Source organism: Cryptomeria japonica, chromosome 5 (genome assembly GCF_030272615.1).
Source record: "Cryptomeria japonica chromosome 5, Sugi_1.0, whole genome shotgun sequence".
NCBI classification, from domain to species: domain Eukaryota; kingdom Viridiplantae; phylum Streptophyta; class Pinopsida; order Cupressales; family Cupressaceae; genus Cryptomeria; species Cryptomeria japonica.
This window is the reverse complement of record NC_081409.1, coordinates 780523098-780595186: the sequence shown is the minus strand read 5'-3', so window position 1 is coordinate 780595186 and position 72089 is coordinate 780523098. Positions and strand designations below refer to the sequence as shown.

At 37.5% G+C, this 72089-nt stretch overlaps 1 protein-coding gene across 8 annotated transcripts; it reads left to right on the top strand.

Moving 5' to 3' along the window:
* The first annotated feature begins 28386 nt into the window (after positions 1–28386).
* Positions 28387–55613, top strand: LOC131050749 (ARF guanine-nucleotide exchange factor GNOM). 8 transcript variants are annotated; one of them, XR_009372728.1, is made up of 5 exons: positions 28387–28752; positions 28867–29138; positions 32457–33299; positions 33475–37229; positions 55595–55613. XR_009372728.1 is itself a non-coding variant. In XM_057985006.2 (4 exons), exons 3-4 carry the CDS (start codon positions 32553–32555, stop codon positions 37150–37152), a joined length of 4425 nt encoding a protein of 1474 aa, XP_057840989.1. In that variant the 5' UTR covers positions 28387–28752; positions 28898–29138; positions 32457–32552; the 3' UTR covers positions 37153–37619. The 8 variants fall into 8 exon arrangements, 6 of the variants coding, with proteins under 6 accessions (XP_057840989.1, XP_057840987.1, XP_057840988.1 ...); XR_009372727.1 differs by lacking the exon at positions 55595–55613 and adding an exon at positions 38456–38852; XM_057985006.2 differs by lacking the exon at positions 55595–55613 and having other exon boundaries at positions 28898–29138; positions 33475–37619.
* Positions 55614–72089: the final 16476 nt, after the last annotated feature.

Genomic DNA, 72089 nt, shown 5'->3' with positions numbered 1-72089 from the left:
TTTTTTTATTTGAAATATAACGATAAATGCAAAGCATTTTTGAAGCTTTCATTCATGGATCTCCTTCTCATCTCCACTAAAAGTAAAGTAGCAATGAGATCGTCCATTTTTGGCTTTTCATCACTACCATTAACGGAAACAATTAGATTTATCAAGTATTGGATAAAGAGAAAAGTAGTGAGATGCTTTCACATCTCATAACTAATACTCCATTAATTTTTTTAGTATTTGTATGAGAATTAGAAGCCATTGTTTTTATATTTAACTTTCACATCTCATAACTAATACTCGATTAATTTTATATTTGTTTCTATATTTATATTTGTTTCTATATTTAACTTTCACATCTCATAACTAATACTCGATTAATTTTTTTAGTATTTGTATGAGAATTAGAAGCCGTTGTTTTTAGTCCTTTCCATACATTTATAAAATCACACAATACAAAATCTCCCAATAAAGCCAAAAAACCTTTAACACTTAAAATAAAGGAATCCCTCTCAATGCTAAATTATTAGGCCAAATATGAAAAATTTAGAAACAAGGTGAAATTAAATTGCAATAAAATCTCTTACAAGTATATGACAATTAAATATAATTATTTATCTAAGGATTATCATATGATGATTATATGATTGCATAAAATTAATATAACGAGAATAAAGCTAACAAACTATATAGACACATGATTTACATTGAGAAACCCTTTTAGGAAAAATATTCACATGAGAAAGACAGTAAATATGCATTAATATTTAATAAAGAGATACATCTAACACAACAACACTCTCTTCACTATAATAATACTGCAACAAATTTTATGTACTTACAAATTAAACTTATGAAACTATTATCTTATGCCTTCTCTATGCACCTAAAAATGGTCTGAAGATAATCAATTAAATAAGCAATTATTTAATTAATCCCCCTTCCCAGTTTAATTGAATTCACTAGCAATTTGATTAAATTGCCCCATTCACCTACTTATTAATAAATCTAAAGATTTATTTAATAAGTTCATTTCAATAGTCCTCTTTGATTAATTAATATAAATTGATTAATCCCCCCCCCCATTAAATTCATTTCTTCTAATCCCCTAATTAATTAAAACAAATCAATTTATGAGTTTGTTGAAAGTTAATTAGCCTTTTCCTATTATTTGAATTTTTAAATTCAAATTCCCCACATGCCTCCTAACTTCTAACCACCTAACCTAACCACCCCCTAACCTAACCCATTCCACCTAATCCTGGGTTTAGCTAACCCCATCCTAACCTCCTCATCCTAACCTCCTTATCCTAACCTCCTATGGGTTGGATATTCCCCCCTTGAGACACATGGCACTTATGCCACATGTCTCCTCCCTTGGACACTTGCCCTCTTACGAGAAATATTCCTTGACACTTGTCACCATAGAGATGAAAAGTGTACCTCCCTCCAACCTCTTCTCCAACCTCCAATTTGACCCTTGATATCTTCATACTTAATCTTGACCGTTGATTCCTGCCATGTCACCCCTAGCCTTGGAAATCCTATAAATATCCCCCATTTTGGAGCACAATGGAGCCCATCTCAAGCATTGTTATTATAGGAAGATCCCATCTGATCCCATCTCAAGCATTGTTATTATAGGCATATAATTTCTAGCATTCTAGTTTAGAATTGTTATCATTTATTGCATCTTAGATCTAGCTTAATTTGATCATCTTCTAGTATAATTTCTTAATCATATAGCATAGTCAATCTCTCATCTAGCTTAGTTGCATCTATCATTTATCATAATCATGCATACCATTAGCATAATTAGCTTCTTGGATCAATCTAGTTTAATCATGCATTTATCTAGTTTGCATATCATATCATTTTAAATCCTTCGTCTTGGTGTAGTCAAGTCATTGGGATTACTCATCTAGATCCGAGAGAAAATCTACACTCGCATCTCTTAGGAGTTGATAGGTCGCTTTACCATGGTTTATCTTTCATTTGATTTTAATTTGCTAACCATGCTTGTAATAATCTATTGAGTGTTTGTGTTGCAGCTGCAGATACCCTACTTCACACTCACGACACCTTCAATTTATAGAGAGGTAGAAGAGGAATACAACAAATGGTTGCCTAAAAATAATGTATCGTCAAACCATGAAAAATTATAAAAAGTATTATGTCCAAAACAAAAAAACTCTTTCGATAATAGTAACTAAAACTCTCAATAAGCCATGGATATAAGAAAAGCTCCATGATAATAAGTAATGGAATGTTTAACTCCTCCATAATCGTCCATATCCCAAGGTAGGCATCCATAATTATCATCCAAATTATATGGTATACACCAAAAATATGCAAGATGCTCCACTACTCAATTCTCATACCCAAGTTAATTTTTCTGTAAAAATTGCTTTGTAACTATCACTACCAGCTCCACCTCCTTCATGGATGTTTATAAAAAGTAATACCAAGACACCTAGGAAATATTAACTGTAAGATATCTTTTAGTTACACCCTAGACATCCAAAGACTATTTCCAAGAAAGTTGGAGATACGTAACATATACATATGTTTGCTAGGTAAATGGAGTGTTGGTCTAATTTGATAGATATTAAGTCCATTTTTAGATGGTTTCTTATTATAAAAGAGTTGGTTGTAGGTGAATGTCTTAAATTTTAGCATAGTTCAAGTCTTGTGTGTAGGTTAAGGGAATTTGTTGATTGTTTTTTAATGTCGTTATGCTAAATTAATGTGGAACGATTTCATACTTTCATGATCTATTGGGTTGGGGTTTCTATTATTTCATGGTTTGACATCTTATTTGGTAGAATTGAAAAATTCTCTAATTAGGAATGGTAAAATATTTGATAAATTTTGGTTGGTCTGGATCACAGAGTGTGATTCAAAATGTTGATGAAAATAAAAACACAATCATAATCCAGAAACAACACACAACTTCTTGATGGATTGTGGAAAATTGATATCACTAATCTATACCCTTCATGGGAGAAAATTATGTTGGAAACTCTCTTACATCTTGATGATGGATCATGGAGTGTGATTCAAAATGTTGATGCAAATAAAAGCACACAATTGTAACCTAGAAACAACACACAACAATTTGGTTGGTCTTGTTAAGATAATTGTGAGAATTTGTCAAGATCTAGAGTCTAATTGATAGCACAAATAAGAGAGAACAAAATATGACAAGAATAAACTACATTCCTATCAATGATGCAAAATATTGATCAAGTGGATCATAAAAAATTATTACATACAATGTAGATGAGCTTTCTTATAAATTCAAGGCCGTATGGATATGTGTGTAGTACCCCTCCTAGATCGGACTCTTTTTGTATCTATGTTTGACTTCAGTTGACTGTTCAGTGGAACATTATTGTATATTGATTCAGACTCTATGCGATGTGGATTTGTGGTGTATGCTTCTATGCAGTATCTCAGTGCTTATGATTAATGTTATTTTTATGGATCATTATCATGGATTGACAGTTTTACTTTATATATGTGATGTGTTATTTATATGTTGCATGTTTGCAAGTGTATGGGATGCAAGGGGATGATTTTCCTTCACTCACTCCGGTGAGACAGGGAACATCATGATTCTCCTTCATCGATGTGTGTGTCATGTCTGTTTATATATGTTTGTCGATATGCACGTATGGTTCTTTGGTGCAGGACATTGCAGGTACAAGTACCGATAGGTACGAGGTATCGACTCCACCTGGTTTCACAAGTCTGAGCGTGTCTTATATGTCCGATGGGAGTGGAGGAGATAGTTGTTGGACCCTAGCTTGACCCGCAGTTACACTCATGTGAGTGTTGTCAGTCGGTCATCTTTTCCGTTTGATCGGTATGCGAGTCAGAGTGCTTTAATGCTTTCATCTTGTGAGTCATCATTTGATCATTCCTTGTTTTGCGTGTTTTTGATTATTTGAATAGTCATTTAATTGAGTGAATGATGTTATTTTTGTGTTGGCATAATTAGTGGTTTAATATGCCTTGAGTGATTGATTTAATTAAATTAATGAGTTGCTAGAATTAAATGGTTAAATTCGCTTATTTTATTGGGTAAAGTTGTATTAAAATATTGTGAAAAGAAATAAGTATTTGCCTTGGCATTTAAATGTGGAATGATTATGTTGGAAGAAATTATCATGTGAAAATAGCAATGAAATAAATAAAAGCTTTTCCTTTTAACTTTCCATTTGACTTTTGTATTTTATTTTATTGGAATAGAATTGTTTATGGAAAAAGGGTAAATCTGATTGCTTTTACTTTTTAAATAGTTTCATATGATTGGTGGAGAAAACTTTTAACCTAGAAAGTTTAGGTTGAAATATATTTTTCCCATATATTCCTAGAAGTTCATGGGAAGAAGAGAGGCTGAATTTTGAAGGAGAAATTTGGATAAACATTTTGGAAGAGGAGCTGGAGTTGGATTTGGTTTGCAAGATTGGGATTCTTCCATCAATTTGCTTCCAGGTTTGCTTGAAGGTTGGATAACCTCTTCTTGTTTTGCAATTTAATTTTGAATGTTCTAGTTGCTTCCTATGTGTTGGAAAAATGTAAATCTCCTTGTAAATTCTTATTGAATGATTGGAATGGAAAGGAATAGTAGTTGTTAGTGATGATTTTGTTGAAGTCATAGCAAATGAGTGCATGTTGGAAGGAAATGGTTCATCTTTCTATTTGTTGTTTGTAATTTGCTCTTACAAAATCAAGTTCTTGAATTATCTCTTCTATTTGTTATAGAAAGGAATAGATTTAGTTTGTTGTGTGTTTTCTAGTATCTATTTGCCCAAGATTTGGGGGTTTATGTTGGCAAAAATTGGTTATTTGCCTCTTGCAAGATGCAAGGAATGTGTTTTAGCTTTGAAACTTGCTTTTATTCCACCGGGTACTAACAACTTTGCAGAGGCATATGCTTTACTTGAAGGTATTCTACTAGTAAAAATACCGAAAATCTCATATATACACATTGAAGGCGATTCAGCTATTATTATCAACGCTTGCATAAAGAGAAATATTGATAATTGGTAGATAAGATATTTACTTGAATAAGCATGGACACTAATTGATACATTTACAAACTTCACCATTTCACATGTGTATAGAGAAGGGAACTGGGTTGCAGATCATTTGGCAAATATGGGAAGTTCCAAGGAGGAACTTAATATGATGGGTCCGAATTGTGATTTTGATCCTTATCCAATTCTTAAGGCAAAATTTTTGGAGGATATGGGTATAGGATAATATTACATATAGCTATACAGTGGTCTTTTTCATAATGATATAAATTGGTATGTGTGATATTATAAGTGCAGGGTCCTGTGGTTTTGCTGCATCTGTATATTGTGAAGGGATATCGATTTGAGAAGTGTGCTGGATTGTAAGTTCGATAAATTCATAAGTGAGATAGATTGTGGACTCCTATGTAAATGTGCACAACTCTCGTGATGTTTTGGTTTAGACTGCATCTTGTTCAATACATTCCAGAAAATATTCGATACTGGGGGATGTTTTATGGCACTCGGTATTCTGGACACTATAAGATATTGTATTTCTTGGCATATTTGAGATTTAAATCTCACAACCTTTCTATGTATTGTAGAACAAGGATCAGAGTTTTTCTTACTGGTTCTTTTCTCCGGGAGCTCTTTGAATCAGCTTTATATAATAAAATATATTAAGTGGCATCGCCACCTTGTTTTGAAAAAAAAAAAAAGATGCAAGGAATTCTTCCTGTGTAATGGAAGTGAAGAAATTTATCATAATCCTTCTCCTATCTTTTAAATTCTTCTATTTTTGCCCAAAATCTTTATGATAGGGGCTCTTGTGTGTTTTTAATTTGCAAATTTATCCTTGTTGAAAATAATCCTTTCATATTTTGGATTTTGGCACTATGTATGTGCTCCCGTGAAATGAACAGGGGATGTATTGATTTTATATTATATTGTTTTTAGAATTTATAATAAAATTATTTTAATATAGTTTTACCCCCTGCCCACGTGGCGGGCTAGCCCCACCATGTGGGACAATAGTGTGTTGCTATGCGGTAGCAACACTACCGGCAACAGCACTACCCATGGGTAGGGCATTGGTCCCACCACGTGCCCTTTTTCCCCTTACTGTGCATTTTAATGTGTCGTTAATTATCTTTATTAAATGCGATGAATTTTTAAGATAGTTTAAATGTTATGTTAAATGGTAAATTATAATTTGATTTTTATATGTTGGTTTTTTAATATTTATTTAATAGATTTATTTATTGAAAATTAAGGCTTGGGATTTTAATTCAAATTGATAAATTTGGATGTATTTTGGAAATGGATTATATGCTTATTATAATTCATATTTTTATTCGGTTGAATATTTAATATGGATTTTATTCTTGTTGGAATATTGAATTGGAAATTATATAGAAATGAATGACGTTTTTGAATGGTGCATTAAATGAACGGTGTTTTTTATTGAAGTTTCAATCAATGGTATTTGCAAGTGTTTATGATGTTGTTTTCTCAAGGATTGTCTAAGTGCGGACTTAGTGAAATTAGCTTTTCTTGCAAAGAGTATTATTTATGGTTATTTCTCATCTATGATTCAGTCGTCCTATTGTGGCGTATTTTATATTTTTGATCAAGTGATGTATGATGACCTTGTTGCCTTAACCATGCAGTGTCTTTTCCTTATGGTTAACCAAGAGTTAGTATGTCTTTGTTTTGACCACTTGTATTTGGATAGTGGTGTTATGGTTGTTTGCTTCGCCATAAGGTCCTTATGGAGTGACCATGTTTGCTTAGTGTCCTTTGAGAGAGTGACTTTTGAGTGAGGGGCGCGCCCAAAGTGGATGGCAGGATGACCCCTCAAAAGTCAGTTAATAAGTGATAATCTAATAATTTGATTAGGAGATGGGTAGTTTATAACATCATAAAAGATATTGTACCTTGTGCATGGTTGAGTGCTCGTATAGGCTCAAGATGTAGTTGGAAGGCCTGGAATGGAAAACCGACCACCTTGTCATCACGAAGGGTTGGTAGGGTCTGCATGAGACTTAGTTGGAGCCGGAGGTTTGGGAAAGGTTATCAGAATAACCCAGGATGGGGGTCAAGACCTATGGAGGCCTACCATGGTAACCATCATAAGCTATGCAATGACACTCTCTCTTTAGGGTCACTTTGTGTATGGTGATGTCGAGTCACTTTTGTATTGTGATGTCGAGCCACTTGTGTATTGTGATGTCGAGTCACTTGTGTATTGTGATGTCGAGCCACTTGAGTATTGTGATGTTGAGTCACTTGGAATATTGTGGAGTCGTATTGTACTGTCATGTAGTCGTATTGTTTTGTCGACCATGTCATGCTTATGCTTGCTTGAGGGTCCTCTGCTATCTCCTAGCACAGTGGGGTGATTCTAGTTTGGGATCACATGGTCGAGTGGTAGTGCCACTTCCCATCGAATGTTCTTGTTCATACCTTCATGTGAGGATTGGCTTCGCAGGTGTTCCTGTGGTTCATGACTCATGCTCTATTTCATGTTTGGAGATTATTTTATTTGGAGACCTATGTGGTCATTTGTATCAATGAACTTATGTAACCTTGTATTTGGTTAAGTTGTAAACTTTGAATGTATTATTTGAAGCCATGTATTGGAAGATCAATGTAATCCTAAGTTTTGGATGTTATTTATCAACTTTCTACATGTTTAGTGTAAATGCTTTATTGAAGAGTAGATTATATTGTATCCTTTCAATCTTTCAATGATGTATCTATTATAGCATATGACTTATTATGTTCTTTGAGTAATTGATGATTAATTGGATTAATCGTAATTGCAGAATTTAACTTTTAGTTTGATTCTTCATTGGTAACCCTTTAGGAATTCTGGTGTAAGTCTTCCACTTTTGTTATTATAGTGCTATTATAGTAATTAATGCACTTAATATGATTTATACTTTAAAAAAAAAATTATTTCACCCTTAGATGTGGTTATTCCTTTGGGGTTCCTAGCGGGGCATTATAATGTGAGCACACAATCATGACATGTGGCTCAATGAGAAACAAGGGTAGGTAAGGATAGTTAGGAAAAATGATAAAATATTTCACAAGAGGTGGACCACCCACTGAAGGTGCAATGCAACAAAAAGATAAGACCACAAAAGGTGGAATTTCTCCTACAAGCACCATCCATATGTACACACTTCCCTAAGTGTCTCATATCCAAACTACTATGAAATGCATTACCCTAAGTCAACTTAAGTAAGGTGTAATTATATCCTATATGAATAAATAATTACACCAACACCCCCCTTAAGTGCAACTTAGGGGAATGTACTTAAGCTAACAATGCAAGATGGGTCCCGATTCCGAGGCCATGTTAGGTACCCATGTACAAATGCAAATGCAATCTCTCATAAACAAAGAAAGAGAGAAAAACCCAATGGGAAAAAACTCCTCCCAAAAGAGAGATGAAAGCACACAATGCTCTCAATGATGTATGAGAAGAACAAACCTCATTTGAGGAAAAAGTCCCCCCCATAAGAGAGAAGAAGAGAGACCATGAAGCCCCCCCTCAATGTAGAATCTCCTGCAAAGATGGTCCAAGATGTTGAAAAAAATACCTCCCCATAAGGAAGAAAGAGAGCCAATGTTGAACCAATAATGTCAAAGTGTGACAAAACCAGGTACCAATGTCTATGACGATGAATCACTCATTGCAACAAAATGAAGATTAGGCATGGAGACAACCTGCTTTGAGCATCATTTTGATACTCGTAAATGATAGAAATATCGATACAATCAAAGTCTCATGGAATCCATGCACAAATGTGTACAATCTAAGTCTCAACGGGAGCCATGCACCAAGTCTCACAAGGAGACAACCGAATGAGCACCAATGGAAGATGTACTCGATCCAAATACTTTCTCAACAAGAGAATAAAAGTCTCACATGAATATTCCTAATCTATGATGTACAAGATGATTACATCAAATATGTCATCAATGACAAGATATAAAGAGGTGTGGTACTTTATGATAGTGTGAGTACAACATTGCTCATGCAAGAGAATACATCATGATATAGTGCAAATATGGAAACATGAAGATGTCGCCACCAAAGAAGCCTTGTAGAATACTGCAGATGAAGATGCCTTCGATTGGGATGATGCCAAGAGATATAAAGGAGCAAACTAACCCCCCTTGACTGTTGGTTGGAAGTGCTGCAAATAGGTATGAAGGTGGACAAAAAAAGTTTGTTCCTAATTTTGCTTATTACATTAATTAAAAAACCATGCAAAAAAATTTATTAATAAAGAAAAATTTTAAATTTTTTTATTATTTGACAAAAAAAAACTTTATTAAAACATAAAGAAAAGAAAAAACAAATTGTTTTTATAAATAAAAAAAACTTTATTTATTTATTTTTTTTATTTTTTTTAAATTAGGGGCAAAAACTTTATTAAGAATCAGAAAAGAGCGTTAAAACCAAAACCAATGGCCCAACCCCAAAAACCTCAAGAAGCAATACAACAAGCCCAAGTACAAAATCAACTGTCTTTTAGAGTTTTTCTATCCTCCTCAAGGAGACGATCCAAATCCTAACGTAATTCAAGGGACAACTGCATCCAATTCTCGATCTTCCATCCATCATCATGCTTAGAAGCCCATTTGGCCAAGCAATCAACTACCCAATTCCACTCCCTCAGAATATGAACAAATGAAACCTCCTCCATTCTAGAGCTAACCTGAAGAAGCAACTGAACAATCGAGGCTAACTGCCAATTAATGTCAGACTTTTTCCTATCATTCAATAGGTTAAACAAGATCTGCAAATTAGCTTCACAAATAACCCTTCGCCATCCCAAGGTACAAGCCCTCTCTAAAGCATAAAGAATCACCAAACCCTCCATAAGATTCATAGTCTTCTCCCCCTCATGAACAGAGAAAATATATATCACCGAACCCTCTGCATCCCTAGCAATAACACCAATCCCAGTAGGTCCAGGGTTACCTCTAGAAGATCCATCAGTATTGATTATTAAAACACCAGTTGGAGGAGTTAGCCACCGACCCATTCTCTGCACTCTCTTGTTCCCATGCTTGCATCTCCTAAAACCTCCATAGAAAAGACTAAATCCCTTGAAGACTGAGTCTATCCACCAATTCAGCATCCCCTTTCCCCAAGGGGAAAACCACTTCACCCTTAGTTGCTATCGTCTCTTGTATCATACCTAACACTCGCATCCACACTTGCTGACCTAAAAATTTCACACTGCGAAATATCCTACGATTTCACTATCGCCAAATTTGCCATACAAGAAAAATAGGTCCAACATACCAGACATCCTGTAAAAAGAAGGCCATCGAGGGGGTATTCCCATACTACCCTAGAACTCCACCAAAGAGGAAGCATGAACACAAGGTTGCCTCCAAACCTCCCACTGCAAATGCTAAAGTTGCATAACAAAGGGGCATTTGAAAAACAAGTGCAAGAAGTCTTCCTCCTCTTTCCCACATAGAACACAAACAAAAGGCCCCTGGAAACCACGTTTACACGTATGTTATCCCAGGTCAAGCACCTATTCTAGGTCAAATTCCAGACAAAGCAATTACATTTTGACCATGAGAGCTTATTCCACACCCACTTCTACCAATTAACCTCCCCCTATCGAACTTCTAAGCCAACAACACCTAATAACCAGGAGCAACAGGGTATATCCCCTTAGGATTATGGGTCCACGCAAGAATATCCTCTTCATGAAGAGAACTACAGTGCTTATTGCACAGAATCCTGTGAAGCTCGATATATTCCTCTTGCATTCCCATATCAGGCCACTCAACGAGATCCTTCTGACGAGCCCTCTCCAACTAGTCATAAAAGGAGAAAGACTTAAAATCACTCACCCTATCCCAACCAGTTGCAAGAAATCTCTAACACAAAGGAATCAAGTGAGGAAACTAAGAGGTAAGAGGAGGGAAACCATCCCAAGAATCTAACCGGAAAAGATCTTTTGAACCCCGCCTGCAGATCCAAAATAAACCATCCTTGATAAGATTTGAACCCTTCTGCAGATAATTCCAAATCACTAAACCTTTCCCCTCAAGAGGGTATCTAGGAAGATCATATCGAGGAGCTCCTGGAAAATACTTATGAGCAATTATTCTAGCCCACAATTGATCCTGCTCCACATACCATCTCCAGAAAAGCTTAGCAGCCACAACCTCTCCATAAAATATTGACTGTTTGAGCCCCAACCCACCATAATTCTTCGGATTGCATACATCTTCCCACTTAACCAAGCTCCACTTGGAGGAAACCAAGCAACCTACCCATAAAACATGCCTCTCTAGAGAATCCAATATAGGAGTTGAGAAAATACAACACCACAGGAGCCCAATTGATCTCTGCAAGTTGAAAAACCTGTTACAAGGAGAAGCAAGGAAGCAAATCACAGAAGGAACAAAACACAAAAAAAATATGCTCCAAAAGAGGGAGCTCAATAATCTCCAAAATGTATTGTCAATAATAATCCTTCTTCATACAATGAAAAGAAAGAACTCAACCTTTAATAGGTCAAGAAACCCTAAAAGGGAAAACCTAGGTTTGCACATAATAATTAATTATATGCACCTAAAGCTAGCTTAAGTGTAAAAGAGATAAAGGGAACTTAAATAATTAAACAAATATTGTTTAATTAATCAAGTAAATACCCGAATACTCTAACACCCCCCCTTAAGATAGACTTAGGGAGAAGCTAAAACCTAGAACAGCTACTGAAAGCAATAAAGATGGGTCCCGACAACAAGGCCTGATCAGGTACCCAAATACAATGAAATCTCTACGAACTGGGGAAATAGAGAAAACCACGTGGGAACAAAACTCTACTCCAAAAAGAGATGAAAAAGAATATCACTGAAGCATGAAGAACCTGCAAACTTTGTCGAAGAATAACTGTTGATCTAAAGAACCTCCACTGAAATAGAACATGACTAGGTAGAGAAGACTGTAATATGCTTGAGTGCCCTCAAATGACACTACTCGAATCAGGAGGCAAACAAGGCAAAAATAACAGAAATCAAAGATACAGATGGCATGAGAAACCAAAGCCTGAAGAGTTGATCAATCGAACCATGGAAGCAGTAGAACCAACAGGATAAACCTCCCCATAATGTGGAAGTGGGAGAGGGACAGGAACACTGAAAAGAACAGCCAAAAACAACTGCATGATGAAGAACCAAGAACATCAAAGGTGCTGAGACACATCATCATGAGGTGAATGTTGTGGAAGGAACACTCACTGGACAAAGGAAGATGGCAAACAATAGGCAAACATCAACCCCCTCATGGCACTTGATCAATAGTGCATGTACAACAAGACACAAGATATGCAAGATTCCAAGTAAACAATGCATGATGGCACTTTATCTCAGTGCGTTTGCATAAATACAAGCTACAATGATAAGAAGACTGGAAATAGAAACGTGAACCAAAATAGAGACACCCTACTCAGAGAAGAGATCCTAGGACCTGAAACAACCACAATATCCATCAGAGTGCTGAAAAGCAAAAAAACTAAATAAAATATGCATGGACCAGAATCTGGAAATAAAACTCAGATGGCTAGAAAGTACACAACACACGCTTTCCAAAAATATAAAAATTTTGAAAAACGGAGGTCGGATGCTCATTCTATTGCTCCCGGAGTGCAAAAACTAGACCTCACTTTGACTGGAAAAAAACACAGTCAAACAGCAAAATTGGAAAAAAATTACCAATACCATGAGGTTGGCCTTGGAACCAGCTTTCTGACGCCTATTCGTTTTCAAAAAAATGACTCTGTATGCCCAAGATAGGGCCAAAAAACCAAACCCCCCCCTAAAAAAGCCAAAAAAGGGAGTCTGGTGGCTTGTTTGGGCGGAGGTGGCCAGGGAGCGGCGCTCTGGTGGAGCCTGGGTGGAGCTCCGGTGGCTGAACCCGGTGACCGGGTGGTGCAGGGAGGCTGCGAGCGGCGCAGCGTGGGCGGCGACTGAGCGGCGGGGCTGAGCGCGGGGGCCAGCTGAGCGGAGCGAGGCTGGGCTGGCAGGTGGCAGCCATGATGCAGAGAGGCAGCTGGCAGCGCAGGGAGGTGGCAGGGGCCGTGGTGCCGACGGTGGCCGGAAGCCTACAGGGGGCCGGAGACCAGAGGCATGGGGACCAAGGTCTGCAGGTCTGCGGAGCCAGGGGGCCGACGAGATCTGGAGGGTTTGCGGGGCCGGAAGCCGAGGTCGGCAGGGGGCCGGGGACCGAGGCTTTTTTTTTTTTTTTACAAAAATCAAATTTTGGCCTACATGTCGTAAAAAGGCAAAAAAAAATTTGAAATTTTTTTCTCGATTTGCATGTCAAGGCCATACGACCTGGATCTGAGAAAAAAATATTCCCAGAGGCTCAGGAACCAAAATAGGTCAAATTTTATATGACCATAGGGGTTTTCAGGCCTTCTAAGAATGATGGTGAGGTCCGTTTAGGCCCAAAGTGCTTAGAAAAAAGGTCAAACCCTAGGTACAAAAAAAATTCCTGAAACCTCAGATCTGCTTCCAAAGCAAAAAAATTCTCAAAACAAGAACAGGTAGCTGCAGATTTGAAGCTCTGATACCATATAGGAGTTGAGAAAATACAACACACAGGAGCCCAAATGATCTCTGCAAGCTGAAAAACCTGTTACAAGGAGAAGCAAGGAAGCAAATCACAGAAGGAACAAAACACAAGAAAAATATGTTCCAAAAGAGGGAGCTCAATAATCTCTAAAATGTATTGTCAATAATAATCCTTCTTCATACAATGAAAAGAAAAAAATCAACCTTTAAGAGGTCAATAAACCCTAAAAGGGAAAACCTAGGTTTGCACATAATAGTTAATTAAAACAATTAATTATATGCACCTAAAGTTAGCTTAAGTGTAAAAGAGATAAAGGGAACTTAAATAATTCAACAAATATTGTTTAATTAATCAAGTAAATAACTGAATACTCTAACATCCAACTCCTTAAGGAACCCCAATGGAGCCACTTGCAACATACACTTGTAAGTAGGGAGAGCCTGCACAACTGACTTTAGAAGCTGCACACGCTCGGAGAAAGACAACCATCTATGTGTCCAATGATGGACTTTCACTCAGAATCTGACAATAATACTCTGTCAAGAACCCTTGGGAAGAGGACCAACAAATATTGAAATGCCCAAATAAGTAAAAGGGAGGGTCCCAATCAGAAACCTCAAGATATTAGCAATTCTTCTTTGGATGGGTATGGGCGTATTGAAGAAGAAAATGGAGGACTAATCCTCATTAATCAATTGTCCTGAAGTTGCAAGATAAACATCGAGCAACTGCCTCAAAGAAGTAGCCTCCCTAACAATAGCCATCCCCATTAGGGCAATATCATCAACAAACTGCAAATGAGACTGCAAAGGCAAATCTCCACCCCAATGCCAAACCTGAGTGATGCCTAACTCAACATTTGTTTTCAACAAATGTCCAAGACCTTCGGTGAGAAGCAAAAATAAGTATGGGGAGAGAGGGTCCCCTTGGCATAAACCCCTAGAAGCCCCAAAAAGCTCGGAATGGTCTCCATTTATCGGTACTGAAGTAATACAACTCATGACCCATTGGATCCATTCCTCACAAAAACCAAAAGAAACCAATATCTTACACAGGAAGGACCACTTAGCCCTATCATAAGCATTAGCCATATCCAACTTTATGAACATTGTCTTCTCATGGGATTTGGCCATGGAATGAATGGTCTCAGTAGCAATAACAACTCCATCTAGAATCTTCCGACCCTCAACAAATCCACCTTGTTCCTCCAAGATCAACCCTTTGAGCCACTTCTTTAGCCTCTCGGCCATCAATTTTGAAATATTTTATAAGCCGCACTGGAAAGGGAGATAGGTCGAAATTGAGTTAACCTATTCGCCCCTTCACACTTGGGAATGAGAGCAATAAAAGTGAAATTTAAAGCTCGTAACATTTGTTTGCTCCTCTTGGAATCCTGTACAACCACCAAAAGATCTACCTTTATAATCTCCCAAAATTCTTCAAAAAACTTTATTGAGAAACCATCAAGGCCAAGAGCTTTCCCCCTCTTAATCAGAAACAAAATCCCCTCCAGCTCCTCAAGAGAAATATCTCTCATCAAATACTTGTTCGCCTTCCTGGATACCAACTGAGGGATATAAGAGAGAATTTGTGCTTCCTCAACCAAACCCCCTGGCGCATCCTCCCTAAATAGAGTAGTACAATACTATGATGCCTCTGAAACGATTTCATGAAATGAGGCCAAACAATCTCCCCTATCATTAACTATAACAAATATGGAATTACCATGCCTCCTAGCCTTCACAGAATTAAAGAAAAATGCAGTGTTTTTATCCCCTTCCTGGAGCCAATCTGCCCTTGCCTTTTGTTTCCAATAAATTTCTTCATGAAGCTCCCACTCCTCCACCACCTTTAGGGTCCTAGCCTCTTCTCTCAAAAGATCCTCTGAAACCCCATTTTCTCTAATCAACCACATAATCCTATTTAACTCTTCCTGTGCAGCAGCCTTCTCATGAAAAATATTCCCAAAAGATTGTCAATTCCACCTCTTAAGTAGGTATTTGATGAATTGAAGAATCTTAGCGAAAGTATACATAGCTATATCGAATGCAGGCCTACCAATCCTCCACCAAACAACTATATGGTCAAAAAGAGTAGGGTTTCGTAACCACATAAGCTGAAATTTAAAGGATGGAGAACGAGGCTCCCGAGCCAAGATGATATTGAGCTTGATGGGCTAATGGTTTGAACCCCTCTAATCCAATATTTAAGAGGAGGTAGACCACCTATCCAATCCAATAACAGGAGACCAAGAACCGATCCAGCCTTTCAGCAACACAATCCTCGCCAATCCTCCTATTATTCCAAGTAAAACACCCATTACTAGGTTGTACATCAATAAGATTTAACTCTAAAATACTATCTCTAAGAAGCAATGTGGAAGGCTCCGACCTCGCAATTCCACCCCATTTTTCTGTCAACTCCACGACAACGTTGAAATCACTAGATAGTATCCAATGATGGAACAAAACTGAGTTGCGAAGAGATCGAAGATGGGACCATAGAAGCTGCTTACCCTGATACTCCACCAGAGCATACACATAAGAGAGGAGAATACACTCTCCTGTCATGAAGCATGAGGCCACCAGGGAAATAGAAGATCTAGAAACTACCCACCAAAGAGGGCAAAGCCTTCACAGATTCCATAAGCAAGCCACCCCCCCAGACGCACCATGAGCTTAGGTACCATACTTATCATATTTTCCACATATAATTTAGTCTCCTAAAGAAAAGGAACATCCAAATATTGATTCCTAACAAAATCATGATCAAATTTTTGTCGAGGGCCACTATTCAATCCCCTTACATTCCATGATGTAACAATTATTTTTGGGGACACGAGAAGTGTGAATCCAGGGTCTTAACTGCCCTTGACTCCACCAAAGTTTCCCCAGTTGATTTAATCTTTTCCATCTCCTTTTTCCTACCCAATTTGGGATTCTTCTCACCAACCCCTTTCTTTGGTTCTTTCTGCTGAATACCCATGTGAGAAGAGGACAAAGAGCTCTTTCCACCTTCCATGCAATCCCTTATGAGAAAAGGAGATCCACCTCCCCCACTCTTCAAAACTCCCATAACAGGATCCGACTCAACATGAACATTCAACTATTGATCCGTACCCATTTGCCCACCTCCTAAATCTTGCACATTCCGCATAGCCTCCAAAGGAGGCCCATCCTTTCCTGTACCCAAATTTCCTTGATCCAAATGCATCAATCCTAGGTTCACTTCCTGATGGTTAAGATCATCTAGCACCTCGAACCTGTTAAAAGTGTCATCCTCCTACCTCTCCCTAAAGGTCCGCTTCTGCCTCTGATTCATATTACGAGCTTTAACTGGGACAAAACCATCCTCACCAGTACCATCACCTGAAATAGGCTCCTTCCCCTTATCCACCCTAGGTAGGTTTCAAGAGGATTGAGAAGGTTGGGATGTTACAGGTTTAGCCCTAGGGCACCTACACTGCAAGTGTCCATATTCATGGCAAAGTCGACACTGAAAAGGTAAAGTTTCATAGTCTATCTATTGCACCCATGTATATGATCCCGCACTTACTTCCACAGAATCTGGAAATGGTTTGCTTAAATCAATTTCCACACAAATATGGGTAAAGTCATTACCTTTTTAAATTGTGTCTACTGAGAAGACCCAATAGGTTTACCAAGCATTGAATCCACCAGATGCAAAATAGCCTCTCGCCAACATTCGATTGCAAACCACGACAATCGAACCCAAACTAGAACCTTATTCAGAAGTTCTTCAATCAGATTGAATCCCGCATGCCACGACTTCATAAACAAGCCTACCTGATTATAGAAATAGGGCCACCTTCAAAAACCTTTCTCCGATCAGTCATGCTATCAAAGGTAACCATAAAGTAATTATTCGCCAAGAGCCTAATCTCCATCTCTCCTTCTGACATCCAAGTCTTCTGAGCCCAAGATTCCAAAAATTGCAACGAGACTCTCAAACCCATAAACTTGCAATAGAAGGAATGATTCGAATAATATTCAATATCATCAGCCAGCATCTCCATTGAAATAATCAATTTTGGCCTCTCTTTACATCTCTCCAAGCAACCATTGATCTTCATAGCCTTAGATCCTCCTGATGACCCTGGACCATACATCTCTTGATCTAGCTCAAACAAATTATTACCAAAAACTTTCATACCCTATGTTGAAGCCTTTGAGCCAATCGCTGAGCGAAAGTCCATTGTTGGACAATCCTCGGATGGTTACCCACGAGACATGAGCAGAGAATGAAACCCTAGGCGGACATGCAAGCCCTCGGGTCGAAAGAAAATAAGAGAGACCACACACTCCAACCAAGGGGAATGGTTGAAACACACTGTCAATTACCAATAAAACCAACCACACCTGGTTGTTGTAGACAAACATAGTCTCCCAAGAAGCTACACCCAAACCCCCACTCAAACACCTCCTCTCGTACCACAAATCCGAGCTCAAGCCCTACAAAAAGAAGCCACTGTACCAAAGCCGCACTCCAAAGAAACCACCACAACAAAGAATAGCAGAGAAATGGTTGAAAATGACACCCTTAACACAAGAAATTCCCCCCACGACGCACCGACACGCAACAACAGAGAACAAGCTAGGGCATGGACGCCCTAGCTCGACCAGCAGAGCACATGAACGCCATCCTCAAGTTTCCCATCTTATTACCAAATTTCCTCAAAAAAAATTTATTAAAAGAAAAAACACACATGATTTTTTGTTATTTTTCAAGATTAAAAAACTTTATTAAAAAATAACAAAGAAAAACCATTTTTTATTATTTTTTTTTAAAAAATATTTTAAAAAATATTTTTATTAAAAAACTTCTTATTAAAAAAAATTAAAAAAACTAAATTAAAAAAAAAAGTTTTTAAATTTTAAAAAACTTTTAAAAAAAAGTACCTTGTGGTACCTCTACGTAGGCAATGTCTATCCAGCATCCAAAATTTACCATTGACTGTATTTAATAATTAGTTGAAAAAAAACTGATTATATTTTAATTTTTAATTATTTTAAAAACACAATCAAATGGTAAGTTTTGGTGCTACATAGACAATGGCCTCTACGTAGGGGTACCTCTACGCAGTGGTACTGCACAGACAGTAGTACGCAAGGGGTACCATGTGGTAAAACTACGCAGAGTACCGCCTTGCGTAGGAGACCATGTGACCCCAAATTTTTTACTTTTTGATTTAAAAAAAAACAAAACAAATAAATGCCCACCCCCCGAATTAAAAATTATTATTTTTTATTTCTAAAAAATCAATTAAAAACGGAGAAATTTAATTTTTTTAATAAAAATATTAGACTTGTACTTGCATCTGTACGATAAGCTTGAGAGGGGGATTTTTTCAACTCGGGTTGATGAAGGCTGATTTGGACAAATGGACATGAAATCTTGGGGTTTTGGGGCGTTTTTTAGCACAATGGCAATGACGGATTTGCCTAAAAATGCTCCAAAATTGCAAATCGTTGCTCGGACAAGTCACCACCCTGCACCTTCAAATGACTCTAGATTTGACCTTGGATGCCGTATTTGGATGAAACAAAAGGCGATTCTGACTTTTTGAACCTCCTCAATCTAATGGTAACTTCAGATTTGACCCAACAAGCTCCAATAATAATCTAAAATAAAAAATATCCAAAATATAAAACCCCAAATGCATCAAAATTATCTCAATTGGCAAACCAATGGCACTCTAATGGCTCTGATACCATGTGGGAATCTGCCAAGATCTAGAGTCCAATTGATAGCACAAATAAGAGAGAACAAAATATGAAAAGAGTAAATTGTATTCCTATCAATGATGCAAAATACCGATCAACTGGATCATAAAAAGTTGTTACATGCAATGTAGATGAGCCTAGTTATAAAGGCAAGATCATATGGATATGTGAGCACACAATCATGACATGTAGTTCAATGAGAAACAAGGGTAGGTAGGAGAAATAATAAAATATTCCACAAGAGGTGGATCACCCATCAAAGGTGGAATGTAACAACAAGATAAGACCACAAAAGGTGGAATTTATCCTACAAGCATCATCCCTATGTGCACACTTCTCTAAGTGTCTCATATCCAAACTACTATGAAATGCATTACCCTAAGTCAACTTAAGTAAGGTGTAATTATATCCTATCTGAATAAATAATTACACCAACAATAATTTTATGCTTTCTTTGCATAGAGAAATTTACATGTTTTTCAAAATAAAAATATGGTGGTTTCTAACTTCTCAATAAAAATTTGTACTCTTTCTTTTATATATATTTGTGTGTGAGAACCTTAATTTATTTAATCATCGTATTGAAAGTCATTTGTGTAACAAAAGAAAATTCAAGGTAGACAAAGATGTTACAAATAGTTATGGCTCTTTGGTTGATATTGCTAATCTTGGTTACTTTGTTAAAGTGCTTATTTTTACCTTTTCTAGAGTAGTGGATGAGAAAGTGCTTAAAGTACACAGTCATTGACCTGGCTAAGAAGATTAGTTAGATCGTTAAAGATAAAGAGACGGCTAAGAAGGAGAAGAATTTAGATGCTAGTAATTAGCTATTTTTAATTTTGGGATTTATTTATGTGAGCTTTTTGATATTATATTGGCCATTTTTATAAATTCGAGTAGCTTATGTAATTTGACACAAAATTTGGTACTATGTGTTAGACATTGTTGTTGCTAAGATATGTTTTTGTCATTAATGTCAACATATTCCTATGATTTAATGCTCCGGTGATTGCAGACTGGTTTATTGGGTTCATGGTTCGGTGCTTGGAGTATTTCTAGTGTCATTACATCTTTCTGTATTGGTTTCGGTGATCCGGGAAGCTTAATTGATCATATCATATGATCTGGTTTGCCAGTTTGGTTTTTCAGATCAGTGCTTTGCAGAGTTTGATATTTCTTTTGGTATATTCCGGTGTGATCAAATCTTGAGCTGATATTTTGGGAGATTGTTTGGGATGTCTTGTGTATCTTCATTTCAGATGGTTCATGATTTGGTGCTCCATAGGTTATCTTTCTTCGTGACAATTGTTGTTGTTTGAGTATTCTTGAGGTTTAGATGCTGATCGATGAAGATTTGATAAGTGGTGCTTGTTGGTGTTTTCTAATTATGTCATATTTATTTTGATGATCTGCATTGATCGTTGTGTGAGTTTTTTGTGATTCTCATGATCCGGTGATGTTCTTCGTGTTATGTGGTATTCTTGGCGGTGTAGCATGTTGTGGTTGATCTTGGCGTGATTTCCAATGGTGTTGAATATTTGGAGATTCAACTTAGGTCCATGTTATATCATGTATATCATTATATTGGTCTGGTGGTCGATCTTTGTATCGTGTGATGTAATTTTATAATTAGGTGTTGAGGGTTTAGTCGACCTTGTTGTCAAGGTTGATGAATTGTATAAATAGGTGTCATATTCATGTAATTTGTGTATGAGTGTTGTGTTTGCATTATCTGAGAGTGGAAAAGGTGTGAACAAGCAAATACATCTTTCAGCATTGAGGTTGAGCAAAGATTGAAGTGGTGCAGAGCAGACATATGTGCTTAACTAAAATTGTCATCAGGCATTAGCAGATTCTATTATTGCAGTTCATTTGATTCTGAATTGTTGTCTATACATTTTGTAAGTCAGTGAGACTTTCTTGTAAGGTAGTGAACCTTCCCCAAGGGTTGTAGCCTTCTGGGTTATTATATTTTGAGCAGTGAGCTCTTGGTAGTGAGCTTGAATGTAGGTGCATTCCCCATTGTAATATTTCCACATACTACTGTAGAGTATCATCATATTGTGGGTAGGTTCCAACTGTGGTTTTTCCCTTAACCGGGTTTTCCACGTCAAAATCTTGATGTCATGTGTTGTGTTATCAATTTGCTTATCTTTGTTGTTGTTGCAATTTATCAGATTTATGTTTGTGGTTAATTTTGTTAATCACGTGAAAACTGATTCACCCCCCTTTGAGTTTTCCTTCATTGTTGTTTCCAACAATTGGTATTAGAGCTAGATCCTCCAGAAGAAGCTTAACTGCTTGAGGAGATCCGTGATGGCAATTAGAAGTGGAAGTGTTATCTTTAAGGAGAGTTCGAGATTTGATGGAAGTAACTATGCTATATGGAAGAATTGGATGGAGGTGCACTTGAGATGTCTTGGAGAGGATTACTGGAAGATTACTAAGAATGCCTATTATGTTCCTCTGAATGGACCGGTTACTGCTGATGAGATCAAAGAAGCTGAAAATAACATTAGAGCGAAGGAAGCATTGCTGAGTGCCCTGACTGATTCAGAGATGACTAATGTAATGGGACTTCAGACTACACATGAGATCTAGGAGAAGCTTGATACCTTGTATGAAGGAGATAAACAAGTCAAAGTTGCTAAATTGCAAAGTTTGAAAGGGAAGTATGAGATGCTGAGAATGGGAGAAGATGAGAACATAAATTCCTTTATGGCTAAGTTGAATGGACTGGTCCTAGGTATCAGATGTGTTGGTGGAACCCTTGAAGAAGATGAAATTGTTGCTAAGGTGATGAGATCATTGCCTCCTACTTACAAACATAAGGTAGCTTCTATTGATGAGATCCAAAGTGTAACTACTGTGACAAGAGGTATGTTGGTTGGAAAGATTGCTGCATTTGAACTGAGCGAGTTTGGTGAATCACATGGAAAGTCTGAGACAACATTTAGAGCATCTGTATCCGAGAAGCAAAAGCATGATCCTAAAAAATGCATAATATCCAAATATGAATGAGAGAGAAGAGAGATGGAAGGGTAAGAAAGAGAATTGGAGGAGCTTGAAGCATTTATTGCTCAAAGATTGCCTAAGGGAGCCAGTAAGTATGATGGGAAATTGCCTCTGAAATGTTTCTCTTGCAATAAAACAAGACGTTTTGCTTCTAGGTGCCTGGAGAGAATGTTTAAATATGGTAGGCATGATAAATTTGATAAGCATGATAGGAATGATAGATATGAGAAGCACAAGAAGTATGATAAGCCTTACAAGACTAGCTAGAAGTATAAGCATCAGAAGAACTGTTATTATATTGTTGATGAAGGTGTTACAGATGAAGAATCAGAAGGAGATGAAGTCGTATTTATTGCTATTAAAGAAGATGGACTGATACTTGTTGATTCCACAAGCTGCACTATTGAGGAGAAATCTCTAGTTGCTAACATTGAAGAGAAAGATGAATGGGTGATTGACAGCGGTTGTTCACATCATATGATCGGTGATAAAAGCAAATTTATGAATATGGAAAGATATGATAGTGGAATAGTAAGATTTGGAGATGACAAAGATTGTGTAATCTGTGGTAGAGGTTCTATTTCCTTTGATGGTAAGCATAACACTGACGATGTTTTGTATGTTGAAGGTTTGAAGCATAATATTTTAAGTGTTGGACATATGGTGGACAAAGGTTATGATTTGCAATTCAAGAATGGAAAATACAGAATCCTAAATGCCTCTGGTATAGAGATTGCATCAGGAACTAAGATTGATGGTAATATCTTTCACTTGAATGCTGGTGAGAAAAGTTGTTTGATTGCTCAGATTGATGAAAGTTGGTTGTGGCATGGGAGAATGTGTCATGTTAATTTTGATTCAATGATTAAGATCAGTTCTACGCAACCTTTTAGAGATGTGCCTAGACCTAAAGATAAGAATGTGATTGGTACTAAATGGGTATTTAGGAACAAATTGAATGAAGTCGGTGAAGTTGTCAGAAATAAAGAAAGATTGGTATGCAAAGGATATTCACAGAAAGAAGGAATTGATTATGAGGAGACTTTTTATCTAGTAGCTAGACTTGAAGCTGTTAGATTATTGCTTGCATATGTTGCCTATAAGGATTTCAAGGTATATCAGATGGATGCCAAGTCAATCTTTTTGAATGGTGATCTTGAGGAAGAAGTCTACATTGAGCAACCTGATGGATTTTTATTATCAGATTATGGTGATATGGTATGCAAACTAAAAATGGCTCTTTATGGATTGAAGCAAGCCCCTAAAGCCTGGTATGCTAGATTGGATAAGTATTTGCTGAAATTGGGATTTAATAAAGGTACTGTTGATAGTAATATATATTTCAAGATTGAGAATGATAACATTTTTATTCTTAAAGTTTTTGTTGATGATATTATGTTTGGAGGAGATGATAACTTGAGCATGAAGTTTGCCGATTATATGCATAAATAATTTGAGATGTCTATGATAGGAGAGATTAAATTTTTCTTAGGACTGGAAAAGGTAATCTTATATCTCAAACTAAATATGTGAAGGAATTGGTGAAGAAGTTTCAGTTAGAAGATTCTAAACTGGTTGGAACTCCTATGGTGATTGGCTGCAAATTGTCTAAAAATGATGAATCTTCAAAAGCTAATTAGACGTTGTATAGATCTATGGTTGATGGAATGGTATACCTAACTCAAAATAGACCTAACATTGTGCATGGCTGCTAGATATCAAGCTGATCCGAAAGAGAGCCATGTCACAGCTGTAAAGAGGATATTCAGATACTTGAAAGGAACTATGGATTATGGTTTGTGGTATCCGAGGAATGATGATTTCATGTTATGTGCTTACACTGATGCTGACTGGGCTGGTGATGTCGATGACTGGAAGAGTACCTCTGGTGGTGCATTATTTTTGGGTAAGAAATTGGTTTCATGAGCAAGTAAGAAATAAGATTTAGTTTCCTTATCTACTGCTAAAGCTGAGTACATTGCTTCTGCTAGTAACTGCACTCAGGTAGTTTAGATGAAGCAAATGTTGAAGGATATCAAATTTATCTATGATAAGCCTACATTCATATACTGTGATAGTGTTATTAATATGTCAAAGAACCCAGTGCAACATTCAAAGACTAAACATGTATCAATCAAGTATCATTTCTTGAGAGAAAAAGTCAGTGGAAAGGAAGTGAAGCTGGAGTATGTGTCTACAAAGGAACAAATTGCTGATATTTTCACTAAGCTTTTGCCTGCAGACACATTTGTCTACTTGAGAGTCAAGCTAGGGGTATCTACCCCTCCTGATGAGAACTAGATGCATTGAGTTGCATCAATCCGGTGGACTTCACAAGTCTTATCTTTCTATTCGGATTGATGAGTTTATGCTGCTCCTCTAGTGGAGTAGTCTATCCGAGGATGGATTGGTTATATGTTTTAGGGTGAGAGGATGATGTTTTTCTTATCTAAGGGGGAGAGTTTGGTTTTTGTTTTGAAGACCTTTGTCATTGATTTCAAAGGGGGAGAGAAGCATATAAAAAACTGTTTTATCTGTTTAATCTTAGGGGGAGTTTGTTGGAGATGTTTTCTTTCTTTGCATTGATTTTTTTTCATATTCCTATGTTTCCATCAATGCTAAAGGGGGAGATTGTTGGACATTGTTGCTGTTAGGATATGTTGTTGTCATTGATGTCAACATATTCCTATGATTTATTGCTCCGGTGATTGCAGACTGATTTATTGGGATCATAGTTTGGTGCTTGGAGTATTTCTAGTGTCATTACATCTTTTTGTATTGATTTCGGTGATCCGGGAAGCTTAATTGATCATATCATATGATCCAATTTGCAGTTTGATTTTTTTGATCAGTGCTTCGTAGAGTTTGATATTTCCTCCAATATATTCCAGTGTGATAAGATCTTGAGTTGAGATTTTGGGAGATTGTTTGTGATGTTGTTTTATATCTTCCTTTCAGATGGTTCGTGATTTGGTGCTCTGTATGTTATCTTTCTTTGTAATAGTTGCTATTGTTTGAGTGGTCTTGAGGTTCAGATGTTGATCGATGAAGATTTGATAAGTGATTTTTGTTGGTGTTTCCTAATTATGTCCTATTTTTTTTGATGATCCACATTGATCATTGTGTGAGTTTTTGGTGGTTCTCATGATTCAGCGATGTCCTTTGTGTTATGCGGTATTCTTGGTGGTGTAGCATGTTGCGGTTGATCTTGGTGTGATTTCCAATGGTGTTGCATATTTGGAGATTTGACTTAGGTCTATGTTATATCATGTATATCATTATATTGAACTGATGGTTGATCTTTGTATCGCGTGATGTAATTTTGTAATTAGGTGTTGAGGGTTTAGGCGACCTTGTTGTCAAGGTTGATGAATTGTATAAATAGGTGTCATATTCATGTAATTTGTGTATGAGTGTTGTGTCTACATTATCCGAGAGTGGAAAAGGTGTGAAAAAGTGAATACATCTTTCGACATTGAGGTTGAGCAGAGATTGAAGTGGTGTAGAGTAGATATATGTGCTTAACATGAGTTGTTATTAGGAATTAGTAGATGTTATTATTGCAGTTCATTTGATTTTAGATCGTTGTCCGAACATTTTGCAAGTCAGTGAGACTTCCTTGTAAGGTAGTGAACCTTCCTTGAGGGTTGTAGCCTTTCGGGTTATTATATTTTATGCAGTGAGCTCTAGGTAGTGAGTCTGAATGCAGGTGCATTCCCCATTGTAATATTTTCACATACTACTACAAAGTATCATCTTATTGTGGGTAGGCTCCCACCGTGTTTTTTCCCTTAACCGAGTTTTCCACATCAAAATCTTGGTGTTGTGCGTTGTGTTATCAATTTCCTTATCTTTGTTGTTGCTGCAATTTATCAGATTTGTGATTGTGGTTAAGTTTGTTAATCCTGTGAAAACATATTCATCCCCCCCTCTCAGTTTTCCTTCATTGTTGCTACCAACACTATGATGATAATTTATGCTTGGACATGACTATTCTAATCGTGTTATACATCATGTCATCATGCCTTGTATATTTCTAATGATTGGTACTCTTTGAGCCATATTATTAACTATTATCTAATTTAAAAAAAAAGCCTAAGTAGCTTAATGGGATAAATAAAACAATATGGCTAAGAGAGAAATATAAAACAATATAAATCACTCTTAGATTTGTAAAATCCAAAATAAAAAAGTATCAAATTTGAAAATAAAAACCTATAAGCAAATTTGAGGGTGGGTAGGCTAGCCATATGCAAGGTAACATAATGAATCAATTTACCCTAAAGTAAGATAAAGCTATGGGGCAACAATAAGGAGAAATCAAACCCTAATTATATTTATAATTTAGATAAACTAATCATAAAATACAATTATGAAAACCTAATTGAGAAGGAAGAACTCTAGGGGCTATAGAATAAGTCGAGCTCACCAAATAATGTAAGAGAATACATGTCTTTTATATTAATCTAATACAAGTAAATAACTTTAAGTAATAATCACCTCAGATAAAAGAGTTAGCACAAGTAATTGCAAAAGATTTATAAAATAAAATGAAGAGATAAGAGTACTTAGATCTAGAATCTATTTGGGAGAACAACGCTAAATCAATTCATCATTACCACATAATTATTTGTCTTAATATGATGATTGTCATAGTTTGAACTAGCCCTATGGATCAATCTTGAGCCTTATGATTTTGATTTTGGTTATCATGGACTTGCTTTGCCATGTGGAATTGATATGTATAATATGTAAATGATTTGGAGAAATATATACATGATGATTTGCTAGCCTTCATCTTATTGATATCTAAATTTGTCAAGGTGATGTTTATGAATTCCTCTGAGAAGATTGTTCATTTGATAGGTGAGCTAGATCAAACCCCTTGGTAGATGCAACTCTTTTGTTCTTAGTATACTCTAGTTGCTTTTTTTTTCCCTACTCAATCTTCTATTTTTCTAGATCAAGATAATTTGGTTGCAAATAGAATGTCTTTAAATATCATGACTTAATAACATGTTGCACAAACATGTGTGAAGTCAACGCATAATGATTAGTAGAAAGGGGTAACAAAGTTTGACTTTAAATTTGAACATTTATAGGATCATTCCCACATGATGAGATTTAAGGTAATAAAATGATAGTACAACTACTACAACTAACTATTCAAAATGGAAAAAAATAATAGTAGGAATAAATGTTTAGGATAGATGTATCAGGATTATGCTACTTTCTTCAACTAGAAATTTGCAAAAAAAAAGGAGGACAAAAAATGTTTTTGCTTGACAACCTTGCAGGCATAGGACAAAATGCAAAACTGGGTGTTTAGAAAATAGGGAAAAAAAGGAATGTCCTTCAATTCAAACACCACAAGAACAATGCACAAACCTCAGATTTTGATGAAAGCCTCACAAAGAATCAATCACCACAATCTTGAAATACCAAGTAGCGGTCGTTAGAAGCAAAGAAGACAAAGTCTTTTTGTTGAGCAAAGACATTAAATTCTGTATTGAAGTAGCGTTTATTACCTCTATCATGTTTCATTTATTTCATGTCCTCGAATGCCATTGCCAATCTGTGCTAAACTAATGATTTAGGGATAAATTAGATTTATGCATTGGGTAAAGTTGAGGGAACTACATTAAATTTTTTAAATAAAAAAAAAAAAATTAAAATTTTGTACCCCACTATTATTCTCATTAGCCAATAGAACACCAAATAAATAATTTTGTTTAAATCATTTAAATATACATAATTATTCAAACTATACAATTTATACAATTGCCAACAAACCTTTAAATTTTTAAAAATTGATTGGTGAACTAAAAAGAGAAAATGCATCCAATAGGTACATAAATATCCTGCCTATGAGCAGGAACTAATTATTATAAAATATTACATTTTAAAACTAAATTTGAGGTTGTAAACGACCACTAGATTTGCCAATGTAAAGAGAAGATAAATATTAAACATCTTCCCAATAAAATGCGAGCTATCATTAAGACTAAGAGTGTTAATGTACAATCCAAAATAAGCAATTCTGCAATGTTAAGTCGAAGGGTTTTGGAAAAGTAATTTGGCAATCAATTTCAACGGGGTTATGAGCATGGAGAAAGTCCCACAATTTTTGTTGGATGTTCTGTATCATATCTCTTCTTAAACTTTGACCGCCTAATGGACCAAGTGCTTTGGATTTTGAACCACAAAACTTAAAATACTGAGAGATCGCTGACAATTTCTTTGATTATGAATGCAAGAGATCAGTAAATTACAATAACTATGGACATCTTTGTTTACAGTAACACACAGCAAAACAATGCCATGCCAGATCGGAACTTATACTTGCATTCTACAGGTATGGTTAATGCAGAATTTTGCTTGTTTACCTTTAATGTTCACTGCATTTTAATTTATATTTTAAAAAAATATCTTCATTTTTATTCATTCATTTGCCCATTATCCAATCCAGATCCGTGATGAAATACTTTTTATTCGCTCAGACTGAGTTACCAGAGGAAAATGCAGGCCCTAATTGGGGTACCCAAGTGAGGAAAGTGGCTTTAAACCAATGTTCGGAGCCCATGATGGGTAAAGTTTATCTGATCATGGTTGATTGAGGACTGTTGTTAGCTTAGTGGCGTATCCATATGGGTGTATTCTTCCCCGTTAGAAGGTTGCGAGAGGTGTAGACGGTTGGGTTTCATGTGAATTAAAATGATGACAAGGGGAAGCATTTTAGGGGTAACTCTTTTTACCAATTAAATAAGAAATATACGTGTTATATATTAGTTATAGGGAATTCTAATACGTAGATGTTTTGGTGAATCTAATAACTTTATGTGCATTTTATATGAAATTAGAGACAAGTTTCCGGGCAATTTTGGTAATTGACAAACTTAAGTTCAATTTTTTTGGGGTTAAAGATCAGAAAAATCCTAAAAAATATTCAAGAGAAAATGCTCTCGGCCAATCCAAAAGGGGATATAATTTGATGAAGTTTGTAAACGAATTACTAGATAGGGGGTGGATAATTGCCTGTGGTAAAGGGATTTTCTTTTGTTATTGCTTAAAAAAGTTTATCTTCTACGGTACTGGTTCTTACCAGAGTGATGGCAGTGATGATAATTACTGCCTTGTATGGTGTATCATATGAATTTTTCAACGATTATGTTAAGTACAAGTTAGTTGATCTATGCTAGAGCAGCGAATAGTGAAAAGTTATGATCATTCCAAACCCCTGTAGTAGAGGGGTATGACTTTCCTTTTTCTTTTGTTTTCGAAGATGGTTTAGCATTTACACCTGCTGTCACATCAAATGAATGCAGAATGCACGATGTAACTAAGAGTACTTTTTGGCTTAGGAGCTACTCATTAAAGGGCTTATTCCGTCAAAATTGTTCTGGGACTTGCATCCATTTTCATCTAGTGTGGGCCACATTGACATGGTAAGCATTCTCAGCAGGGCTTGAACCATGATAATTATCCCAAATGCTCTGCCTTATGACCAAGCTCTGGCCCGCTAGACTCATATAATACTCCTGTTCATGGAGTGGTCCACTTTAGCTAATAATGAATTGAATTAGTTACTAAGGTTGCAAAGATCTTAAACCATTGTTACGATCCTATATCTTGGAATCTGATAATAAACAGAAGAATTGGTAAAGATTGATATATCCGAAATACAAATTTGTAATCTTCTTTTTTGTCTGTTACACAAATATCTGAACTTTGAAATTTCAAGATATAAACAACAAATATCAAATACTCAAATAGAATCAAATTTATACGATTCAAATTAACATTTCTAGGTAGTACATGAACTGATAAGATGCTTTCCTAAGACGGTATGGGTAGCAACTCAGGCTTAATCCAAGAGCAGTATGGGAACTGCACTTAACAAAAATGGTCCTTTCACAAGCTCCTGTACAGTAATACTCCTCAACAAATAACACATTTGCATTTCAGAATTAAAGATATTTTATAGCTTCGGCAGGATTAAGGCCTTAGTGTAGCTGACCTAGATTTGTGTTTTCACCTGTAGGGTCAGTTTATTGTAACTACATATTTGTGGTTATCACTTATGTGTAACTGACTGCATCTGGGCATAACTAGCACAGCGTTGCATGACTTATTTCTTCATCTGCATACCTTTCAATTTATTTCTGTAAAGCTGATAAATTCTAGCACTATTGTATAGGAGTATTAATATTTAACACAAGGGCACCTCCCTTGGTTTTTATAACAGCCCCCTTTGCTTGAATTTATTTGCCCTATAAGCAATTAAAGAGCTGAACCATGGTAGCATCAGTAGGGATTGGGATTGACTCTGCTCAGGAAAAACTTGGGAAAATATCAGAAAATTGAAAAACACTGAAAAATTCATAACAGTAGGAAAAAGGATTGTTTCCGTTATTTCAAGCGAAATAAAGGAAAATGAACAGTTTTTTTTGTTACTCAAGCAAAATAAATAAACAAAATGCTGCTTTTCCATTCAGAAAGTGCTTGCCACCAAGCCTAAATTAAGGCCTTTGAGGCCACACAGACCTTCATGGTGCATGCCATTTTTCATAATTTTACTGCTTGTAACCAAGCTCCAAATCCTTCATAAAATGCAGGCATTGAGAGTCGGGAGGCCATAAAGCTGTAATTAGGCCTTAACAGAATGGGAATTGAAGGGAAATTCACTCAAGACTGAGAGCCCTTGAGTATACTGTAATTGATCAAATATTTGGCTACTTCGTCAAAATCCAAATCTGCTCTGGAATAATCCCAATCTGCACCGTAAAAAGAAGGGCCAAAGTGAAAAAGAAATCGACTTATAGAGAATAGACCTGATTGAATAAATCACATTTTTCTAAAAAATCATGATTTCTGAGAAAAGTGCAGTTTATGTGGCAATTTTTCACCTCAATAGCGTGTTGCTGATGGGATAAAAATCAACATTCGGATTCAGGTTGGATTTGAACAGCCTGAGCAGCCATTAATCTGTTTTTTTGGTGGTTTATGCTAAAATGCTGCCAAATGCTTAAGAATTTTTGAGCCTTCCAATAAACTTATTTAAACTTCTCCTTATTTTGGTAAGCATTGCCTGCTTAGTCAATTGGCCAAAGATAACAACAATGTAGAATCTTCAGAAACAAGTGATGAGTGGAACATATATTTTAGAGATCTGTGGGAACCTCTAGTATTCTCCATCGCTGTTCCTTGGTTACATTGCAGAGGAAAACAATTTCTTCTAATTTTAAATTTCAACACCATGTGGAATGTACTTCTTCTTTTGGTTAAATTGCTGCCTGAGTCAATTGGCTAAAGACAATAACAGTGCAGATTCTTTAGAAACAAGTTATACTGATGGTTGTTACATGTCTTAGAAATCTGTGAGAACTTCCAAAATTCTCCATTCATGTTTCTTGGTTACATTAATGATGAAAACAATCTCCTTAAATTTTGAATTTTAACATCCAAGTGGATTTGGAATGTACTGCTTTATTTACTTGTAACAATGGATCTGAATGATACCACAGTTGTTCCTGCATGACATACATTTCAAATTTGGCAGAATTTGAGTTCGATTGCTTTTTCTGTAGTTGGAAAGTAAACATGCAATCAATGACTCTAATCAGTCAGTTGCTTCAACAAATACCACCTGTAAAAGGTGATTCATTATATCTTTCTTTTGTCTTATCTCTCAAATTTTTGGCAGAAAGAAAGAAACTAGGTGAAGAAGAGTTCTTCAAATGCTGAATTAGTATTACCCAAGTGAATAATTGATCAATTGTACTATGTTGTCTTAATCTAGCTAGTACATCTGTTGCATGATCCTTTCTTTTGTTGGCCTTTTATTCAACACTCAAGTTGATGGTGGGATAACATCATCTTGTTTTTATATTGATTTCATTCTGGGTCAAATGCTTACTGTAAATGGTTCCAATCTTGATTTATCATTTTCTTGTTTCAATATAATGTTAACTTTGTATAGGCATTTTTGTACTGTTGCAACTGAAATCTCATTTTATGAGGGACAATGGCCAGTTTTTGACAGGAGGTTAAAATTTTCAGGTTGATTTAAATAAAGGCTGCATATTTTCTATTTGAAAATGGTAAAAGAGCATTCATAGTTAAGATCATTGGAATTGTACACGAGGTAGGAGATCAATGGGGCGTCCAAAACGGAAAACTGAAATTAAGGCAATAGAAGAAGAGCCCCAAGAATGTGGTGGCACACACAGGAGAGGGGCTTTAGCTTGTATGGTAAACTCAGAAGTGGGTGCTGTGTTAGCTGTTATGCGGCGAAATGCAAGATGGGCAGGCCGTTATATGGCAGGTGATGACCAGTTAGAACATTCGCTTGTACAAGCTTTGAAGAGCTTACGCCGGCAAATATTTAGCTGGCAGCAACCCTGGCACATGATTGATCCTTCTGTTTATTTGAAACCATTTTTGGATGTGATCCGTTCAGATGAGACAGGGGGTCAGATTACTGGAGTTGCCTTGTCTGCTGTTTACAAGATCTTAACTCTGGAAGTTTTTGATTTGAATACAATCCATGTTGATGATGCAATGCATTCCATAGTTGATGCTGTGACGAGTTGTAGGTTTGAAGTAACGGATGCAGCATCAGAGGAGGTAGTATTAATGAAGATACTGCAGGTTCTTCTAGCTTGTATGAAAAGCAAGGCTTCTGTAGTTCTTAATAACCAGGATATCTGTACCATAGTAAATACATGCTTTCGAGTGGTTCATCAAGCTGGATCCAAAGGTGAATTACTACAGCGAGTGGCTCGGCATACAATGCATGAGCTTGTGAGGGCTATTTTTTCTCATCTACCAGAGCTTGATCATGCAGAGGCTACTACAAAAACCAATGAAGGTGAGAGGTCTTCTGTCGATTCTAAAGGACATGTAAGTTAACCCATCCTTATCATTATCTGGGGATACTGGTGAAATTAACTGGATATGCTGTCTTGCTTGATTTAAATGTTATATTTACTGCTGAATGTTGTGTTTTCCAAATTTCAAGGGTATTTCAGTAAATAGAGACAAATGAACTTGCATTAAGCTGATTTTCTTTGTGCAGGTAGATGAGCTTGGGAAAGAATGCAGAGTTGATGGCAGGCAGTTTGACAATGGAACCGTGGACTATGATTCTGCCGACATGTTAGTATCTGGTGTATTGACATCACATAGTCCTTTTATGATCAATTCTTCCATGGAGTTTTCAGATGAGAAAACAACTAGCAACAGAGTTAGCAGTAAAGAACTTGCTAATGATGTGCAGATTATGATAGAGCCATATGGGGTTCCCTGCATGGTGGAAATTTTTCATTTCTTATGCTCCCTTTTAAATATAGTCGAGACTATGAGTATAGGTGCTCGGTCAAACCCTTTAGCCTTTGATGAAGATGTTCCTCTTTTTGCTTTGGGGTTAATAAACTCTGCTGTTGAATTGGGAGGGGAATCGATAGGGAGACATCCAAAGTTACTAGCCCTGATACAGGATGAGCTTTTTCGTAATTTAATGCAGTTTGGATTGTCATCGAGCCCTTTGATCCTATCCATGGTGTGTAGCATAGTTCTTAATTTATATCATCACCTACGTACAAAATTGAAATTGCAGCTGGAAGCATTCTTCTCCTGTGTTATAATCAGGCTTGCACAAAGCAAGTATGGTGCTTCTTATCAACAGCAAGAAGTTGCAATGGAAGCATTGGTGGATTTCTGCAGACAGCCAACATTTATGTCTGAGATGTATGCAAATTTGGATTGTGACATTACTTGTGGTAACATATTTGAGGATCTTGGAAACCTACTGTCAAAGAGTGCATTTCCTGTAAATTGCCCTTTGTCTGCCATGCACATTTTGGCATTGGATGGGCTTATTGCTGTCATTCACAGCATGGCAGATAGGGTGACTGCGGCATCACCACTCCCTGAGCCTGTACCTGTGGGAGAGATAGAAGAGTATGTACCCTTTTGGGAGATAAATTGTGAAAGTTTTGAAAATCCTGACCATTGGGTGGAGTTTGTTCGACGTAAAAAGTATGTCAAGAGGAGATTGATGATTGGAGCAGACCACTTTAATAGGGACCCAAAGAAAGGACTTGAATTCCTGCAAGGAACTCATTTACTTCCTGAAAAGCTTGATCCCCAAAGTGTTGCTTGTTTTTTCAGATATACTGCAGGACTGGATAAAAACCTTGTTGGTGATTTCTTGGGTAACCATGATGAGTTTTGTGTGAAGGTGCTTCATGAATTTGCAAAGACATTTGATTTTCAGGAAATGAATTTGGATACGGCATTGCGGCTATTTCTTGAGACTTTCCGTTTGCCAGGTGAGTCGCAGAAAATACAAAGGGTACTTGAGGCATTTTCAGAGAGATATTATGAACAATCATCAAAAGTTCTCGCAGATAAGGATGCAGCTTTTCTTTTGTCATATTCCCTTATCATGCTTAACACAGATCAGCACAATGTTCAAGTTAAAAAAAAGATGACTGAAGAGGATTTTATCAGAAATAATCGTCACATCAATGCTGGGAAAGATCTTCCTCGAGAGTATCTTTCTGAACTTTATCATTCTATTGTCAAGAATGAAATTCGGACATCTTATGAACAAGGTATAGGATTTCCTGAGATGACTCCTAGCCGCTGGATTGATCTCATGCGGAAGTCGGAGAAGACACCTCCTTACATTGTTTGTGATTCCAGGCCCTTCCTTGATCATGATATGTTTGCCATAATATCAGGTCCAACTATTGCTGCCATATCGGTGGTCTTTGACCATGCAGAGGATGAAGATGTTTTCCATGCGTGTGTGGATGGCTTTCTTGCAGTGGCTAAAATGTCAGCTTGCCACCATCTAGAGGATGTGCTAGATGACTTAGTGGTTTCTCTCTGTAAATTTACAACTCTTCTCAACCCATCTGCTTCTGTTGAAGAGCCTGTTCTTGCCTTTGGTGATGACACAAAAGCAAGGATGGCAACTGTTACAGTATTCACAATAGCTAATGAATATGGGGACTATATTCGAACTGGATGGAGGAACATCTTAGATTGCATCCTGCGTTTACACAAGCTTGGTCTGTTACCTGCCCGTGTTGCAAGTGATGCTGCTGATGATCCTGATGTGGCAAATGATTCCATTCATGGTAAGACGCTCTCAGGAACTCCATCTATATCTCATATACCTGTAGTAGGTACTCCACGGCGGTCATCAGGTTTGATGGGCAGATTTAGCCAACTGTTATCACTTGACACTGATGAACCCAGATCTCAGCCAACTGAACAGCAGCTTGCTGCACATCAACGCACAGTGCAAACCATACAAAAATGTCATATTGATAGTATCTTTACCGAGAGTAAATTTTTACAAGCAGAGTCTTTGCTCCAGCTAGCAAGGGCCCTTATCTGGGCAGCAGGTAGACCCCAGAAGGGTAGTAGTTCACCTGAAGATGAAGACACAGCTGTTTTCTGCCTAGAATTATTAATTGCAATCACTCTCAACAATCGCGACAGAATTATGCTTCTGTGGCAGGGTGTTTATGAGCACATTGCAGGTATTGTACAATCAACTGTTATGCCATGTGCTCTTGTTGAGAAGGCTGTGTTTGGACTACTACGAATCTGTCAGCGTTTGCTTCCCTACAAGGAAAGTTTGGCAGATGAGCTTTTGAGGTCCTTGCAGCTTATTTTAAAGTTGGATGCCCGTGTAGCAGATTCATACTGTGAACTCATTACTCAAGGAGTCATGCGGCTTGTCAAGGCAAATGCTGGGCACATTAAATCTTCAATGGGTTGGCGCACTATTTCATCTCTGCTTTCTATTACTGCCCGTCATCCAGAAGCATCAGAATCTGGTTTTGAAGCACTATCCTTTATTATGTCTGACGGTGCACATTTAACACAGGCAAACTATGTTTTTTGCCTTGATGCTACTCGTGCATTTGCAGAGTCTCGTGTTGGTTTGGCTGATAGGTCTTTGCGTGCATTGGATTTGATGGCAGAATCTGTGAAATGTTTAGTCCGCTGGTCAAAGATGTCATCTGGCGATCGGAAAACTGTTGGTGATTCTCGTGAGGATACCTCCAAGTCCTCCCAAGAAATTGGGGAAATGTGGTTACGGCTGGCACATGGGTTTCGCAAAGTTTGTTTAGAACAGAGAGAAGAAGTCAGAAACTATGCTCTTCTGTCACTGCAACGGTGCCTATTGGCAGCAGAGGCTATTTCTTTGGCACCTACAATTTGGTTACAATGTTTTGATCAAGTTATCTTTATTATGCTTGATGATTTGCTAGATATTGCTCAAGGACATTCTCCAAAGGAATATCGCAACATGGAGGGCACCCTTCATCATGCAATGAAGTTCCTTTCAAAAATATTTTTGCAATTTTTAGATCAACTACTTACTTTGCCAAACTTCCGAAAACTTTGGCTTGGTGTGCTCAGTCATATGGAGAAGTACATGAAGTCAAAACTTAGAGGAAAAGGAAGTGAAAAGCTCCACGAGCTTATTCCTGAGTTGCTGAAAAATATGTTACAAATAATGAAGACTCGGGGAGTACTTGTGCAAAGAAGTACTCTTGGAGGTGACAGCCTTTGGGAGCTTACATGGCTTCATGTGAAAGGGATTTCACCATCACTTCAGACAGAACTTTTTCCGGATCATGAGCAAGAGGGAGAGATGGAACCTAGATCTGATGAATATTCTTCAGCAGCTGAAACAATAAGTTCTGAAGCTGCCACAGTTGCAAAGTAAATGCAAGGGGGTTCTAATGAGATAAAACAAATTAAAGTAATCACACTGAGGTGCTAAATATGTGCTATTCATAGAAGGTAACGATTGCACATTATCATCATTGTTCTTTTTCTAGTAAAGTAGAGATCGTATTACTTGTATTGATACTAACTTTCAGGAGAAGAAAACATAGTTTTGCATGGTGCTGCACTTAGCTGCTTCTCATATACACCAGTAATTTTCCGAGCTGATAATACATTTGATGTAATGCGAACCTGGATCAAAGGGCACTGTGGTTAACTATTATAGGATCATGCATTTTGAGTATCCATCTATTCTTCTATAAAATTGTGGGCAGGATGTTCAATTGGTCCCCATGTCTATCACCTGTTTTGTCTGATGTTGGAATCGCATGTCTGACAGATTTGTATTTTTTCAACATGTTAGTTATTGGAAATTTAGAAGTAATTTTCAGCAATTTGTGCTCTCATTCTTCCATTAAAAATGCTCTTAATTGCTGTAATTTTACTTTGAGTCTTTGGATGGCCTTAAAGCTTCACATCCATGCCTTTTGTTCTAAAGAGCATTAATGTAACCGTCAAACTATCTAAATATTTGGTGTTAAAATTAGTGTTCTACCAAGGAACTGTGATTTGTTCTAGAAAACCATTCTATTTAGTTATTGTTTGCCTTTGTAGAGGTGTTAACTAGGCAAATCAACTGATTACTTCTTGTTCAATTTATCTGGCAAATATGTCATCTTAAGCTAGTCATGTTGCTGTTATTGTGACCCCCTTTAATGTTTTATCTAATGTGGTGTGCACTACTTTTCAAAAGTAATGTTAATTTTCAGTGTTCTGTAGTTATTCAAATGACTGATGCCAATTGACCATGTTAATATTATTTTTACTATTGTAGTCCACATTCTTGAAATTATTATTTATCTATATTCTTTTGATATCGAACAACCAGATCAAGAATTTTTGGTTTCTATTCTGTAATGTTCCCCTTTTTACTCTGTGGCACATTAAGTTGGTCAGCAGTTAAACATGACTGAGTCCTTGTCATCAGTAAGGATGTAGTGGATCTTTCTATTAGTATGATATGACCGAGTCTTCCTGTTGAAGCTTTTAGTCTGGCAGTTGCTAAATAAAATAAGTCTGCTGCATTTATATTAATATTTGTAATGTTCTCTTAACTCTATGTACCTGTAGTTATCCCCAGTGAAATAATACAGTGATTGGTCAGTTAATTGCCAGCAGTTTATGGGAGAGGTTTGCCAGTCAGAAACCACTGATTATTGAATTGTCTGCCCTTGATTTAGGATTGCATGAGATGGAAAGTAAAGGGGATGCTGAGAGGAAATTTGGAAAATTACAAACGAAAAATTTCATCCTTTTTACAGAAAGTGGATGTTGCTACAGCAGTTTGGTGCTCAAGACAAAATCCTTAGGCTTAACAATTGTCTCTCATGAGAATGGAAATCCTGAGACATTCAACAGCATGGGGTGACAGCAAGGTCATTCTTAGGTATTCAGCAGTGCAAGGTGACAGCAAGGTCATTCTGAAGCATTCAGCAGTGCAAGGTGACAACATGGATTATGTAGAGAGATAGGTGTCAATGAGTAGTTTTAAACTTTTAAGTCTGTTGTCCTTTTTTTGAGCATATGTACTTCCCTGTGTTCCATCAAGTCTCTGGGATGGGGATGACAAGGGATGGAGGGTGTGTTTTTTGGACATTTTTTAAGTCCATTTGAAGGAACAAAAGGGATGACTATATAAAAAATAGGGAAATTTCAAATATTCATATAATAACATTGATAAGGCATTCATCATATACGTTACAGATCCTTGATACACAGCATTAGAGTTGAATTGAGAGTTCACATGAGAGTCAAACAAATTAACAAATGTCAAAACTTAAAATTGAATTGTTTTGTCAATGTGCTCTTGGTTTGTTGGTGCAGTTGAATGATTTTGAACAAACTCACTAGTGATTGAATCTTGATGAGTCCAAGGTCCATAAGTCCTTCGTCTCTCAACCAAAGTGGTCTCAGCCTAAGGTTAAACTTAAAATCAATCCTTGGATCCTCTCTCATCAAATCTTATCCATCTGTCAACTTTAAATCTTATCCACGCTCTTCACAAAAATGTATAAGTAGAATGCCATTTCCTTCATCTCACAACACAATATCCTTATGCCAAATTTATGCTGCCCTTTCGAGAATTTATCACATAATAATTTTATTATGTTAGTGTGATTGACCAATTCATATTACTACATTGTAGTAAAATATCAATCTAGTGAGCACATCAAGAGAGCATTGGGTGCAGCTCTTCTTCTAGCTCAATCGGAGTAGTAAGTTAAATGAAGTGTAAGGATTCTTATTAGTGCATTTAATTTGTTGTTTTATGCTTTGTTTATTCTCATGTCTTTTACTTTATTGATAAAATTAGCAATTTATCAAAAACCAGCAATTTCATACCTCAAAGTTGATCAACAATAGTCATAAAGGATTATTAGTGTTTGTAGTAGGACATCTAGTCCACTTTGAATTAACCATCATCTACTATAGAATTGTAGAGCCTCTTGCACCTCAAGCATCCTCTCTAACAAAATGAAATAACTGCCTTGCATAATCTCCACGAGTTTGAGGAATTCCTTCTTTGAAAGAGTCTTAAAATGAGCAAGATGTGGTGGTTGCAAATGAACATCTAAATATCTATCTTTCCAATGTCTTTCAATGGATTAATGTAATATGGGGTCCAAAAGATGTGCTTGTAAGCATCTTCCACCATCATGCCAACTAATATGCGCACACGTACCAAATCAATGATCACCTGTAAGGCCCCAATCTTCTCTATGGCTTCTTTGAAAATATGAAATTGAAAGTTCTCATCTTTTTGCTTCTCTCTAAAAAAATAAGAGCCATCTAAACATGTGACTATGATGTTGATGAGCGATTGATGTCTAATATTTGTCCACTTAGCCATGGCAATAGAGTAGCCCATCCTAATCAAAGTTTGACTCATGTCCCCCATCACCAAACTCAGCTTAGAATACTTTTCGTCAAGGAGAGTAGTTTGTAGTTTATGCTGTCCAGGGGAGTGAATGAGGGACCAAAAGAAGCTATATCTTTGATTGAGCATTTGTTTGAAGTAAGGAGAATGCGTTACATGAAATGGGATAGCATGGGCATAAAAAAAGGGCAACAAAAGACTCTGCCACATCTTGTGCTTGCATATTGGACATACTTGCAATTGCCCCCACTTTCTTATGCGCACTAGTCTTTCCCTTTCTTCTTGTAGAAATGTAACCACTCCCACTAGCAACCATGGAGGGCATAGGCATAATTGATTGTGTAGATTGTGTTGGTGTTGGTTAACCTATAAATTTTACTTCCGCCTCTATATGCAATCTATGAACCTCTACCTTCTCATTCTCTTTTAGATTTGGACACACCTTAACCCCATTTTTTGTAAAGCCCAAGAGATGAGAATATATCTTGATTAAGCTCCTTTTAAAAGTTTTGCAAATGTGACATAACCACACTCTACTACCTGTTGACGTGTATTTCATACACAATCATACACAGAATAAAATACCGACAGGCATCTTATCCTCTCTTGAGAAAATAGTCTCTAACTGCTGAAGATCTGCGAAAAGGATCAGTTAGATGGACTCCAAGGTTCTTTTAGTGGGGTCTCCACGTGTGGACAAGCTTTTTTAGTGGTATGATGTGATTTGCTGTTTCCTCCAAGGCGTCTTACGGATTCAAAGGCTCGAAGATTTTACTAATCTAAAAAGGAACTTCAAAAATGGCAAAAGGACAGGGTTTAAGGAAGTCTAATCTAGCCTAACCCTATGAATGACTTAGCGTGAATGAGATTTGGCAAGACTCAACCAACTTCAATTTTGCCATAAGGTAACAACTCAATTGAAATTAGTGCGATCTTCTAAGGTAATATAATGGTATTCAATGCATCAAAGACCAAGGACACTACTACGAAGGTACATATCCAAGACACAATGATAATCGAAGATTAAGGACTCAAAGTGTTCTCCAGTCGACCACGCAAGGCGTTCCTACAATCAGCAAGAAGCTAGTGGTTTGGATTGCGAATCCCACCAAATATCAAATCTCACACTTAGTCTTTCAAATTAACAAACTACTTTGATTGAGCGTGATTCAAGTACATCCAACAACCATGAAGATAACTTAAGAAATTTGCAACAAAACACCATAACTTCAATATTTTATTGATTTCCAAGTCATCATATACAACAATTGCTTGAATTTCTCTCTTCAAGACTCAATCTTGCTACAAAATAAAAATTGCTTCTAACTCTAATCTCTCTATTACATCAACTATTATCTCTTACTCTATTCACTATTAACTATTACTAAATGAAATGAAAAATGGGGGTATAAATAGCATCCCCAGTTACAATGAAAGGTCCAGATTGAAAGTAAATCAATGGACAAGATCATGACACCTAAACCCTAATTAGGGTTTGTTACAAATGACCTCCTTTTTATTGAACAACATTAAATACATAGCCAAATATTAAATTTGGCACAAAAATCTAGGAGGTATCAACCAATGAGAAATAAGATGTCATGTCATCTGTAACAACCTTTCATCTAGAATCTTATTCCCTTTCCAATTCTCTTTCTTAGCATATGCAATGAATTTTGTCACGATTCCTTCGATTTCTGTGCTTGGAATCTCGGGAAGATTCTTGATACTCTCTTCTAAGTGGATAACCTGATCAAATGCATCTAGAAGAGCTGTGTCCCAAGTAGGTTCAAGTTCCTTTGTTCTATCAATCAGGAGCATGGTGGCATACATCTGATCATACTGCTCATCTGTAACATCTGCGTCCTTGCGAAAGATGATCGTGATTCTATCCTCAAATTCTTGTAAATCCACATCTGTCTCGACCTCGATCCCTCTGCCAAGAATGGTACGAAGTACCTCAAATACTCTGTCCTGGATCGGATTGATCACCCCCTCAACTTGACCACATCTAACACTGATGTCCTCGAAGAGAACACTCTTTATATGGAGTAAGGTTGACCACTGAAACAAACTGTGAGAGTCACCCTCTAAGATCCTCTCCTGCGCTAAAATTCTTCTGGATGTGTGTCTTATAACTTTCAAGACAGGGATGACAACGTCCTTGGTATGGGCAAATGCAGCTACTGTTGCCATCAATCTGTGGATTATCTCAAGAACTTGGATAGCCTGATGGGTGATCTTCGACATCCTTGTAACAAACTCTATGGCCACCGTGTGAGATCTATCCATCCAACCACATGTACGCTGGACCAGGTTCCTGAATCTTTCTGCTTCATTGATTGATTGAAGGGGCAATGCCTGCAATGGTGATCTAACTGGATCCTGACGTCCCAAAGGTTCATTGATGTGACTGAAATATGTCCTCCACGCACCGACCTCTCTCTCAAGCTTTCTATTCTTTTCTACTTCTTCTCTAAGCTTGTCCTTCAATGCCTCAAATGTGTCGGTGGCATCATCTAAAGTCTGCTCTGCTGTGGATGGTCCTAACTCAATAGTCTGTATATGATAGTCTTCTGCTAGGATCTCACCCTCATATTTGTCTGCTGCCGGTGTAGCTATCTGCAGTTTTCTAGATCCAGTCTCATCTCGAATCATCTTGGACATCTTTGTAGCCTTCTTCTTCTCTGTTGTCATATGTGAACGTCCCACGAGGCTCTCTAAATCAATTGCACTGTCCTCGTCCTCTATTACGATCACCTTAGTCAATCTTTCCTTCAACCAATCTGGGATATTTGATCTTGTCTCTTGAACTTGAATTTCTTTATGTACTATTTCTTCTTGTCTGGGAGGAGATGTTACTTCGTTATCATTATCTAAATCATAGTCTTGGAGAGATCCATCGGATGAAACATGCTGTGCCTGTCCTTCCTCCTGTCTATCATTCTGTACCATCGATTCCATGGACTCTTCCACTCGAACTGTTCTATCTTTTGGTCTGGAAGAAGTACCTGGTGTTTGATCTTTGTTGGCACCTTGCTTTTTCTTGGAAGGCTCTTTCTTTTCTGATCTTTCCTTTCTCTTCGAACCTCTCGAATGGAGATTGCCCTCACTGGCACATCGAAGGTTACCTTCACCTGAATTCCTAGGATTAGGATTGCCTTCACTAACACTGGCTCCACCTTCGGCTGGTTTTTCTTCCAAAGTAAAAGACATAGCTATGCCTTGTTCTCTCAACTTCTGATGCTGAACGTCTACCCATCTGCGAGTACAAGACAAGACTGGTGCCATCAAATCATCTAAATCCACGGCCTCGGGCTCATTCCAATTCAAACTAATTGTTTTACTTTCTCTATCATATGAAGATTGGATGTGCCTGCCGTTGTCCTGAGCTTGGTCGACCACTCTATAAATCTTACATTTCCTGATGAAATCCAAAGGCAATCTAGAATGTATCTTTCGTTTCACTTCGAGATCATCTAGGAGATTCATCATAAAATCTTCAATTTGGTACTCATGTCTAAATCTTCTACCGACCGTCTCCTCTAAATGTCCATGTGGATCAAAACTATTCCTCCAAGCAAAAGATGAAAAAGGATACAAGGCTAACTCCTTCTCTGCGTCATCCATGGCTAAGACATTGGGACATACCTCAACTGAATTACCCAAAATAATAGGTACCTGAACTCCATTCTGATGTCTGTGTCTGAATGCCTTTACATATGCTGCCAACTGCCTTGTTACTTCAAGTAACACAATTCTGTCTGTCGGGTACCTCGGCAACATGTATGGAGGTAAAGGACATCCATGCACTCTAATGTAAGTGAACTTGGGAAACTGAATGAACCAAGCACCGTACCTCTTGATGAATTCCTGGGCATCCTGAGATAATCTGTTGTGAATCCCTCCTTGCAACGTCCTTGTGATGTTCATCGTGAAAGTATCATTGATTAACTTGTAGTTCTTCCCTGGTGGATGATGCAAGTAGGTATAGGATTCACAAACTCTGACCTCGCCGGGTCCTCTTCCAATCACTCCTCTGTGAGGTAGTCCTGCGTACTCAACGCTCCTGATTAAGGCATAGATGACGTATGAACTCATGTGGAAGGACTTAGTAGCCCTGAGTCTTCTCAACTGTATGTCTAAGCAATGGCTAATTATCCTAGCCCAATGTATTGTACCCTTTCCTTGAACAATCACCTGGATGAAGTAAAACATCCATTTCTCAAAATAGAAGGCATGGGGTGCTCCTGTAACTCTGTTGAGCATAGTAATCAAATCTCTGTACTCCTCTTGGAAATCAATCCTGTGTGGTGTGTTCGGTACTTTGCTCAGACGGGGACGACTCTTAAGTAGCCAGTTCTTGTTGATTATGCTTAGGCAAGCATCTGGATCATGATCGTACACTGATCTGGCTCCTTCAATGCTCTTGTATATCATGTCCCTGTGCTCTGGAAGATGGAAGGCTTCACTTATGGCCTCCTCTGAAAGGTACGCCAAAGTGTTTCCCTCGTTGGACACAATTGTCCTGGACTGTGGATTGTAGTGACGGGCACACTCGATCATCAACTCGTGGCACTGAATAGCTGGAGGAAAGCCGGCCGCCTTAATGATGCCACTCTCTATTATTCTCCGGGCGACAGGTGATGGCTTGCCGATGTAAGGGACCTCTCGGAACTTCTTCGTGCTAAAGTTCCCCAAGTTTGTATCTCCAATGTTGCTCCACTTCGACACGATCTTGGTCTCCACTTCTTCGGTCTTCTGATCTTCTTTCATGAGAGCCGAGCGGCTGGTGGATGCTCCCGCCTTTGGGGTCGCCATACCTACACAACATTTCATTATAAGAAATAGATTTTGCAATAAATAGCATAAATAAGAGAGATAAATTTTAGGAAACCTCATGATAAGTCTCTAGAGTTATCATTTCCTAAAATACAACGATTGAGCCAAGAGATTCAAAATTCAAAAAATCAAAATTTAAAATATGACGATGAATGAATAAAGCAATAATAATAAATCGTCATACCTTGATAGAGAGCTAACTCTAAAATGCAAAAAGGAAATTTGCCTAGGCAAAATTGGAGGAGTAAAATAGTCTTCAATGTGGTCTCCTCAAAATCGGCTTCGCCACCTTTGGATTCCAATGTGATCTTCAAGTATCGCCTTTGGCGTGGTCTTAAATGATCTTCAAATTCGCATGAACAAATCTCCAAGTCCTTAGCAAATTCGCCTCATTGTATCTTCAAATTCGCACTTGGTGTGGTCTTCAAATTCGCACCACCCTTGGTCTTCAACGTAATTCGCATTCTATACTTGATGATATTAGCGCCACCATTGGTTTGAAATCGCACCACCTTTTGATAACTAAGCACGCCACCCTTGGATGAATGAAACTCGCACTACGTTTGAACACACTTCGCACTATATTCGCCCCCTCTTGATTCGCATGAAGAAAGGTAAAAATGATTATGTGAACAATGAAATCTCTCACTCTTCATATATAGCGCTCGCACCTCTTCATCCCTTAGGCCGACTTGAATAAATAAAACCACTTTTTAAATGATTTGCAATAAAATAACAAGGCCGACTTGCCTAATTGAGCGCTCAAATCGATTTTTTTTTTATTAATTAAATAATTAATTATTAATGCCTTGCGTTTTTTAAATGGGAATTTCGATTTTTAATAAAGGCAAAAATAATTAATAAGTGTTTAACGCCATATTAAATGTTAAATAAAAATGGATTTTCAATTTTTAAATTGATTTAGCATTTAAAGAAAATTTAAATTGTTTAATTTGGCGCCAAAACTGGAAAACAAAGGGACATACCTCATCGCTCTGGTCCCTTGGAGAGGGACAGGAGCGATCCATTATTTTGGTCTTGATTCTTGCGTTTTCAACGTTCAACCTTTTCATTTCCACGTTCCAAATCGATCATCTGGTGGTCCTTCGAATTTGAATTTCTTTCTTGTGCGAGCAAGTGCATCTCATGACCATTATCGCCCTGGTCCCTTGGAGAGGGACAGGAGCGATCCTAAGGTTTTTGCTTGAAATTCTCCATTTTGGTACGATCCTTCCTTGTATCATCTTCCAAATACCATTTAAAACCTTTTGCGTCCTTGTCTTAACGTGATTTTCAAAGAATACCATGTGTTTTGCCTAACATCGCCCTTGTCCCTTGGAGAGGGACAGGAGCGATCTCCATGTTTTCACGTTCATCTTGTATCTTTGACCTTCGAACTTCCATTGTAAGGCGAATAACACCTATGCTCGTGTCTTTTGCGCTCATTCTATTAGTCTTCATTATGTGTTTGGACGCATCAAAGGGACCATCGCCCTTGTCCCTTGGAGAGGGACAGGAGCGATCCATTATTTCTCCTTGATCTTGGCGACTTTTAAACCTCGGTCTCCTTTGCGATGTCCTTCAAACGTCGTCCTTCGCACTTCCTAACCTCGCTTCGCTTTGATCTTGAAGGAACGTGAGTGTTTTTGATAGTATCGCCTTGGTCCTTGTCCAAAGGACAGGAGCGATGTGGGGCCTTTACATTATTTGGCGATGTTTGGACGTTCAATACTCTTGCAAATTATCTTCAAACGATGCCTTGGACCATATGCTATCTTAGGACGCCTTGACTTAGCTTGAACTTGAAACAAAACAAGGAATCCAAAGCAAATCGCCCTGGTCCCTTGGAGAGGGACAGGAGCGATATGGTCCCTAGGTCCATTTTGGTGATTATTTAACGTTTGAAATCTTCATGCATCACCTTTCTACCTTTCCGTGGACCCTCTAAGACCTTGCGAAATCTTGTCCTTACGTAAATCTTGCATGAATTGATCAAATATATCCAATATCGCTCTGGTCCCTTCCTGAGGGACAGGAGCGAAGTTCATCATTGCGAGCTTGTTCTTGTTTTTACCAACTTGCAATTATCTTCATTGCGTGAAATGACGTCCTTTAAGTCCTCTTGGTAGCTTAATATTTGCTTGTCCTTTGAAATCGATGCCTTAATGGAAATATCGCTCTAGTCCCTTGGAGAGGGACAGGAGCGATATGGGTCTTAGAGTGCACATTCCTTCCATGTGATGACCTTTACAACCTTGCGCTTGATGGAAATGCCCTAAAATGTCTTCGCCACCCTTCGTCTTGACTTGGATCGGTTTAAACTTGAACAAGAAGCAATACAACCATTGTATCGCCCTGGTCCCTTGGAGAGGGACAAGAGCGAACTTGCTCTTGTGGCCTTCATTTCACTTTGTCACCTTCCAAATTTATATTCAATGGATTTGTCATGCTCTACTCCATTCATCCATGCCCTGACATCATCTGCAACCTTGCAAGAAAAGCAATTATATCAAAAATCGCTCTGGTCCCTTCCTGAGGGACAGGAGCGAACTAGGCATTTAACACTGTTATGGACGTCCCAAAAATCTTCAATTTATATTCAATGCGTTCACCTCATGTTTTCCCTTGCTTTTGAACGTAAACTTGCCTTGACCCTAGTCTGGATTTTGCAAAATGAAGGAAATCGCTCTGGTCCCTGGGAGAGGGACGAGAGCTACAAGGTACCTCGCCCTGGTCCCTTGGAGAGGGACAGGAGCGATTTGGTTAATATAGGTCATTCTCCTTCGTTTTTGCATCTCAAATTATATTCATTTGGCAAAGCATCTTCCCTTGGACGTCCTCAAATCATTAAGTTTTCAAAATCTTGCAAGGACAAGGCGAAATTTGAATTGTAGCTCCGGTCCTTCACTGAGGGACAGGAGCGATTTTCCTCCTGGAGGCATTTCTGTGCTCACGAAAATCTTCAATTTATATTCAATGGAAAGATCTTGTCGTTCTCCATCACTTCAAACGTAAAATTTGTCTGGACTCTGCAAGGATGATGAGATATTTGAAAATGAGCTCCCGTCCTTCACTGAGGGACAGGAGCGATTTTGCTCCTACAGGCCAAAATAACATGATTTTTCACATTTTAACACTTCACGAGGCAAAAACAAATCAATTCCAATGCCCAGGATCAAAATTCAAAAAAGTCAAAATTTGGTCAAAATATTCAATCGGACAAAAATTCACATTGACGGCCAACACTTAGACAAATTTAAGCTCTGCATGAACATTCCAATTGAAAATTAGACCATTTTGGCGAATTCATTGCATTCAAAATTTGCATTCTAGAAAAGGAAGCTCAAAAGCTCTCAAAAACGACTGGATTTTGGCTTGAAAAGGCAAAATTTAAAACCCTAAGGCTTAGCCCTAAATCCAGACGACTAACTAACTAACAAAACCCTAAAAACGAAAGCGAAAACGAGCGAAAAACAAGCAAAAAGAGGGGGTCCCCATTTGCGATGGGGCGATGTGTGAAATGGTCACAACACTACCCAATGAATTTTTCTATTTTCTTTGTCTAGGGCTGTCCCAAATTGGAGACGAGGTTTTTTTGAATAAAAATGGCCCTTTGCATAAGTTCTAAAAATGATGGAATGGTACTCAAATGGGTTTTGTGGTGGTTCTTCTTCACCCACAACACTCCAACACCTTGATGAACTCCTAGTTTGAGGCTGAAACTCTCACATTTCTTTCTTCCATATCATGTTCACTATGCTAATTGTTGTTGCTCATGTTGGTTTGTGAAACAATGATATAAGTGCAAATTTTAAAAAAGAAAAGGAAAAAAGAAAGTCATACATTTCTTCCCTAAAACTTTGAAAACAAATAGTAAAAAAACAAATGGAAGAATCATTAACCTCTTCCACATCTTTTGCTATCTAACTCTTCACTAACCAGTAATGTTGATTTTGTAAGTACACCTTCAAACCTTGCTCTAACATGATTTTTTTTCCTCCAACTTGGTTGCAAATTATTTTGGCATGTCAAAATGAGTTAGAATGAAAGAGGGATGCTTCTTTTTGTTTATTTAGAGCTAAGTGTGGTAATGGGGTCCACAAAAAAGGATTAAAATAATCGTTTTTTCATTTTGGACTTTTTAAACTATGTTGCTGGGTTTTGGTGCTATACTGAACTGGTTTGGATATTGCATTTGCATTTGTAGCGGCATTGTACATGTACCCACAAGGTACCAAGGTGAAAAGGCTGCACCTTGGTTGGTCTTGAGTGCTCTTAGGTGCACTTGTGGTGCTGGTCACATTTAAAAAATGTCAAAAATGACTTTTTAAAAGTATTTTTTAAACATTAAAACATGAAAGAAACCTTAAAAGTGTCTAAAACCCTAAAATGTCCCCATACTAAGAGTTTGACAAAAACAAATCTATTTCATTGTTTTGTCATTTTTGTATTTTAGAAGACTATTAGTATTTTTAGAAGGAGAATGATGTCATGCCTCTGCATGTGAATACAACAGATTCCCAATTTTGATATTAAACCTGGGCACCTGAGATTAATTTTCCTTCAAGATGTCACCCTTTATATTGACAATGAAATTAATCTATTCTGCCCTAGCCGACCCTCTTTACCCTTGGCACCTGAAGCTTATGGGAAATAATTTAAATAACTATCTACCTTATGGCTGACCCTCTCCATTTCAAAGAATATGTTTGATATCCTTCCTTGGCCAACTTCCTATATAAAAGCGAAGGGCACCTATAAATATGATTTAAAATCACCAAGTTTAGGGGAGGAGGAAAAGAATAAATAAAGAGCAGAGAAAAAGAATATAAATAAAACAGAACCAGCAATTTATGAATAGAAGGCAGGCTGTGATTAGGAAAAATCATTATTATCCTCTAATTAAAGCAGTGATTTATTTAAGAAAGAGGCAACGGGCAAACTGCAAAGAACACCACTGATTAGAAGAGATGTGGCCACAGGAAAGGACATGACCCTCCACAGCCGAGTGAGGGGTATTTAATGCTGATCGGTAGCCCAAGCAAAGGGGGCAGACCAGAAAACATATAGCAATAAAATCATCATCAATCAAGAGAACAGATCTGATATAAGGAATCAGACTCTCAGATATACAGCCATGGTGCATTGTATCAATAAATTGGAATGAAGACTAAACATCTATGAAATCGAATAGTAGTGAGGACAGTCATTCCTATCATCATCGACTCTCTGAAATACAAATCAGCTCAAAGGACAGTCAGCAAGCAATTACCTTTGCCTATGAAAGATCGAAGCATTTAGCAGAAGGGCACATAAGCCTAGGATCGATTCCAGAAGTTGAACACATATACATCAAAGGATTCATCAGACATGGTAATGCAGACTGATATCATATCAGATCTGCCATCCTCTGCATTTGTGATATATTTATATATGTTGCTTTGCATAAGAGATAATGTTTGAGTGTATATAGTAGAATGTAAGATATGCCTGATTGTCTGAAATCCATCTCGTAGGAAGGGCCTGGGGTGTAAGTAAAGGGGATTAAGAGGGCTAAGTTTGTTGGCCATCCTAGAGTTGACCATAATGGCTCCTAGGACCAAAGGGCACTTACGTAGAAGAGCCAAGGAACCCACTTATGACCTCAGCCCAACTCCACAAGATGGCACTTGTCTTTAGGGAGATGAGACATTGATGGGGAAAGTAGGTACAAGCTGGTAAGCAAGCAAGAGGGCCGTGGTAGACATTGACTCTTGGGTTTAGTGTAGAAATGGCTTTGGGTGGACCTGTTGTGACCTAATCACACATCACCCCATTTCTAATGGGGGCCCCCTACTTTTTAAGCCCTCTTGGTCTTTTGGTTGTGGTTTGTTGGGTTTTTTTGTGGCAGTCTCGTTAGTCTCCTCGCTTTGCAAGTGTTTGGGGGTCAATTTGATCAATTTGCAACTCGTTTGAGCAAATTTGGCTAAGTCTGGAATCTGTTTTGTCCATTTTAAGGTTTTGCCCTTCAGACTTGGATTTGAGGCCTTTTCTTTAGGGTTTTGGAAAAATTGAACATTGCATTGGAATCGGAGCCTTCCAAGAACCTACCAGAGCTCTCATAGGCCTTTTCTATTTTTAGAAAGTTCCTATTTTTAGGGATTTCACTACCTCTCGGATTGTCTTTCTTTTGCCAAAAATCAAACTTACTATTTTTAGTAAGTGTCGTTGTGTCCTGTTTTGCCCCAATCTTAACATTTGGAAGTACTTACTATTTTGGGTAAGTTTATTTTTGGCAGGTTCTTCATAGGTAGGGGTGTTGGCACTGAAGATTGAACAATCCTGAACACTTGTCTAAATTTGGAAAGTTTGAAAAAGTAGGCTTCTAAGCAAAAATGGCTTAGTGTGGAAATCTTTCCAAAAATGGAAAGGCATTGAAAACTTTCCAAGGTAGAGAAAAATCACTTCAATCTTGAAATGGCATCCCAATTCGGAAATGAGTAAAATTGGCTGTCTGATGAGCAATCAATGACAAATCCTTGCCAAAGGTAGAATGGCTTTCGAGGAGGTGGGTGCCAAGTTGAGGGTGTGGAGGAATTCCTCCACACCATATTTTCCTTCACCTTGCCAAATTTCTGCCTAAGTTGGCAGTTGGGCGCCAAAATGAATTTTCCTCCATGGTGACTTTTCCTTCACCCTGCCAAAATTCCTCCACACCATATTTTCCTTCACCTTGCCAAATTTCTGCCTAAGTTGGCAGATGGGCGCCAAAATGAATTTTCCTCCATGGTGACTTTGTTAGTTTTAACACTTTTCAGATTAATATAAACTCAGAAAATCAGAATTTAGTTTCTAACTAAATTGATTAGATGAAAGATTTATAGTTTTCCAGATTTAGGCATAAGAAAGAAATGAACAAATAAGAACAAGATACGGTTACCTTGGGAAAACCTCCTAGGAGGAAAAACCCAGCCAGAAAGGATCCTCAGATCTGATTATGGATTATATTCATATGAAGATTACAACACTTATCTCAAGTACTTGAAGGTGATTGCACTTAGGGCTGATAATGTCTTCCACAAGACTGCACCTTCACAAGCATCCCTTTACCACTTCCAACAACAATCAGATCCAAACCCTAGGTCTGCATAGGAAATCTGCACTTTGTTGGACTGCAACCTTAGCCCTCAATTTGCTCTCCTCATGGATGAATTTCGCACCCTTTAATGGCAGATGTAATTCGCTGGTATAGCAGATGTGATTCGCTGTGATATTGCTCCTTCAAATTCGCATTAGGTAGATGTAGATATTTCGCATGATGATGTATATTGAATGTATTTGATTGAGGTGAAAGTATCTATATTTATATGATGCAATAACCTTTTATGTTGGCTTATACTAAAATCCATTTATGTCGGCTTGACCTTTAATTTATTGTTTTTCCTTTAACCGAAATGCATTAGATAGGGTTGGCCCTATTATGTTTAGCACGCTATCTTGAATGTGGTGTGAGGTTTCATTTATGTAGCGTGGAGTGAAGTGAGGTATAGGGCCCAACCCTACACGTTGGAGAAAGGGGCTGGCCCCCTTGGGCGGATTCCAATGTTGCCCAAGGCAATTGGAATCTGCCATTCCCTAATTATAATCAACAGGCTTTCCTTCACCCTGCCAAAATTCCGCCCAAGCTGACAGTTGGGCGCCAAAATGGGGGTGTGGAGGAATTCTACACCCAAAATTCCTCCCTTGCATGGAAAATCCACCCAATCCTCCACACCCAAAATTCCTCCCTTGCATGGAAAATCCACCCAATCAGGTGCTTGGGCGCCAAAATTAGGGTGTCATGGAAAAGTCAACGCAGTCAATAATCCTCCACAACATAGAAATTCCGCCCAAGTTTGCATCAGGTTGCGAAAGTGAGGAAGGGAAGGAATTTTCCTTCCAAAGAGAATTCCTCCATAGGGTCATTCTAGTGCCCAAGATTGAAGGTTAAATTCCAAGGCATGGAAATTTGAAGTCAAGGAATTTTCCTTCCAAAGAAAATTCCTCCACAGGGTCATTCTAACACCCAAGATTGAAGGTTGAATTCCAAGGCATGGAAATTTGAAGTCAAGGATAAGAATGAAAAAGGAAAATCCCCTCGGGGAAAATTCAAAATATCCTTTTCTAGGCATGAAAAAATTCGTCCAAATCTTGAGGGATAGAATTTTCTCTCTTGGACCTTGAAACTCAAAATTGAAAAAATTCCTAAAAACTAGGAAGAGTGAAAAATTGATTAAGTGTTGGAAATTCTTTTCTTTAGGACAAAATTCCAGGAAAAGTGAAAAATTGACTAAGTGTTGGAAATTCCTTCCTTCAGGACAAAATTCCAGGAAAATTGAAAAATTGACTAAGTGTTGGAAATTCCTTCCTTCTAGATAGAATTCTAGGAAAAGTGAAAAATTGACTAAGTGTTAGAAATTCCTTCCTTCAGGACATAATTCTAGGAAAAGTGAAAAATTGATTAAGTGTTGGAAATTCCTTCGTTCTAGACAGAATTCTAGGAAAAGTGAAAAATTGACTAAGTGTTAGAAATTCCTTCCTTCAGGACAAAATTCTAGGAAAGTAAAAAAATTGACTAAGTGTTGGAAATTCCTTCCTTCTAGACAAAATTCCAGGAAAAGTGAAAAATTGACTAAGTGTTAGAAATTCCTTCCTTTAGGACATAATTCTAGGAAAGTAAAAAAAAATTGACTAAATGTTTGAATTTCCTTCCTTCAGGACAAAATTCTTGGAAAATGTGAAATTTGGCTAAAGATTGAAGAAATTCCTTCCTCAGGGAAGAAATGTGCCCAAGGTGAAGAATTTCAAGGCACAAGGAAAATTGGATAAGTAAGAAGATTTTCTCTCTCCAGAGGTCAGAACAAGACAAATTTCCTTAGGGATAGAAAATGGTCAGTGGTCAAGAAAATCTTCCTTCAGGATGAAGTGTGCACAAAATTTTTCCTTAAGGACAAAATTCTCTCTTAAGAATTTTCTCTCTAAGAATTCCAAATGTGTAGGATTCTTGCAGGAGCGGATAAATTTGTTAAAATTCTTCCAAGGTAGGAAAATCTTCCAAAATGTCTTTTGTGGGCCCAGAATGGAAAGATTCTTGTAAAGGATGAGTTGGTGACATGCAAAGAGAATATTCTGTCTTAACGAAGCACAACCAGGAAAATTATAAATGACGACGGGGTCCATTTGCATGGCGAGAATCTATTGACTACATGAAGGCATAGTGGCGCATTCATTGCTGGAATATTTGACCAAGGTGGTCATTGCATGGCAGTTGTCATACTTAATGCAGTGGTGGAGCATCTTTTGCATGTAACCAATGTTGGAGGTGATGATGCATTTATTACGCATAGAGCGAATTTGAAAGAAGTGGTGCATTTAATGCATAGTGGACGCCATTTTTGGCAGAATGTAATTGATGGATAATGGGCATGATGGGTGATATATCTATTCCCACCTTAATGCATCATGTGTGTGGAATCTTTTAGAATAAACCCTATTTAGGGTTTGCATGTAATCAAGGCAAGAGGCCTATATAAGGGGGTGACCCCTTCATTTGTAAAGGAGGGAGATTTGTATGAAATTGTTGCGATAAGTTTTTGAGATAATAACAATGAAACATTGTTCTGTGATGGTGTCCACTTAAGTTATTTTTCAAAACTTGCATGGTTTCACCTTCCTCACTTAGAGTAGAAGTAGAGTAGTGCTTTGATTTTGATGGAGAATGTAATGGTGTCTGATGAATTTACATGGTTCATATTTTTTGCATCTTGTTGATTATAAGTTGTAGTGTAAAGTTAGCTTGAGCCACTAAATTTGTGCTAAGTTCGATTGTGAATAGTCGTTTTGATTGTGCCGTGTTGGGTATTCAAATGCACTTTTCTCAATGTGAAAATCCTTCAACATCCTCAGAAGATTGTACCAGTTCTTGTGGAGTTGTAGTCAATCTTGGCGAAGCAGAATTTGGTTTATTTGGAATTCGTCCATTAGAACATTATCTATTGATATCACTGCCCTTAGGAGTAGATCTAGATCCTTCTAACCCTTTCTCCTTTAATTTCAGTTCATTCTAGTTTAGTTCGTTTGAAGCTGAAGCATCATAGAATTGCTATATCGATGATGAAGTTCCAGCCATAGCAAAGAAGTGAAAGAATGATCAAATGTAAGTCCCCTTGGATTACTAGCATTTCACATCAAGCCAACTGAGTTCACATCCATTGCATAATCGAAACCTTGGAGTCAATTGTTTGAACTTGTCGCAATCTTAGCATACAATTGAACTTTGATCAACTGAGGATAAAGTGACCGTTGGGCAACTTTATTTTGTGTTGCGTGTGGTCACAAAATGCACGTCAACAGGGCCCATCACTCTTCCTCCAAAACCTAATTTGCTTTTATAATATAATTGATAGTACACGAATGTGATGTGATCTTGTTTGTCTAACCCTAATGATTGAATACATATATATATTTGTATATATTTCTTATATTATGATTGCAGGTTTCAAATCCAGGGTCTCATTATTAAAGGAATATTTACTTGGTAAGATGTAACCCTAACCCTAATTTGTTGCAATTATGTTTCTAGGGAAAAATTCTATGGCAAATTAGGCAAGGGACATTACAAATGATTGCGAAGTGCTAGGGAGAGGAATTTAGTTTGCACAAAGGACATCCATCAATCTAAGGTAAGTAGTTTAACAATTTTTTTCAAGTTTTAAAAGAAAATTTTCAATTAAAAAACAAAACAAATGAAGTTTTAGGGCTTTTCAAAATGTTTATGGGTGTTTGTTTTGAACATTTATTACTTTTATTAGTTTATACAAATTGTAGAATTGCATTTAAAAAATAAATTAAAATTTTGTAATTTTATAGAAGAATAATCTATTTGGAATGTCTACTAGTTCAAGTTCAATGGACCTTGTGGCTGATAAACATTTTAAATATGATCAAGCATCTCCTCTCCGAAAATATGTTATGATGTTTGAACAACTTTTTGGGAGGCAGGGCTTTTATCTGAAATTGTAACTAGTGCAGGATCCAATATAACTCAAGTGAAAGCTCACTAAACAACTTTTTGGGGGGCTGGGCTTTTATTTGAAATTGTAATTAGTGCAGGATCCAATATAACTTAAGTGAAAGCATGTGCTATAAGTGGGCGTGAAATTAAAATATATTAAGGGCCAAACAAGAAGGGGTTGCCAAAAGAATAAATAAATTATGGCATTCATTAGAGAACAAGAAGTTGATGCTGTGAGGTGAGAAAAATTAAAATATCATTCTTTAGCAAAGAAAACATCATTGAAGACACCAACAGTTTTTTCTTTAATAATGGCTTCCCAACATCTTTTCTTGGAGATGCAGTGCATCTAAGAAGAAGATTCCTTTCCTTCCCACAAAAGAGGCCTATCAGTTAAGGCATTCTAGAATGAAGCAAGAGATATTATAGATGAAACAATTGTATGCTGCATTTATGTCAAAGGTCTTCCTTTAATTTGGTGATATCACAATATTAGCGAGAAATGGTGGTAATGATTAGTAACACACTCTTTTGTTACGCAGGTCCCAAGTATGAAAAGATGCACACCACCTTATTGGCATTTTTTTTTTGTTGTTGTTGTTGTAGAGACATCAGTAAAACCTATTAGGGATTCATGGATTGAAACAAGAATGTCCATGGATAGAAAGATTTCAAAAAGTGGCCTTTAATAAAAGTTATTGTAGTGTTCCCCAAAGGGGCAACGTTTTGAAGGCAGTTGATTGTGAGGGGCAAGCCAAGAATGCAAAATTCATTTCCAAAATCCTCATTGAATCCATAGAGATGGTTGGTGTTGTTATGGTTGTCAAAGTCATCATGAACAATGCAAAAAGTTACAGGGCAACGTGTGCTTTGGTTGAGGAAAGATACCTATACATTTTTTGGACACCATGTATCAATTGGTCCCTTAACTTGGTGATGCAAATGATTGGTACTCAAATAGAATGGGGGAAAACTATATACATTGAAGGTGAGCAGATTCAAATGTTTGTGACAAACCATCATGTCACAAGGTATTTTTAGGACTGACTCGATTTTGAATTTTGTTGAAGGTAAATTTAATTTATACCTTATTACTTACATTACACAACATTATGTTGGTGACACCTAATTTGTATCACACACAATTGTATTGAGACAACTTGTGAAGGTGTGAGAGGCGCGTGCTATTGTTATTAGCCACCAATAGAGTCTTTAGAAGCACTCAAATTCATAGAGGGACCAAGCTCAAGTTGTTGATATTAGATTGTGATTTTGTGGGCTTGTGTGGATTGTTTTAAGTTTTATTGAGCCTATCATGAGTACGCTTAGGTTTGTTGATATAGATCAGCCATGTTTGGAGGGAATTTGTGATGACATCGACTCAATGATAGAAAAATAAATGTTTTAATAGAACATGAGGAGAATGACATCAAAGAAACATTTTTTGAAAGTGTGGAAAAAATCATTCATGATTGTTGGAACAAGATGAGCACATCCTCACATCTCCTTACATATGCATTATACCCCAAATAGTACAACACAAGGATTCTTTGCTAGGGATAACTATGCCATATAGACATAATTAATTTGCTAATGGGTACAAAATAGCATTTGCAAGAATCTTATCAAATTCAGAAGTGGTGGATAATGTTAGGAAAGAGTTTGGCAAGTTCATCTCTGGATGATATTATAGTATTTGTGCTCTTGGAGATCAATACAAGGAAGATGCTCGTACATGGTGGTGTCTCCACGGACAAGGTTATTTGTTCCTCTAGCCTCTTGCAATCAAAATTCTATCACATGTAAGCTTTTTTTTAACATTCTTAGTACTTAACATTCTTTTGCATTTTTACTTTTTAAGTTGTGTTGACTTTATCACCAATTTCAATGGGATGCAAGTTCTTTGATTTAATCCATTAAGTGAAGCATAATCAGTTGGCTGCAAAAAAATAGGTCTATATCCATTCCAATTTGTGCGTCTTGTTAGAGCAAAATAGGAACATCACCTAACTAATAATTAATTAATTAGGTAGGTCCCTTTTTTGCTTTATTACACTTAGCTAAACTTAGGAAGTTACTTTTTTATATTAGGTCGTGTGCATTTTTGTCTCATGGCATAGGATGATGACACTTGTCATGACCTAGTTTTATCCTACTTATGGTTTCATTAAAATTGCCTTTCTTCCTTTTTGTAAGGATTCATTATTTTACATTGTAATCATTCAGATGTTTTTTTGATTCAATACAATTCTTAAGGTTGCATATTTAAACCAATTGTTCTCTCTCTCTCTCTCTCTATGTGATAAGTGTTTTGGTTGCAAGTGATTTTCAGGAGATGTCAACTTTATGGTATTAGAGCACTAGATTTGTGATATGTCACCAATGCTTGATCTTGCCACTCCAACTACAAGGGCTTTTACCTCATATTTCAACTAGGCGTGAAATATGAAGGCCGATACAATGATGAAGTGAAGGCACCTCAATAGGCGTGAATTTACAACTGAAATAACATCTGCTTAATAGGTATTGATCTGAAGCAATATGCCAATATGCTGAAGATATCGAACTCCTTCCTCAAGCGCTAGTTTGTCTACAATGTGTTGGATCCTAGAATGAATGAAGATCGCATGAGTATATATATGCAAATCGAGGTGCCTTTTCAAGAATCGTTGGCCCCAAGAGAGACATCTTTACAAACATGAAATAGGACGACTTCTCATCAAGTTTTCTATAATTTAAATGGAGGCGTCTCACACTTGAGTCGACCTCACACATAAATCATTTAATTATTTGAATTTGATAGGAGAAAGAATCTCCCGCTGCTACAATAACATCAACACTCTCTCTTAGCTAGGGAGGTATCTTTCTAGATATTCATGTCATGGAGTCTCTCAACATGACATCCACCATGGCCACTCTCATGTGTGGAAGGAAACACATGTACAAGTGTTCATCACGAAGTCTCTCAACGTGATATCGTTATGGAGTCTCTCAACATGACGTCTCATCTTAGTCTTAGAGATGAACAAGGGCTCGCACCTCATATTTCTCCCTCTCAAAGAAATATACACTACAAGCGCTTTCACCTCATACTTCTCTCTTAGAGAAATATACACTACAAGGGCTTTCACCTCATATTTCTCTGTCTAGAGAAATATATACTACAAGGAATCTTCATGATGATGTGACTCCCTCTGAAGCTCCAAGTACTAGCATCAACCTCCTGACCTCCTCGTCCAACGTTGCCTCTGTTGGTTTGTCAGACTCCCTCTAAATGTTAATTCCTCCTCTTCGAAGAAACTGATCGAATTTAGAATAAGAAACCTTCTGAATCAACTTTAGAGCTTGGCTCCTTTTGAGATGTCCCCATGGCAATTTCTGCAGTAGAAACAAGTTGTGTAGACCTTAATTTGCAATCTCGACCAAAGTGACCATACTTGTCACACCTAAAACATTGAATGTGAGAGAGATCCTTCTTCTTCTTCAGTTTTGGGGCAGAATCTGATTCTCTGTCTCTATTCCTCTTTCTTCCTTTGCCTCTTTCTCTAGAAGTATGTGTAGCAAGAACTTGATTTTCTACATCGTGATAGTTTCGCCCAATTCCTCTTGCTGCCAACCTGGACTCTTCTTGAATACAATTAACTCGAAGATGATCAAACTTGGGCAACTTAGATCTCCCACTGATGCTTTGGATAAAGGGCTCCCAAGATTGGTGAAGACCATTTAGTGCCAACATTACAAGATCTCTATCTGCAATTATGTCCCCAATAGCGCTCAACTGATCTCTTAAATCAGCAGTCTTCATAAAGAATGAGATGACTGAATCTTCCTTATCCATCTTTACATGGTGAAGTTGTTGTCTCAAAGCAAGGGCTCTGCTGTTATTGTTGATCTCATATAATCCTTTAGCTTATCCAACATTTCTTTAGCTGACTTCAACTTGGAGATGATCGGTACTAGGTGATTCATCACAGAGTTTGTCATGATCTTTCTAGCCTTCTTGCCATTTTTCTTCCACTGGATTTTCTCAGTATCATCGGGGCATATCACTTTCCACAAAATCAAGAAGATCATTCTCCTCTAATGCAATGAGTACCCTGGGTTTCCAAGAGTTGAAGTTTGAGGCTCCATCAAGTCTATCTTCTACCTTGGCACCGTTCACCATCTTCTTTTTCCGCACAAATTCTTCTTCAAAGATTTGCCCTTAAGTCTGAAATAATTTGCAACCTTAGATCTGCAATACTTTGTCTTCAAGATCTGCCCTAGATGAAAAGTTTACTTGACTGCTTAAACAAATCTGATCAGATCTTTTCTTAGACTTGCTCTGATACCATGTTGAGTTTAGGATTAGAAGTGAAATAAGCAGTACAGAAATAATAAACACTTGAACACAGCAAATACCCTGGGAAAACCCTCCTTCTTGAGGGAGAAAATTCCAGCCAATAGTATCTCTTATATTATTGAATAATACAGAAAATTTGCCTTTACAACTTGGCCAATCTCAAGGCCGATACAATGATGAAGTGAAGGCACCTCACTAGGCGTGAATTTACAACTGAAATAACATTTCCTTAATAGGTATTGATCTGAAGCAATATGCCAATATGCTGAAGATATCGAACTCCTTTCTCAAGTGCTAGTTTGTCTACAATGTGTTGGATAGGAGAGAGAATCTCCCACTGCTACAATAACATCAACAACAAATGCACAAATTCTTCTTTACTAATATAATATATCTATGCACTTAACATCATGAATGTTAGATATAAGTAGTAAAATGATTTCCAAGATAGCAACAAACGATCATGACAAGAGGAGGAAGGGAATGCAAGGAGGGGGAACAACTATAGATTCCTCACTAGGCACACCACCTCATATGAGATGGCGAAAGGCCGCATGAGGCCAAGAGGGAGAGGATATCCATTATTGGGCCTAGGGTAGAGGATCACTTTGGGGCGCCCTATTGTAGTTGCACCCTATTGTAGTTTCTCCTTCTACATCTACACTGATCAATTGTTGGGATGAACTCAAGGGAGTCTCAATCATAAGAGGGGTGAAGAAGGATGGCATGATGAGGGAGAACGACTGTGGATGCCTCACTAGGTACACCCCTCATATGAGATGACGGAAGGCCACATGAGGCCAAGAGGGACGAGATATCCGTGCTTGGGCCTAGCGTAGGGGATCTCTTTGGGGTCACTCTATTGCTTTGGTATGCATGAATAATTGTTTATATATATATATATATAATGTATGCATTAATAAATGCACAAATTCTTATTTACTAATATAATATATCTATGCACTTAACATCATGAATGTTAGATATAAGTATTAACATGATTTCCAAGATAGCAACAAACAATCATGACAAGAGGAGGAAGGGAATGCAAGGAGGGGGAACGACTATAGTTTCCTCACTAGGCACACTACCTCATATGAGATGGTGAAAGGCCACATGAGGCCAAGAGGGAGAGGATATCCGCTCTTGGGCCTAGGGTAGAGGATCACTTTGGGGCGCCCTATTGTAGTTTCTCCTTCTACATCTACACCGATCAATTGTTGGGATGAACTCAAGGGAGTCTCAATCATAAGAGAGGTGAAGAAGGATGGCATGATGAGGGAGAATGGCCGTGGATGCCCCATTGGGTACACCACCTCATATGAGATGGCGGAAGGTCACATGAGGCCAAGAGGGATGAGATATCCGTTCTTGGGCCTAGCATAGGGGATCTCTTTGGGCACCCTATCATGTCACCTTATCACATACCCCGTTATGGTCGAACCCTACATAGTAGATTAGATTTGTTATATGTTTATGAATATATGTCTTAACCCTAGTAATAGATTTATCTCATCTTATCCTTAGGTGAAAAATTATATCTCAACTATACTATGTTCCTTGTTTTATTGGATTTGTGAATTTAGGGAAAAATATGAGCTGATATAGAAAAGGGACATTACAAATTGGGAGATAGGACGTGGAGGAGCATTTTAGAGATGCATTCATATATGATTTCAAGAGGATAGTGGTGATGATGCTTGATCTGTTAGAGAGGCATCCAACATTCCTTTTTGTGGAAGGGTTGAAGGAACCTCTTAGAGGCCTATTTAGGGCCCTTGAACCAAATTTATTGCAAACAACCATCAAAAGGACCTTGACATTGGAAATCGTTACACTTGGCATATCCTTCCAAGGGCCTCAAAGGGTGTGAGTTATGGACAACCACCTTAGTAGTCATAAGGAGCTTTGTGTTGACCTTTATTTGTAGAAATTGGATGTTACTCCATGATCCACAAATCATTAGGGGACATGAGCCGCCTTTAGGAACCGGTAGCTGTAAGACATGACTTGCAATGAGTTCTAAAGGAAACAATTAAGATTTAACCATAAAGAATTTTGGGACTCAACACTAGGTGCTTGGGAAAGGGGTAGGTCCATTTGATTGAGGTGCACTCCAATGGTGAGGGAAAGCTTGAGCCACATATAGAGGCATAGAGTGTGGAAGAGCATGAGGTTAACCAACAAGTAGAGTTATTCAAGGCCTATAGTCACTTGAAGAGGGAGTGTGACCAATTACTATTGCATGTTTGTTAGGAGCACTAATGTATCACTCCATTAAAGATAAGGGGAGGACTAGAGCACAACACATAGTGGTGTTCATTGATGGGGAAGGACCCATAACTTTATTGACCAAGGTGTGGTAACACATTTTTGATTGAACGATGAAGAGTTTTTAGGGTTTGAATTGGCAAGTAGTGGATAGTTATTCAGTGATTTGTAAGTAAGTGTCTGCCATAGATGGGCATACTATTACCCATGGTTTTATGTCATCTTGCTTGGGGGAGCTCACATGGCTTTGGGCATCCAATGGTGTCTTTAACTTGGAGAATTCACATAGGACTACCAAATGATTACACTCAATTTTGTGTAATAGGGATTTAAGAACATCATCAAGGGTGTTATAGATGCATTGATACAAGAAGTTTCAACTGAGAGGAAACACTGAGAAGGGGGAGGGGGGGGTGAATCAGTAATAACTTCAGCAAACTCAAAACACCATTCAACATATAGATAAGAGAATGTAAACATAATTCTGGACAAGAACTCAGATTTTCTCATCGAAAACCCTTTCGGGTAAAAAAACCATGGTATCAAAATGGTTTCATTAACTTAAATGGGCACCGACCCTGATTACAAAAGTGAGCACCAACTCACAGAGGGCACCAACCCTGCTAGAAGCACCAACTTCTGATAGAGCACCAACTCCTGACTGCTATATCAAAGTAATAAATCAGTAACATGTAACGCTTACAAATTTATCAGGAAAAAGATTCCTGTCCAAACTGCTCAACACTCTCACTGGAAGAGTTGCACAAAATCAGCCCAAACACAAACTTCTTAATTTCACATAGATTAACCAGACTATTCTTATCCATTCCAGACCTTTCACATACAGCCCATATTCCCTTCTGCAATTAATTTTCAGTCTTGTTCACGATAGGTCCAAAGAGAGACTTCCATGCATATTAATCTTCAACATTAACCTTGAGGCTCTTGCTGGTAGTCATGATATATAAACTTCAAACAGATGAAAGAACAAGTCCTCAGGCGTTGATCAATATCCTTTATTCCTGGACAACTTGAGAAGCTACAACATGCATTTCTAGAAATAATGATTCTCAGGCCGTGCCATCCTGAAATCAACACATCTTGTCATCTCCACGGCAGGGACCAATGTCTATCATGCTACAGGTAAAAGGCTCCTGCTTAGAAAGAATGTATATGCTAAGGAAATAACACCCGCGTAAACAACTGATAGAATCAGCTCTGTTCAAAAGTCCATACTCTTCATACGGCTATGTTCAAACCGTGTCTTTAATTGTCTTCCAACCTTTGATAAACCGCAGCACCACATATTAGCCTTTTCAATGCCTTAGAATGAAAGGCACGCTGAAAGTTTTTAACAGAACCTTCTATATACAATCAAGTATATGCAAAAGTATATATCATGCACTTATCGCACAGCCTTCACCTTTTAACCAAAATGCCCATTAATTACCCACGAAATGTGTTTTTAATATAATGAAAAAAGTCTACAGCCACAACCCACACTTTTCGGCAAACTCCACCCTCTCAAAAATTATCGGAACTTCAACCTATTAAAAAAAATACTCCCAACACACAGCTCCATAAAAAGTCTGGCGGCAGAATAATTGATGCCAAATAAGAAAGAACTATCAACACACGGCTGGAAGAAATTCATTTGATTTAAAACGCACCATTACACCTTCCACGTACACCTGCCATAACATTAACTATTTTCAACGCTACTGCCAGAAATTCAATGCCCACGACCACACAAAAATATTCTTTACTCAATAGTCATAAGTGAATTCGTAGACTTATGAAGTATCGCTTTTGGAAAAAAAATCGGGTCCCACAAATTGCCAAAAGGGTATGCGGCAGATATAACAATAAACTTCGGCAGCAATTTAAAAACTCTTTCACAAATATTAAAGTGAAACATTAGCTGACTCTAAATCATCGATGCTCCCACCATATGAACATTAACCCCTTTGAATAATCAAACTATGACGTCGCAGTCTGATTTGACACTTGGCACAAAAGTAGACAAGGAACCAGCTGAAGTAGACACACAGCTAGTAAAGTAGACAGGCAAGTAGCTGAAGCACACACCCAACCAGCTGAAGTAGACAGCCAAGCAGCTGAAGCAACCAAGCAAGCATGCCAAGCAGCTCAAGCAGCTCAAACACGTCAAGCACCTCAAGCACATCAAGCACCTCACCTTAAACTCAGTCCAATATTAATTTGAGTAATCGTGTAATTTGAATAGCACAAGCTTGACAAAAACCACTTGACATCAATGACAAAAAGTCTAGCATCAACTTGTCCAATAGAGAGACTTTTTTCATATAGGACTAGGAGAGTTAGATGCCAGTCACTTTTACCATTAAAAGGCTATCTCTAGGTGCCTTGGACTCAAAGGGGGAGGAATATCCACTAGATATATGATTATTGTTAGATAAATATGCATCTTTAGTGGTTTTGGTAAAGAAGAACGATGGAACATTGAGGATGTGTATAGTTTGTAGAGTTTTGAACAAGAAAACCTTTAAGAATAGGTATCTAATGCCTTGTATTGATAAGTTAGACAGGGCAATAAACATCACCAAAATTGACTTGCGGTTTGGATACCAATAGATAATTGCTAAACCTAGGGACATTAAGGACTGCTTTCCGATGTAATATTGGACACTGAGAGTTTTTGGTGATGCCTTGCTGTTCATCAGTCCTTCCAATGAGTAACTGATGAAATTTTTAGATCATATTTGAGGAAATTAGTATTGGTTTTCTTTGATGACATACTAATTTAGAGGAGGGCATGGGAGGAATACATATAACACTTAGATATAGTGCTGGCTTTTTTGTAGTTGCAGATCTTCTTTGCCTCAAAAACCAATTGCAAGTTTGGGATGTAAAAAATCTTGTACCTGGGACACATAATTAGTAGGTTATGTGTAGAGAGGGACTCGACCAAGGTGCAAGCCATCTAGGAAAGGCCTACTTTGTGAGGACTTTACCTCAATTACAATGATTCATTTGGGCCTCTGTATCCACTACTAGAGATTCATTTGAGGATTCTTGCAGCTAGCATCGCCCTTGAGAGAGTTGCCCAAGAAAGGTGCTTTCTATTGGTCCATAGCATCATAGGGGGCGTTGACCAATTCTGGTCTCATTCTTGCGATACTTGATTTTCATTACCTTTTGTGGTGGAGTGTCACATTAAGAGAATATTTAGGGGTTCTTATGCAAAAAGGATAACCCATATCATTTGAGAGTAAAAGTTGATATTGTAATTTGAATTTCTCTATATATGATAAAGGAATGTTGGTGATCATGCATGCATTGACAAAATTTAGACAATATCTAGTTTTTGGATGTTTTGTAGTTGGTATGAACCATAACAACTTGAGATTTTTCTTATTGCAATGTGACCTCAATGACAAGCAATAAAAACGGGTAAGTAATTTGCAAGTCTATGATTTTGACATCAAATATGTTAAGGGGAAGAACAATAGGGTCACAAATGCACTCTCCAAGAGACTTGAACTGTTAGCCATTACTGACACAGAATTTGATTTGAAGGAGGATGAGTGAGGGTACTGTTGCTGCCTTAGATCAGGAAGGGAGATACCAAGTGAAGCATGATATTAGTTTTTACAAGGACAGATTTCATTTTTATGTTGGGCTCCAAGATAAAATAGAAAATTATTGCACTATTCCACAATTCCCCACTCACAATTACATTGGAGTTTTCAAAATTTACAAGTTTGGAGTAGATATGCTTGGAAGGGCTTGAAATAGGATATTTTGAAATATGACATGAGTGTGAGGTGTGTCAAAGGATGAAACATGAAATTGAATTCCTAGTAGGTTTGCTTTAGCCCCTCGTTTATAAGCAGAAGTGGGAGTTTGTGTCCACAAACTTAATTATAGGCTTGCCTTGAGCATAGTTTGCAAACTCGTGAGTACTTACAAGTTTTTCCAGCTTGCAAGTACTCATAGAGTAAACTTGAGTTTTTTTCTATGTTTCGCCGAGTTTCCGAGACAGGATGACATGATGCATTTCGGGGACAGGATTCTTTTAGGCCATTTTTAGGGGACGGGGATGGCTATAAATATATATATGGAAATTTCACATATTCATATGATAACATTGATAAAGCTGCAAATCAACAAATGTAATCATATTGACATATACATTATTGATTATAGTATCAAAGATTCAAAAGTACTTAGTAAAAACAACAAATAAAGTTCACATGAGTGATGAGCGTCAAAAAAATTAATAGTACCACTTAATTGCTTCCATAATTCGTGTCAAGCAGTCAATGTGCATATGATACAAATAATAGTGCATGCACCAAAATGCCCAAAGGCTACAATTTTGTAACATAAATGTCAAAATGACAAAATCACAAATGTCCAAAATGTAGTAATAAAAAGTATGATGGCTACCTCTAATCGGCATCTGCCAACATGGCATCAAAATCAGAGTTTGATGCTGGTTGCTGCCTTAATGCTTTCCTTTTTTGCTATTGAATGCTGGTTTTTTCTCTCCAACAACACCTTCAAACCCTCCTCTTTGTTTCCTTACTTTCCTTTTTGCTGCAATTTTCTTTTGGAATGTAAAAATGAGCTCACATGGCTTTGAAAACAAGTTTTATGTTTCATTTTAGAGTTGGGAGGGCATGGGGTCCACTTAGAAAGCCAAACAAAATAAAAAAATAAAAAAATTGCTGTGTTTTTTTGTTGGAAAAGTCAGCTGGAAAGCAGGCCGTCCTCGGGACAGTCAGGGGACGTCCAAGCGTCCCCTGGCTGTCCCCTGTGTCTCTCTGAGATGTTCCCCCCAAAAATGCATTTTAGGGATGTTTTAGGGATGCCTGGGAAACATCCCCAAGGCGTCCCCCATCCTCGGAATGTCCCCGGTGCAGGGACATGGACTAAAACCATATGGGACGCATCCTTGTGTAACCCTGGTTTTTTTTTTCTTGATTTTTTCTTTGTACTTGCCAAAACTCGGCAATTCAGCATGAAAAACTTTGTGATTCTGCACAAAAAACTCAACGTTGGTTTATGATGTAATTTTGATGCAGGTCTAATGCAATTGTGACTTGAAAATGATGTGTTTTTACTCAAAAAAACACAATGTTTCTCTATTAAATCTCTTTTCACCCTTAGACACTACACACAACAGGAACCAAGCATTCTACATCAAATTGGAAGGTTTGCTAGGCGATTCTCATGTTTGATTTTTTTTTTTTCCTTTTTTTAATAGAATTTCAATTTTTAAAATTTTCCTAAGTCTAAACACGTGTCATAGGTGTGTGTAGCTAGTCATTAATTTCTTTATGAATCTTGGAAGAAATAAAATTGACTTTACATACCAACATTGGTTTGGATGAGATTGATCCCTACAGTGATTGGACTGTGTAGGATAATGAGCCCTCTTTGTTTATAGAGGATGAAATTGTTGATTTTGAGAGGCAGGCTATGGAGATTGTGGCTGCAATTGAAGCATGGGAGATTGGATTGTCAGGGGATGACATTGATATGGAAAAGGAGTCATTGCCATTTAGTGATAGGGTGGAGCCAAGCAAGTAGCCACAACCGAGTGCAAGGACCATACCTTCTACAACCCAATTTTTCACGAGAATGGGTAAGAGGAAATTGTAAAAACTAGTAATTTTTTTACTTTCCTAGATATGCAGTTTATGATGATGATTTTCAAAAACTATCATCATAATTCATTGTATCCGGCTTTGCATGATGATGCAATTTTGTGATTCATATGTATTCAAGAATGAAATCTAATATAAAACAATTCCTCATGACTTTTTAGACATGTTTGATACATTTTACAATTGACTTTTGCAAAGAAGTGTGTTTTTTAAGACATTTAAGTACTTATTTAAATTGCCAAGTTGGAAATTTTGGGTTGCCAAGTACTCTCTGAGTTCGAATCTGCAAACTATGGCCTTGAGTACAGGAAAAGAATAGTATCTTTGGGGCTATTGATTGTTTGACAAAGTGTGCACAGTTCTTTGTTCCTAATTAGTTCAAGTCTCCATAGGTAGTATATCTTTTCTTGAGGGAAATGTTTCAATTGCATGTATTACCTCCTTCACTGAAGGGTATGCATGTTTCATGAATGCCTTTGGGCAAAACTTATTCAAGTTGATGAGAATGGATTTTACACCTCAGTATCAGTTATGATTCCAAAATAGATGTGCAAAAAAAGATAGTAAACAGATAGGTTGAGGGGTGCTTGAGGAGTTTTGTAACTAATCACTAGTGAACTTGGGTGTGGTAGCTGTACCTAGGGGAGTATTGCTACAATATTACCTATGTCATGTCCATTGGGATGTCCCCTTTTATGGCATTATAAGTATTTGATGCATTGATTTTTGTATAGTAGACACTTCCTGAGACATGAGCTGCAGCAGCAAGAGACTTCATTAAGCAATGCAAGCAGGTTTTGACCGGTTTATGTGATCAGATTCAACGTGCACAAAGTTAGCAAAATATTTACACTGATAATCATCACAAGAAGAGGTGTTTTCAGGTAGGAGACATGGTTTTCCTTCAGTTGCATTCCTATAGGCAGTCTACTTTAAAAAGAAGTTGTGCTGAAAACTAAAATTCTGCTTTTACCGTCCCTACAGAATTTTATGACTTGTTGGTGAAGTGGCTAATGAATTGGAGCTATCTCCTAATAGTTGAAACTGCAACTTTATGTTGTTTGAAGGAGCTAGTGGGACACAGGTGACAGCTTGAGCCAAGCTCCCATTGCTAGATGATGAAGGGAAGTTGCTATATTGCTGGAGCAGGTACTACATACTTGAGAGTAGCAGTTGCAGAGCCGTGTATGGACTGAATTGTTGGTGCAGTGGAAAGTTTTGTCTCAGGAAGATATCATTTGAGAGTCTATGTCACATCCCCACGTCAAGCCACTATTGACAAGGCATTAAAGGAGGTGGAAAATTATAAAATAAAATAAAAATAGATGTTTAGTGGCATTTATGCCAGTGACTAAACAAGAGGAAACCGCCACATAAATGAGGAATGGTGCCCTTATCACTTCCTGGATCATTCACGTGAACAGGCAGACCAAAATATGTCGTGCAAAAGAAGGAAGTATGGCCATCCATTAAGGCATTCAATCACACTATGGCGCAGGAGATGGGAAAAGGGATGTTCGTGCCATAATGTGGGCATGGCGAGCTTATCATAAGTAGAGATTTGCAGGCTGAGGGTCAACGGGGCACGAAGACCTTGATCTTTCACCGACTTCATTAAGATGCATTCCTAGTGCAGAAGGAAGAATTTTGGGGATTTATGCCTACCATTTGCATTAGCTTGAAAGTCTCAAAAGACTTTTCAATGAATCCATTTTAGTACGCTTCCTGCAATCATGGCAACCATGAGACCACATTTCTCTTAGGCATCCTGGCACGCAGTTCACATGCTTTGTTGATGCTTCCACATTGTGTGTACATGTTGACCAGGGTTGTTGTCCTAGTTTCCATTTTGTCACAGGCAGGGAGGATGCAGACTAGACCACATTAAGAGGAAGGAGTGGTGCTGGAAAATAATGGGTCCGAGGGTTTAATAGCAGAGGGCGAGTTTTGTAATGGAGGGTAGAAAAGCATTGTTTAAAATGTAGAAAATGTTAAAGTTTGATCAGATTAATAATAGGTAGGTAATTTATATTTTATTTGAACTTTAATCTCTAGTTGAGGTCAATTCAAGCTATGCATAGTGAAATCCAATCTGCAGAAGATATATTGCATTCACGGGAAGTGAGTGTCACAAACTAATGTATGTATCTGTCATAGACTGCTGTATATTAATTTCCACGATCTATAGGTGTACTCCGATCTGCAGGGTGAATACGTAATTTGATCTTGGTGATTACCTTCTGCTGTATGTATATTATAACTTCTACCAACTACGATGTTCACTGTTCCAAAGGAATTTTGTATCATACTTATATGCCAGATGACTTCCTAAGGTGATGTGACTCTACACCAAGAGACGTGAAGGCAAAAGGACACAAGCCGATAATTGTAATGGGGATTACTTACAAACCGATTCAATTATAATCGGTTGTGTATAATCGATATAGTTAATATGAAACCAATCAATTAATAACAGATCGATTATCAATCAATGTAATAACAGATGTGATATTAACCGATCATCGATGTGTAATGCAAATAGATAATCGGATACATACGTCAATGGTAGACATAGCATGGTAAATGGTAATCACAGCTAATCACCGATAGTAAGTTAAAATACAAATCATACTTAACTGAAGCAAGTAAGTCGAATCACCAAATGTCTAAGGCTGATAGGCCAATTAGACATTTGGATTAGCTAGGTTTGTCAGATGAATCCGACCGTAGCTATAATATCTTCAACAGAAAATAGGGACGATTCTTGTGGTGCAAGTGATAGCAATCGTCCAAGCCCAAAACTTTCTTCTCTACGGGTGTGTTGACAATGGGACAAAATCCATTCTTTTTCTCAAATTCAGCTCTCTGTACAAATTGGGAGACAATAAGGTGGCAGAGCCAAGGATTTATTTATAGACAGTGGCGTTTTGTTGAGCAATCACCGGGAGAGAATTGATTTATTGCCTACATCAGAAATATCTTTTAATTTCTTATAGATAAGTGCTTGAATCCCTTAATCTCTTCAAGTTTAGAATAATAAAAGTTATCAACATTGTTCATAATCAGTTTTATGTAAATGTTTACATTTTGAACGAGTATTTTGAATACTCTAAATATTTTCTACATAAAACTGATAATGAACAATGTTGATAACTTTTATTTTTCTAAACTTGAAGAGATTAAGCGATTCAAGCACTTATCTATAAGAAATTAGAAGACATTTCTGATGTAGGCACTAAATCAATTCTCTCCCGGTGATTGCTCAACAAAACTCCACTGTCTATAAATAAATCCTTGTCTCTGCCGCCTTATTGTCTCCCAATTTGTACAGAGAGCTGAATTTGAGAGAGAATGGATTTTGTCCCATTGTCAACACACCCGTAGAGAAGAAAGCTAAAATGTAGAAAATAGGGATGATTCTCGTGGTGCAAGTGATAGCAATTGTCCAAGCCCAAAACTTTGCTGTAGTTTAAGATATGAGGCTGGCCAAGTGGTGTCCTTGACCTCTCTAATATCCCGTCAATAAACCAGTAGCTGTACTAGCATTGAAGGACTACTTTGGAATATGGTGAATGCCGGAATGTAGAAAACTGTAGCGGAGAATGACACTGGATGAAATGTAGTTGACAGCATGGTTCAAAAACTGGATTAGCAAATGCAACTAATAAAACAAAGAGAAGGATTATAGGCAACTGGCAAGCACACTTAAAAGTCAACTGACCAACCGCAATTTGAAGGATTATGAGTGCACATGGAAAGTGTTGATCTAGCTGCGATCCTTAGGAAATGAGTCTGG

Bases quoted from the DNA above. Each gene is read 5' to 3' on its own strand.
- LOC131050749 (XM_057985007.2), top strand. From the start codon at position 32,553: ATGGGGCGTCCAAAACGGAAAACTGAAATTAAGGCAATAGAAGAAGAG. The intron at 33,300-33,474 runs GTAAGTTAACCC...TTCTTTGTGCAG, and splicing joins CTGTCGATTCTAAAGGACAT to GTAGATGAGCTTGGGAAAGA.